At 54.1% G+C, this 69431-nt stretch overlaps 2 protein-coding genes, 1 long non-coding RNA gene and 1 other non-coding gene across 4 annotated transcripts; 1 reads left to right on the plus strand and 3 right to left on the minus strand.

Moving 5' to 3' along the window:
- Window positions 1-3434: 3434 nt before the first annotated feature.
- Window positions 3435-34206, minus strand: LOC101429001 (uncharacterized). The gene is made up of 3 exons (XR_188054.5): window positions 34090-34206; window positions 16077-16176; window positions 3435-8901 (listed from the first exon to the last, which is right to left on the minus strand). It is a non-coding gene; the product is annotated as an uncharacterized lncRNA (long non-coding RNA).
- A 5122-nt stretch (window positions 34207-39328) lies between these two features.
- LOC111763278 (U6 spliceosomal RNA) lies at window positions 39329-39432 on the plus strand. Its single transcript, XR_009183382.1, has one exon. It is a non-coding gene; the product is annotated as a U6 spliceosomal RNA (small nuclear RNA).
- Window positions 39433-59883: 20451 nt separating this feature from the next.
- On the minus strand, window positions 59884-63150 carry LOC131275820 (ral guanine nucleotide dissociation stimulator-like). The gene is made up of 5 exons (XM_058287357.1): window positions 63091-63150; window positions 62725-62913; window positions 62315-62530; window positions 60891-61005; window positions 59884-60398 (listed from the first exon to the last, which is right to left on the minus strand). Exons 1-5 carry the CDS (start codon window positions 63148-63150, stop codon window positions 60223-60225), a joined length of 756 nt encoding a protein of 251 aa, XP_058143340.1. The 3' UTR covers window positions 59884-60222.
- A 2389-nt stretch (window positions 63151-65539) lies between these two features.
- Window positions 65540-67181, minus strand: LOC131275821 (ral guanine nucleotide dissociation stimulator-like). The gene is made up of 4 exons (XM_058287358.2): window positions 67114-67181; window positions 66593-66808; window positions 66208-66311; window positions 65540-65726 (listed from the first exon to the last, which is right to left on the minus strand). Exons 1-4 carry the CDS (start codon window positions 67120-67122, stop codon window positions 65597-65599), a joined length of 459 nt encoding a protein of 152 aa, XP_058143341.2. The 5' UTR covers window positions 67123-67181; the 3' UTR covers window positions 65540-65596.
- Window positions 67182-69431: the final 2250 nt, after the last annotated feature.

Below are 69431 nucleotides of genomic sequence, written 5' to 3' on the forward strand. Positions count from 1 at the left end.
GCCCCCTGACCCACATGGACCAAGGGGCTAGCTACCTCCCAGGGGTAAAACTGGAGTGTGGTCTCCAGGAGAAGGGGGACTGGGGCCCGGGGACCCAGGCGACTGCCAAGCAGCTGCTTCAGCAGCTCACCCACCAAACCCGACATGGAACCACGGCGAGCCTGGCGCCAGGCCCAGACACGACCTGGCGCCTTTCCCCCTCTGGGAGGAGGGGAAGGTAGAAGTAAGTGGAAGTGGAATTCAAAGCGCTGCGCAAGGTGCCCTGGGAGAAGGAAACAAACAGGAGGCCACAGGCTGTAGAGACCAGGCTTCGGGGCCGAGGAGCTTTAGCCGCATCCCTGAAGTGCGGGGAGGAAGGACAGTCCCGCTGGCGGGAAGGGCGTGAGCGAGGGCAGGGAGGCGGGCAGGGGCTGGGCGCTCGAGAGCCAGGGCCACCCGCTTGGTTTGCCCGCCTGGGCCCGAGGCTTCACTGGGAGCGCAGGCAGATGGGGTGACCCGGGGGAGGCGTTTGCACTTTACTCAGGTGGCAGTGGGGAGCCACCGATGGGTTTACAGTAAAGCAAAGACCCCTAGGGCCTAGAGAGTTGTACTTTCTGAAGATGACCGCGGCAGGGGAGAAGAAGGACAGGAGAGGAACTGCAGAGGCGGGGAGGACCATGGGGTGGCTGTCACAACTGTCCTGGAACGGGTATCGGCGTTGGGACCAGGTAGAGGCAGTGAGGAGGCGGCAGGGGGCGGCTGTCCTGTTCCCCTGCCTCCCAGGCGCCTCAGCGCAGCGGGTCCGGAGCTCAACTCGGGATGTGCCCCAGCCCCGCTCCGCCCTCCACACCCCCATTTCAGAACGGGGCCCCACCGGCCTCCCGGGTGCTGGGAGCAGGAGCCTGGAGTCGTCCTGACCCCTCCCCACCCCCGACGCCTCATCTGGTCATGAGGTCATCCTGTTGGCTGCACCTTCAAAACAAGCCAGGACCCCACCACTTCCCAGCCCCCCCGCGGCCACCACTCTGACCAGGTCGCCCCCTGCCATCTGGCTCCTGGACGGGCACAGGGGCCTCCCCCCTGATCTCGTCTCCACCCTCGCTCCCCACCCCCCACACCTGTCCTCCCCAGAGCAGTCAGAGGGGTCCTTTAAGAAGGCAACGCTTCTTTTGGGGTACGGATTTAAAAGATAGTTCAGGGGGGCAGACGTGGCTCCAGGGATTGAGCGCCCCGGTTTGGTCCCCGGTGCCTCCTAAAAACAATAGAAAACAAACAAATGAGAAAACCAGGGGGTGGGCTTGGCCCAGGGGTCAGGGCGTCCGTCTACCATATGGGAGGTCCGCAGTTCAAACCCCGGGCCTCCTTGACCCGCGTGGAGTGGCCCATGCGCAGTGCTGATGCACACAAGGAGTGCCGGGTCCCCCGCATAGGGGAGCCCCACGCACAAGGAGTGCGCCCCATAAGGAGAGCCGCCCAGCACGAAAGAAAGTGCAGCCTGCCCAGGAATGGTGCCGCACACACGGAGAGCTGACACAACAAGATGATGCAACAAAAAGAAACAGATTCCAGTGCCGCTGACAACAACAGAAGCGGACGAGGAAGACGCAGCAAATAGACACAGAGAACAGACAACTGGGGTGGTGGGGAAGGGGAGAGAAATAAATAAATCTTAAAAAAAAAAAAAACCAACTCACGGGAGCCAAAAATGTGGGTCACTGTCACAAGGTACCTGGGCCTGGGTTCGAATCCCACTCTGCTGGGGCCTGGCCCCAACCCTCGATACTCAGGATCTCCATTTCTTTGTCTGTACAACGGGCACGAGAAACTTACTTCTAGCCCACCTGTGCGGACATGGGGCCATCTGACCAGCTCCTCTTCTAGCCACCTCAGTGTGACATGTCAGGCCACTGCCACCCACATCGTCTGCCAGCCCGGCCTCTGTGTCCCACAGGAATCAGTGGAGGACTTGTCCAGAAATGCATACATGGTTTAAGACCACGTGCGGGGGTGTCGATCAGGCCTCCTGTTACCCCCTCTCCTTTGGATCCCAGAACCAGTCTCCACCTCTCCTGGCCCAGGCCCCCCAGCAGCCTACCCCTCCCTATTTCCCTCTCTCATGGCCTCTGGACCTTGACCTTCTCCCACCCCCCTCCGCCGTCCCACGTCCAAGCTCATGAGCCAGCTGTGGACATGCACCTGGTCCCCAGGGCCCCCTGAATCGTTAACCTCTCCCAACGGTCAGCCTCAGAGTGGGGTGACTGCTGTGGCCAGAGCCCCGTCCTCCTCCCATCACCCATGCACAAGTAAGAGCCCTGGGGTTCTGGGAAGCCAATGCCGACACCCCGAGCTGTGGAGAGCAGAAGCCTGGCCCAGCCCGCACCCCCATCAACGCCCCCACCCCTGCTTTCTCTCCTTTGAGCCCTGACCCCTCCCTGACGTCATCTCAGATTTCCGCCCCCCCCCCCAAGAACAAGGCTCCACCAGGACAGAGCTGTTTTCTGTTGTGTTCACTGTCGTGTCCCCAGGACTCCAAGAGGCACCCAGAGACCGTGGCGCCCAATAAATGCTTGTTGAACGAAGACGTTTTTAAAGGACAATAGCTTGAACCATGAGGGTGGAGGTTCAAGGTCTGGGTGGCTCCCCGGGGTCTGTGGGGGCCAGGAGCCTCCCCCCAACTGTGTGCTGCTGGCTGGGCCGGGCCCTGTGCACGCACGTCCTCGGGCCACCCCTGCAGTGGCCCTGCAAGGTCGGGCCTGTCAGGAGCCCCATTTCCAGAGAGGTGGAGCGACTTGAACCTGAGGCCACACCAGCCCTCCAATGACAAACCCCGCCCCCCCCCCCCCCCCCGATTCCGGGCACAGCCCCCCAGTGGCACGTGCTGCAGGCCGGCCCTGGCCCCGCACCCTGGCGGCCACCCGGGCGTCAGGCAGGAGGGCAGGCGGCGCTGCCTCATCCCGGGCGGCAGGGAGTTTCTCCCCCTGGACTTACTGCACCCGATTCAGCGCCAGCCCCGCTCGTGAAATCTGGGAATCTTGTGGCCCGGGCCCGGGGGCTGGCTGTCTGGGAAAGAGAGCCCGGGAAGGGTTAAGGGGGTGGCAGGAGGCGCCAGGCCAGCTGCCTGGGGCTTGCTCCTGACACCACAGCTGCCTCAGCCCAGCCTGCCCAGGCCCCCACTTCCTTCCCTCTCTGGGCCCCGCACCCCCAGCCAGCTCCCCAGCCTCACGGTCCTCTCCTGAGAAACACGTTGCACCGCCCCCCTCCCAGCAGGGAGGTGGGGGGCCAGATGTGTACATGTTTCTTTCCTTCCAGGAGGCACTTAATAAAAGGGAGCCTCGATGGGTTGAAGCCAAACCGTGATCCTCTGAGCTACACAGAGCGAGGGAGAAAATTATTACATCCACCTCAGGGAAGAAGAGACCGAGGGTCTGAGAAGAAAAGGGACTTGACCAAAGTCACCCAGCCGCAAAATCTTAATTACTTGAAGGGCTAATAATGATCACATAGATCATTAGCAGGAAATACAGTTTTCATTGCCCTGTAGAGGTGCAGGGATTGCCCTGAGGTCAGCAATTTTCTTCCTCACCTTGTCTTTGTTAAGTTGCATGAAGTCACATGGGCTACCTGGGCATTTGTTTGACAAGAGGGACACATGATTTCATAGGGACTGTTTATAAATCAGTCTTCGATTAAATAAATTCTGCCTCTTGAAATCTTGAAAACAAATCTGTGTGTATGCTCTGTACCAGTCACTGCTTATCCGAGTCAGACTCACTCAATCCTCGCAGCAACTCTGTGAGCGTGGCAAAATAATCACTCCATCTCCCAGACAGAAAGTAGAACTGGTAAGAGCGGCTGCTCTGATAAGTCAGTTATTCCAGGCACTGAGGGTATTATGTACCCAAGAGATGAATACTGCTCTTCTCCCCATGTCACCGATGGGGGAAGTGAGGCCCCACGGGGGTAAGTAATTTGCGGGGTAACTCAAGAAGGTCTGAGAGGAGAGGCGGGGGCTGCTGGGGGCACCCCAGCCACGAGCCGCCCCCGGCTACAGCTCACGCCGGGAGAGCATCACCTCTGCAGGCACGAGAGCCTTCGGGTTGCAGCTGCCACTGCCTGAACCACCTGAGAGGTTCACGGTCCTCCCCATTCTACAGCGCAGAAAAGCCAGGGCCCAGAGAGGGCCTGGGACCTGCCCAAGGTCACACAGCAGACACGTGTAGGTTACAGCCTCCTGGGTCAGGCTTTTCTCACTTTCACTCTCCCAACTCCAAGATCTAGGCCAAGGGACAGGTGAGCTGGGTCACAAAAAAGGAAGGACAGGAAGGTGGAAGGAGGGGCTGCGCAGGGAGCAGACACAGTCAGGCTGGGGGGAGGGGGAGGGGCTGATGCTGGGGGGGCAGGTGAGCGCCAGTGATCAGGGCCTTGAAGTCATGCTGAGGATTTGTCCCAGGGAGGCTTTAAAGGGGGGAAGGAATGTGGTCCCTCAACAGAGGATCAACTACTGCGGCCGCCGCCCCTCCGTGCCCTCCACTGCCATCCTGGCCTCTACAGCACAGTCTCCACTGGCAGCCAGAGGGACCCCAGGGAAGCCCAAGTCAGATCCTACCCATCCTCGGCACATAACCCTCCACGGCTCCCACCTCCCGCAGAACTAGAGCCCTCACCTGCCCCCTCCGTCCCCCTCGCTCACCCCCTCCGGCCACCCCGGCCTGTGCTCTTCCTCTACACACCAGCCGCCCCTCCACCTCAGGGCCTTTGCACCTGCTGTTCCTGCTGCCTGGAGCGCTCTCGGCCGCCCATGGCTGCCTCCTCCTCCTGAGCTCTGCTCAGCTGTCACCTGCGCAGGGAGGCCGGCCCCAGCTCCCGCTTGAATCCGCACCCCTCCCCGGCTCCCCTGCTCCCGCCTGCAGCCACTGAACCCTTCAGCTGTAACATGCTCCTTCACTTCTTTGTTTCTTGCCTCCTGGCCCACAAAAGTGCAAACTTCGTGGGGACAGACATCTTTGGCTGCCCCAAGTCCCGCCGTGTCCCCTGCACCTGACACCGGAAGTACGTGATAAATACTTGTTGAGTGAGTAAATTCTTTTCTCTTAGAAAAACTTGGTGAAGTAGTTGCCCGCCCCCCCCTCGCCTTAGAATGACCTTTGTTCCAGGGCCAGATGGAGAAGTGACCCGCCCAGGGCCTCACCGGCACAAGTAGCAGGTGAGCCTGGCCCCAATGGCTGTGGCTTTTCCTCTGGCTTTCAGCCTCTGGGGTCTGGTCTCCACATCAGCCACGTTACCACTGATTCTGCCCAGGAAACTGTGCACTGGGCTGCCCACCTGGCTCCATCTGAAGCTGGAGGAAACTCAGGCTCAGAGGGGTGAGGTGACTTGCCCAAGGCCACACAGCAACAAAGGGTGTGAATGCCGGTCTTTTTGCCTTTCTAACTCTGGTACTTCCTGCCAGAGCATCCGTTTCTCTCTCTCTCCTCCTTTCTTCTCTCCAGTGTGTTTGCAGCCCAGGAAAGCCATTTGTGTGATTTCGAGACTAGCAGGCCTCGACACACACCCCGTTCCAGCCTGCGCCAGGGCAGCGCCTGGCCCCGCGTGCCCCGGGGATGAGCCGCTGGGAGTGCCGCTCCACCCAGCTGCCCCATCTGGGAGCAGATGCCGGGCTGTCTCCCTCGGGCCATCCCTCACCCCCCAAGCATGGTGCTGGGCCTGCGGGGTGGGGGGAGGCCAGCGGTGACCCTGAGGAGCCCACACTGAGCAGGGGTGGCAGGGAAGGGGCAGGCCCAGGGCAGGAACCAGCCTCCAGGTCTTGGTAGTCCAGGACGAAAGAGACAGGCTGGGGCTCGGGGTGGAACACGCAGCCCCACCCCCACCCCGGGAGCCAGGCAGGAATTTTAAAAGAGTGAAGTTGGCCGGGCAAGAAGATACATAGTTCTTATTCCTTGGGCTCAGGTGCAAAGAGACAAGAGGGAGTGGTGGGGACTGGGGCACCTGCCCTGCCTGAACAGCAGCTGCCCCTCAGCTCTAGCTGAGTGAGGCCCTGGGGAATGGAGGCCCAACACAGCAAGATCTTCTGGGGTTTCAAGGGGAACGGGGAACACAGATGTCTATGTAATGCCTTCAGATTTTTAAATATTGGCTCCATTCGTTTCAAAACTTGTTGCGGGCTGAACAAAACCCGCCAGAGCGCCAGGTTCAGCCAATTTGCAGCCTCTGTTGAGGACAGCCCAGCCGGGTCCCGAGTCAGGATCTGCTGGACGGGACGGGGGCCAGGACCCAGCAGCAGGGCCTGTGGGGAAGGTTCTTGTGGGTGGGAGCCCCTCCCGGCCCTCCCCCGCCCTCCCCCTGCCTCTGGGGATCTTCCCTCCGGCAAGGACACAGCAGAGCGTGCATTTGCAGGCAGGTCCAAATTCTCCTCTCCCCTCCCACGTTCCTGCAGCATCACAAGTGGGTGACCCCTCGGTACCCCGGGTCGCCCCCAAAGCCCCGCCCTCAGCAGCCCGTTCTCACCCTTTCCCATCACCCCAGGCCCCAGGCGACGGGCTTCCATAAACGCCACTTTGAATCTTCACCCGGTCGCCTCGGGACCCTGCTTGGGATGAGCAAACCTGCGCTCAGTGCGGGAAATGCCCCGGCCCCACAAGCCCCCGGGGCAGCTGGACCTCCGGCCTCGGCCCCTCTCTCCAGCTAGAACCCAGCCCATCCTCAAGGCTGCCGGGCCTCCCCCAGAGCTCCCTTCCGGTCCATTTATCTGGGCTCTAGGCCACGCGCTGGGGACTCAGACCTAAAGAGGTGAGACCCATCTCAGGCGCGACTGCAGTGTTTGTTGAATGAATATTCTACTCCCTCCCTGGGCATCTCCACCTTCCCAGGGTCCCCCCAGCCCACCCACTTTGTTAGCTAAGCCCTGGCATTTCATCTTGTCAACCTCAGGTCCACGAGCTTCCCAGACACCTCCCCCTGGATGGCCCCCAGGATCCCACTCCGCCGCTTCCCCCAGCCCCCCACAAACTGCTCCTCTGCCCCAATTTCCCCGTAAACCTCATGACCAAAGCCAGAAGCCTGAGTTTCATCCTTAACAGCCCCCGTCCACCCCACCTGGTCACCCGGGCCCGGCAGCCATCCTCCTCAACGCCCCTGCCCCTCCTTGCCTCTGCCTCTTATCCACCCCCCCCCCCCCACTGCACCACGTCCTTCCCATCACGTCTCGCCCAGTGCCCGCCGCCGCCGCCTCCCTGGCCTCTCTGCAGTGATACTCCCTCGCCCTGACCTCCAGCTTCCCACAGCAGCCTGAGTGACACTGTCCCTGCCGCTCTCAGAATGAAGCTCCCTGTCACCTTCAGAAGGAAATCCGAACGCCTCGGCCAGGCTCCAGAGCCCTGCCGGCCCAGGGTCCTTCCCCGGGCCCTGGCTATGTGGCCAGCCCGAGCCATTCTCGCCTCTCCAGCGAGCTGTTCTTCTCATCCCTGAGCCTGGCACCGGGTGCTGCCGCGCCGGAAGTGCGTCCCCCTCGCCAACCCCCTCTTTGGCTCCTCCGCGTGTGCCCTTCGGACTCAGCTTGGATGTCACGGGCTTCAAAAGCCTGCCCTGAATCCTTAGTCCATTTGGGTCCTCCCTGAGATTCCGGATGGGAGTCAGGTGACACTGGCAGGGATCAGAAATCCAGAGAGCTTCAGCAATTTGTCCAAGGTCACACAGCAAGTCAGTGCAGACCCAGAGCAGCCGCCCAGGGCAGGGCCCTGAGCACATCCCCCCAGAAGGTCCACCGGCCCCACCACACACCTCCAGGAGCCGCGGAGCCTGCCCGAGCCCCCGAGCCCAGGGCGGCGCCTGGGAGGCCCAGCAGTGGGCCGCTTGGAAGGCCCCGTACTGTTTCGGTTTTGTAGTCTCATGAGTAACGATGAAATTAAATCAGATCAGGCCCATGACTCACTTATGGAGCCGTCAAAACAGAAAACAAAAACAAGCTGGTTCTGGAGAAGTGAGGCCAGGATGAGGAGCAGAGCAGGGAAAAGGCAAGCAGCCGCCGCCGCCACCCGGGACCGACCATGGAAACTGCTCTCGGGGACGAGGCAGCGGTGCCAAGCAGGGAGTGCTGAGACCCCGGGGTTTCGGGAGCCCGAAGACTTGGGCCCCAGAGGGAGGGCCTGAGACCCTCCATGCTGCTGGACGGCTGCTCTTGTCCTCATGAAAACCCCCAAAAGGCGGGCGCCATTCGAATGCCATTCTACAGAAGAGGAGGAAACTGAGGGTCAGAGCGGCCCAAGGGACAGGCCTCAGGTCACAAGGCCAGCACGTGGGAGGCCTGGAATTGCCGCCTGGCCCCGAAGCCTGTAACAGGACTCAGTCTTGCCATCCGGGAATCGGGCCCCAGGGCCCAGCCCTGATCCTGGGACAACACAGGAGCCAGAGGTCTAGAGAGCCAGGAGGCCCAGGGGTTGGACTTCAGACACGGCGGCCTCTCTCTGCGTCACTCTCTCCATTTATGCAGCATTGGAGTCATGCCAGGTGACTAAGGCAGGCCCTGGAGCTCAGTGGGTCTAACCCCACAGAGCTTCGAAGCCCTGCTCTGTCCACTTTCCAGAAGCCTCTGCCCCCAGGAGAGGAGCTGGAGGTAGAGCCTGTGGTAGGGACCCTGTAGGCCTGCGTCTCCCCGAGAGGTCGCCCTGAGCCAGCGTGAGAAGGTGCAGGGAGCTGGGCTGGGCAGGAAAAGTAGGGACATCCAACTGGAGAGGGTCAGATTTAAGGCGGCGCTAGAAATACCGCCGTCCCGCCGCGCTGGGTCTCCAGGGCTTGCTGTGGGTGGAGCACGGTGCTGGACACTTCTTTCGTTCATTCTCCAAATCTTGATTGAGGTCCTTCTCGTGCCAGGCATTGTGTTGGGCGTTGGGGACAAAGTGGTGACCAAGACATCCAGGAGATGCCAGCCTGGAGAGAGGTGGACAGATAAGCAAAAGTCATGACATGTCAGGTAGTGGTAAGAGCTGCGGAGACCAAGCAAGGAAGGGCGCGCCAGGGTCCGAGGGGGCCCCACTGAGCTGTGCCGCTGAGCAGCGGCCTGAAGCAAAGCATCTCCAGCAAAGGGGCTCCTGGCAGAGGGAACAGAGAGTGCAAAGGCCCTGGGGCGGGAGCGGGCTGGGCGGCCAGTGGGGCTGGGGCAGAGCCAGCCTCCCAACAAGCTGCTGCAGAAGAGGAGCTGCAGGCTCAGCGAGGGGAAGCCACCTGCCCGAAGACCCCCCGACAGGGAACGGCAGCGCAGGGAGCGCGTCAGGCCGCGTGAAGCTTGTCCAGGCTGCCGGGAGGCCCGTGTGCCCACCAGGCCGCAGGACCCTGGGTGGCTCCCGGAGAGCCTGTGTCACCCGCCCTGTCACACCATGGATGTGGTATTGCACAACGAGAGCTCGACAGGGAGCCAGCGCCGGCCTCAGCCCTGCCCTCACCCTGGCCTCCCGGGTCCTCCCGGGTCTGGGGGTCACTGGGGGCGGGGGCAGGAATCCGGAGCCTTCATTGGCCTAGGCGTGAGTGACCGCACGGGGCCGCGGCTGACCCCTGCCCCCGGGCGACCTTTTGAACCTAGGCCTAGAAGCAGTTGTGCAACCTCAGTTTCCCCACTTCGGTGGGCTCCAGCAAGCAGGTAAGGATTCTTGGGTCCTGAGAGCAGGGAGGGCTGCTGACTCCTAGCCCAGGGCTCTTCCTCCTCCACTGCCTTTCACCCACCCCCTGCTCCACCGTCCCCCAGAGCCACCTCCCGCACCTCCCCCAGCCACGGGGATTTCTGGCCCTTCCCGCCCCCAGGCCTTGGCCCAGTTTCCTGCTCTGGGGAACGCCCTCCCTGGGCTGTCTCTTCCCACCCTTGAAGGAAAACTGAGGCAGGATGCGGGGCATAGAGGGGGGCACTCCAGGGAGGTTCCGAGAATATTTGAGCTGGGGGAGGGCAAGTCAGAGAAGGCCGCTCCGAGGGGACCACCTGGCGACAGATGGTAGATGGTCCAGGCAGAGCCGCTGGCACCTGCAGAGGCCCTGAGGGTGACACACCTGTGCCTCAAGGGAGGGCGCTGTGAGGGGGACAGCGGGAGGAGCCGAGGGCCAGGGAGCTGGGGGGCGGGCTGGGGGAGAGGGGGGAGGAGCCACCAGGTCCCTGTGGGTTAGGGGAGGGCCCCCCCGCAGGGACGATGTCAACCTGGGGACCCTGCTCTGGTGGCGGTCCAGCTGGCAGGGCCAGGCCATCGGGGTGAAGGTGCCTCTGCTCTCAGCAGCCCTGGGGCTGCCCTGACCACTAGGCCAGAGGCCTGGAACCAGAGCCAGAGGTTCTGGAGCCCCCGGATGCCTCCTCCTCCAGGGAGCCAGAAGGATTGTCTCTTGGCGATTCTGGGACCCCTGAGAAAGAACCAGCGGGAAAGGAGACTAGGAGGAGAGCTGGGAGGGAAATTTGGGTGTCAAAACCAGGAAGAGGCCTCAAGCAGCCAGGCTCCTCCAGACTTCCGGCATGGCCAGGAGAGATGGAGACTTGGGGGCAGGCTCAGAGCCACCCCCCACCCACCCCAGCCCACCCCAGCCTGCTCACATGGACTTTAGGAAGCCACCCGGAGCGCAGAGGCCTCTCCTGCTGCAGCCTCCCGCTCGGCCCCCTCCACGGCCCCCTCCACGCCCCCCTCCACGCTGGAAGGCCTGCGGGCAGCCTTTGGTGAAACATCTTCCTCACAACCTAGACCAAGCAGGAGCCGGAAAGAAAGGCCCACAGCAGGGGTGTGGCCTTTCACTGTTTGTTCACCAGCTACTTAGTGAGCACCTATTATGTGCTGGACCCCACGTCCAAGGTCACCAGCAAGGGAGGGGTGGAATTCAAATTCAGGACCTCCCTGGCCCTTCCATAGGAGTCTTCGCACCCTGGGGTTCAAATTGCCCACTCAGATCCTGGTGCAGGAGGAGGGCGGAGCGTACACGAGCGGGGGTGTGGGGGGTGTGGGGGGGTGCGCCTATATGGAGCCCCACCTTGTGACAGTCCCCGGGCTAAGACCTCACCTCCTAATTCATAAAAAGGGGCTGACGCCTCCTTCCTCCCAAGGAGGAAACGATTTCAGTCCCAGCAACTCAGCTCTGCCCCTGCAGCACGGAAGCAGCCCTAGACGGTGCCTAAACCAAGGCGCATGCAAGATGCCAATAAAACTTTACTTGCTGGGGAATCGGACTTGGCCCAATGGATAGAGCGCCCGCCTACCACATGGAAGGTCCACGGTTCAAACCCCGGGCCTCCTTGACCGGTGTGGAGCTGGCCCATGTGCAGTGCTGATGTGCACAAGGAGTGCCCTGCCACGCAGGTGTGTCTCCCGTGTAGGGGAGCCCCACGCGCAAGGAGTGCGCCCCGTAAGGAGAGCCGCCCAGCGCGAAAGAAAGTGCAGCCTGCCCAGGAATGGCGCCGCCCACATGGAGAGCTGACACAACAAGAGGATGCAACAAAAAGAGACACAGATTCCCGGTGCTGCTGATAAGGATAGAAGTGGTCACACAAGAACACACAGCAAATGCACACAGGGCAGACAACTGGGGGGGGGGGAGAAAAATAAAAAAAATAAATCTTTAAAAAAAAACATCAGTAGTTGCTGAAGTCTGCCCTATAACAAGTATTCTTTGCTTTAATGAAAATGGTACTCTGGTACTCAATCTGATTAAGCTATTTTGCTTTTCTCTGCCTTAGATTGCTCATCAACAATATGGTAATAAATTGATCTGTGCTCCCTACTTCACCAAGCTATTGGAAGGATCAAATGACATAATGATAGAGAGGCTTATCATTGTACCTTTCGCAATGCATGCAAAAGCACACACTCGCTAGGCAGGCAGAAGTATTAACACACTAAAGAGGGAGGAAGGCTAATTAAAAGAGGTGGAATTCTTTGTCGGAGAATGCCACTATCCAAAAAGGACCTGGAGCCAATCTACCTTGACTGGAGCAGGGGAACTTTCATGAACAGTGATGGAATAGGAGCACTTCTCAATGAGAGAGAAGAGCAAGATGGAGTGTGGCAAGTGGGCAGGAACAGCTTACGCATATCAAATAGGAGCTTACAGATATTAGAAGTGAGACATTGTTTTGACACACAGTAGACATATCAAAGGCATCACTGTGGCCTCAGGGAGGAAGACCTAAGCTAATTCACTGCCTTTTTCTTTTCTTTTCTTCTCTTTTCTTTTTTTGAGATACTGGGGCCAGGGTTTGAACCCGGGACTTCTTATGTGGGAAGTCAGTGCTCAAACACTGAGCCACATCAATTCCCCAAAAATCAGTAGCATTTCTTTTCCCCCCCCCCCCCCAAAGTATCAGGACCAGGAATTGAATCCAGGACCTCATACGTGGGAGGCCAGTGCTCAACCATTGAGACACATCAGCTTCCTCACTGCCTTTTTATGGTACATTCACTGAATCTTTCCTCTTTCAGCTGCCTTCTCTATGAGACAACTAACTCATGCCACTCTTTCATTTAAGTACCTCAGGTGGACTTCCAAGATCAGAGAAGAATTCTCCTCTTATTTGTGCTCTAGTCCTCAAACACTTGAAACCCATTAGGTCTGGGATTTCTAACATTAGCTAATTAGCATCACTTTAGGCATGGTTCTCAACCTTGAGAGCTGAAGCTTTTTTAAAAAGTTAAACCACACCCAGATTAATTCAGTCAGAATCTCTGGAGATAGCACACAGGCATCAGTAATTTTTTTTTTAAAGATTTATTTCTTTATTTTTCCCCCTTCCCCTCCCCCTCCCACTGCCCTCCTGTTTTTGCTGTCTGTGTCCAAGCGCTGTGTGATCTTGTGTACCTATTTCTCTTTTTGTCTTCCCATTTTTTTCTCCTCTAGGATTCACCCGGATTCAATCCTGGGGGCCTCTGATGTGGAGAGAGGTTCGTTGTCAGCCGCATCACCTCAGTTCCTGGTTTCTGCCGTGTGTCACCTTTACTCTCCCCTTCGTCTCTCTTTTGTTGCGTCATCAGCTTGCTGGGTGACTCACTTGCACAGGCACTGGCTCACCACGTGGGCACTCAGCTCACCAGCAAGGCACAAGGCTCACCACATGGACACTAGCTCACTCATGGGCACGCTTTCTCTTCTTTTTCACCAGGAAGGCCCAGGGATTGAACCTGGGTCTGACCATATGGTAGGCGGAAGCCCTATCGCTTGAGCCACATCCACTTCCTGCATCAGTAATTTTTACAGCTCTCCAGGTAATTCCAATGAGCAACCAAAGTTGAGGACCATTGATCTTATAGGCTGTGTGCACGTGTGTGAGTGTGTGCATGTGAATGTATGTCTATTCCCCAAGCTCCACCATTGGAGATTCTGATTTAGTCGGTCTAGAATGGGCCCCCGGTATCTGTATTTTTAAACAATTCCCCAGCTGGTTCTGATAATCAACCACGTTTAGCATAGGTATTGCCTCCCAAACCTTACCTGCCTTGTAAACTAGTCATTTCTGGGGCTATAGTTAAGTTATACAGATATAGATTTTATTTCCTTCCTTTTCTTCGTGTTGCATCATTTTCGGGACAAGAATTCACGTCAACAAAAATTCAATACTTAAAGGAAAGAATTTTTTGAAAATAGGAGGGGAAGCAGTAAGAGAAACCAAATTGGGGGGGGGGGTTAAAGTGTGCAGCTTGCCAGAAAGCAAGAAATCTGGTAAAAAATAAAGGAAACAGTGGAGATGGAGAGAAGAGATCACACACATGAAAATGGAGCTGTCAGGATTCAAAAGCAAATAAACATATAATAAGTCGGTAGCTCCAGAAGTGGTGGGTATAGGACCTTACTTTGGACAGAAAAAGAGAACAGGCAACAGCATCTTTGGTACAGTCCTACCAGCCCAACCTCACCCATCTTTACCTTTACCTTCCACCAATCCTTCCCTTGAGAAAGGATGCTGAGAAGTGGATCAGGAGACTGAGCTCCTGCCTACCACGAGAGGTCCAGGTTTGGTTCCCGGTGCCTCCTAAAGAAAAGCAAGACAGCAAACTGATGTGACAGGCTAGTGCAGTGAGCTGACACAACAAGGTGATGCAGTGAGATGATGCAACCAAGAGACACAGTGAGGAAACACAATGAGAGATGCAACAAGCATGGAGCAGAGGTGGCTCACGCAATTAGGCACCTCCCTCCCACAAGGGAGGTCCCAGGTTCAGTCCCCAGTGCCTCCTATAAAAGAGACCAGCATACAACAAACAGACACAGTGAATGCAAACAAGGGGGTGGGGAGAAATAAATAAATAAAATAAATCTTTAAAAAAAAAAAGGAAGGATGCTATGTCCCTATTCACATCAAGCTAAAGAGTATATTTTAACAGGAGGCAATGATAATAAACCAAAAGAATAGGGTTGAAAAGAAGGAATTTTATGTATGCTGACTGAAAGGAGAAAGTCAGGGAAGAGTATAAGCCTTTCTTAGCTTTCTGGTAACATGTTTTAATTGTTGGGTGCTGATGTCTGTCAACTGTGTTGTTGATGATACAGTTCTCCAACATTGACATTAAAAAGGAGGTTGCATTTGTCTGTCAAAGGGGTGCTGATGCAAAATACCAGAAATCTGTTGGCTTTTCTAAAGGGTGTTTAATTGGGGTAAAGAGCTTACAGTCCCAAGGCCATGGAAAGTCCAGCTCAGAGTATCGTAAGAGGTACTTTCCTCACCAAAGTCAGTTGCCACATGTTGAAGCAAGATGGCAGGGGATCTCTGCTGGGTTTCAGCCTTCCCCTCTGAGCTTCCACTTCCTCTTCCTCTTGAGGCTCCAGGGGCCCAGCTTCTTCCCAATCTCAGCTGAAGGCTGGCATGGGGCTTGTCTCTCAGGGATTCCTATCTCAGTCTCAACTGTCAAGGTCAGCTGTAAGCTATCAGGCAAATAGCTCATCTCTTCCTGGGGTCCCAGAAGCAAAAATGACAGAGTTCTCTCTCTTTCCTTGTGCCTTTTTAAGTGGGTGTCCATTTATATCAGCCCACCAAAGGGATAGGGACTCAATCTGAGTCATACCTTACTGACATAGCCCAGTCAGAAGCCTAAATTGATTTTATATCAAGTTAACTTAATCAGAGGTCCCTCACTGAACTTAACATAATCAAAGGGTATCATACCCAGAGGAAGAGATTAGTTTACAAACTTAACCCTTCTCTTTTTGGGATTCATAAATAATCTCAAACTGTAATAGAAGTATATTACTGACATCCAAGCAATCCTATTGAAAATCCTGATAGTCACAGAAAGGCCATGTCACAGACTTGACAAACTTTAAGAGTCTTGCAACCTATATATATCACCTGCCATGGATGTTAAAATTTCCTTGAAGAAACTGAGTATCAAGACCCTTGGATTCTAAGTCAAACCACCACCCTCATACTTGCTGCTCTGCTTTGCCATAATATTCTTTCCTTTTAATAGTTCTATCTGTAAAACAGGAAAACCTCAAGAATAACTTGATTCCTTGATTAAATGTGGCTTGTTGAAATAAGAGTAGTAAAAAAGAAGAAAGGAAAGATGTCAAAAGGACGGGTAGGGAAGCGGATTTGACTCAACAGATAGAGCATCCGCCTACCACATGGGAGGTACACGGTTCAAACACAGGGCCTCCTGACCCGTGTGATGAGCTGCCCCACGGGCAGTGCTGATGTGCGCAAGGAGTGCTATGCCACGTGGGGGTGTCCCCTGCGTAGGGGAGCCCCACATGCAAGGAGTGCACCCCGTAAGGAAAGCTGCCCAGGGCGAAAAATGTACAGCCTGCCCAGGAGTGGTGACACACAGAGAGCTGGTACAGCAAGATGACGCAACAAAAAGACATAGATTCCCGGTGCCACTGACAAGAATACAAGCAGACACAGAAGAACACACAGCAAAAGGACACAGAGAACAGACAACTGGAGAGGGAGCGGGGAAGGGGAGAGAAATAAATAATAAATCTTTTTTTTTTTTTTAAAAAGGAAGGGTAAAAATATATTTAAGGAAGCATTCTTTCCATAGAAAGTCAGTTTAAATATGGTTGAGTTAGTTACTATTCAGATAATATAGAAAGTGAATTCTCAAAAGAAAAGATTTATATATACTTTAGTGAAGAGAGTAGTCTTTATTTACCTTGTCATTTAGAAGTGGTTTGATCTCTGTGAGCTGAACATCCTGAAGTTCATCCATGAGGAAAGGTGAGAGCAGAGGATTCTCAAGAATTAATCAGTAACTGTGAAACAGAAAAGAATGAAGAAAAAGACTTAAGACAGGAATCGGAAACATAATTGTCCTACTATATTAAATCAAATATTAGCGCTGACCACGTGTCAAGCACCACCCAGGGTGTGGTAGACACAGTAAACTAAGAGAGTTACAGGCAGACTGATTCTAAAGTAGCCTCCATGATCCCTGCCTCTTAGTACTTATACCCTTGTGCAATTTCTCTTGACTTGCTCCTAACCAACAGAGTATGTCAAAGGTGACTGAACGTATGTGAGTTCCTGTACATGATTACATTACCTATGATTTTAACAGCTGTCTGACTGATATACTCTCTTCCCTTCTGGCTTTGAAAAAAGCAAGGTGGCATGTTGAGAAAGGACCACATGGCAAGGAATTGAGAGCAGCTTCCAGTTCAAAAGCAGAAATAAACTGGGTCCCTCAGTCTGAGAGCCTGCAAGGTACTGAATGGTCAACAACCACATTAAGAGAAAAGAAAAAAAATCAAAAACAACCACGTAAGTCTAAAAGCAAAGTCTTCCCCAGGCGAGTCTCAGATGAGAAGCAAGCCCTAACTAACATCTTGACTGGAGTCTTACAGAGGACCCAGCCAAGATGTGCCAACTCCTGACCCACAAAAACTGCAATGGCAGTGTGAATGAAGAGAGAGATGAACTGAGGATAAACTCACTAGTCTTCATTTGGGGAATCACCGCACTGGATGGAGAATATGAACCAGCCTCCAAGATGGCCAGTGACTCTTGACTGCTGACATTCACTCACTTGTGTAATCCCTTATTCAACTGAATCCAGGATGGCACATGTAATCAACAGAATATGGTCATAAAGGCATTGTAGTTTCTGCTTTAGTGTCTTGAATCACTAGTTCTGGGAGAAACCAGCTACCATATTGTGAGGACACTCAAGCAATCCTTTGGAGAGGTCATGTGTACAGGAACCAACTTGCCAGTACCAACCTGCCAGCCATGTAAGCCATCTTACAAATGGATATTCGAGCCCCAATCAAGATTTTGTGACTACAGCCCCAGAGAGATCTGACTATAACTTCATGAGAGATCCTGAGTCAGAACCACCCTACCAATCCCACTCCAGAATTCCTAACCTACAGAAAACATGAGAGGTAATAAATGATTTTGTATTGTAGTAATTTGTTATGTAGCAATAGATAACTAGTAGAGAGAGGGAAAAGATCAGGAAACACAGTGCTGGAGGAAGCAGGAAATTGGAAAGAGAGATGAACCATGAACCTTGCCTCCCTCCCACATGCTGGAAGCCACAGGGGGACACTACAGCTTGGGGATTAAGGGATCTAGTGATTCTGACCCAGAATACAAAGCTCCAGGCTTCACTCCCTCTACCTTGGCTCTGAACCCATCAAGTAAGGAAAAATGCTGGCTCAATGAGTTGAAGATTAAGCCATTCAACAACCATTTATTGAGTACCCAAACTTAGCAAAGCACTACAGAAGATACAAAGATGGTCCCTGCCTTCCAGGAGCTTACTACAGAGCAGAGATGACAGCTACACATAAAACAAACTATAAAATGAAAAGAAAAGAAAAAAAAAAGGGGAGGGGGGCATAGTAGTTCACAGAAGGAGTAATTACTTCTCGTTGGTAGGAATCAAAAGAGCCTTCACAAGGTTCACAAGGGAAGTGACATATGAGCCAGGACTTGAACTGTCAACAACTCCTTGGGAAGGTAAGCTGATAATGCTGGAAAATCGTAATAAATCTTGCTCATATTGGTCTACTGTATTGCTAGAGGTTCCACCTTACGAAGTTTGCAATGATTAACAGGTCTTAAGGCTGTGACTCCATTCTGATCCACTGAGAAAAGCTGCCTAGTGCAGAGGACAGCATATTTCCCCCCAAGGATGAGCATATCACAGTGGCAATGGAGCAGATAAGGACCCTCATCCCTTCCAGAACCCCGCATTCCAAGACCCATCCCTTCCAGACCACCAGACTCACACATTCCAAGAATATCCTACCTCCTAGCCTACTACCCCCAAACAATGCACTGGAAGAATTCACTTTTACAGCCCCTAACCAACCATAGGCTGTACTAGACTCTAACCCCCTTCCCTCAGACTAACATTTGCCCGCCTTTGATGTACTGTATAAAGTCAGATCCACCACCTTCCACGAGCGGGCTGAAGTCTAATCTTCAGACCCCCTCCGTTGGGAGAGCTTCCCAATCAATAAACTTCTGCCTGCCTGCAACTAATCAGTCTCCGTGTCCCAGTAAGCGCCATTTTTTCCCTAACATACATGGTTTTTTTTTCTCTAACATACATGAATCCACTTTTCCATTTTACCTCCAAAGACAGGATGGCATGGTTTGATTTAATTAGCTAGGGAAAGAATTATGTGCTCCAGGCTACCTTTCAGGTACTAAGAGCGAACACATCAAAATAAATGCTGCTCCCAACTGTGACTACATTTGGGTAGACTAACAAGAGTCCTTTAATCATTCCTCTTAGCGATCCAGAGGTTGCCAATGGGAATATCCTGTCCATGGTCCCCACAGGTCAATCGTAAGTATCCCAAACATTCGAGACATCTAGAGTGTGCAAGCCTGATATTTAACCTTCTTACAGGAAAGTGATTATTTTTTCAGATGCCATGCACCTTATAAACTTGAATGAAACAGAAGCAGACAAAAAGAAGAACAGCAGCAAAATGGACACAGAGAATAGACAACTGGGGTGGGGGGAAGGGTGGGAAGGGGGGAGAAATAAATAAATCTTAAAAAAAAAAACAAAACTTGAATGAAGTACTGAATGCTCAGCACCTGAATTTTTTTAAAAACAGTAACATTTCAAAAGGGGATGAGGTGACTTAAATCATATGTCACAAGTTTCAGCCAGCACCTGTTATTCTCATTTAGACTCTACTATAATCCAGTTAACTCTCAAAATATGGGTCTAATTGGGACCTATACAATGTGGTTTTTTTTTAAAAGATTTATTTTATTTATTTCTCTCCCCTTCCCCTCACCCCAGTTGTCTGTTCTCTGTGTCTATTTGCTGGATGAAAATAGACTAACATGTTAACAGTGGTTGGTTTTCTTTGGATGAAAGAATTATTAATAAAGTTTATTACTGTGATTTCCAAATTTCAGAAGTGAGCACGTACTGCGTTTATAGTAGGAAAATGAACTTTAAAATTGCCATTTTAATTAACTGATAGATAGTGAAGTTCAAATGAAAAGTAGCCACAGTTTATGGTTTATAAACACACTGAGGGAAGCGAATTTGGCCCAGTGGTGAGGGCGTCCGTCTACCACATGGGAGGTCTGTGGTTCAAACCCCGGGCCTCCTTGACCCATGTGGAGCTGGCCCATGCACAGTGCTGATGTGCACAAGGAGTGCCACGCCACGCAGGGGTGTCCCCCGTGTAGGGGAGCCCCACACGCAAGGAGTGTGCCCTGTAAGGAGAGCCGCCCAGTGTGAAAGAAAGTTCAGCCTGCCCAGGAATGGCCCCGCCCACACGGAGAGCTGACACAAGATGATGCAACAAAAAGAAAGATTCCCGTGCCACTGACAACAACAGAAGCAGACGAAGAAGATGCAACAAATAGACACAGAGAACAGACAACCGGGGTGGGGGGGAAGGGGAGAGAGATAAACAAATAAATAAATAAATAAATCTTAAAAAAAAAAAAAAAAAGACAGTGACCATTCACATTCCACATATTAGAAAATCTAAGGCTTTCTTTCCGGGACTGCTTTTTTTCTCAGTTCTCACTGCCGCAGGTTTTTGTCAATGAGAAGTTTTATAGTACCTATAAAAACACAAAGATCATATGGTGGAAAATTCCATCTCCAGATACCTCAGCTGCATAGACAGGCTCCCTCCTGGGGATTGAAGACCTGCAGCTCCCTTATCTGCACAAATTATACAGCTATCAGATACTACTGTGGAATGAAGGTTTTTAATAGGAATTTTATAACCTGCAGAAGACAAGAAAATGTTTACTCTCTTTCCCAGTCTTATGAGGGAGAGGAGGACTGACAAGTAAAAACTAACCATCCTCAAACTGAGGAAGTGAGCCTAACAGTTGGAAAGGGAAAGGGGAATAGATGGGCACCTACTATGTGCCAAGAATTAAATCTAAGCACTTTATGTTTAATCCTCATAACAATCCTCTTGGACAAATATTTTCTTTTCTTTTTTCTAATTTTACAAGATGAGAAACGGGCTCAGAGAATTTACATGATTTTTCCAAAAATCCCACATCTAAATAATAGGGCAAGGATTTAAAAACCTTTGCTCTTCGCACTATACCATAATGCATAATGTCTTCGTGAGGCCCCATCTACTGATTGTAGGAGTCTGGGCAAGTCCTTTATTCTCTAGTCATACCATGATGCCTCCTTGAGGTAGAGGTAATAGAAACCTAGAGCAATCCTATACCACCAATGACTCAGACACTTTAGAAATGAAGGTTTGAGTCATTACACAAGGATAAAAACCCTCACTACTGAAGCAGGCTAGTAAGACAAGAAATCATTAGATGGATCTGGAACCTGACAAGTTCACGGGTCATTGAGGACACCCCCGCCCCGCCAAGAGGGCTGCTGGAAGACCCTCATGAGATTCTTCCATTCAGAATGCGATTTCCTCTAGAAGCCAGGAGAAGTCCCAGATATTCTCCAGGGCCTTATTATCGGGTCCTCCTGGGGAATTGATGGGTGGGGTAATCAAAACAGCAAATAACTGGAAACTCCTCTCATGCCATTAGCAAAGGGGTGGAATAATTAATGGTTCAAAAAGCAAGCGCATAGGAAGCGGACTTGGCCCAACTGGACAGGGCGTCCGCCTACCACATGGGAGGTCCGGGGTCAAACCCCGGGCCTCCTTGACCCGTGCAGAGCTAGCCCATGTGCACTGCTGATGCACACAAGGAGTGCCCTGCCACACAGGAAAGCCCCACGTGCAAGGAGTGTGCCCCGTAAGGAGAGCCGCCCAGTGCAAAAGAAAGTGCAGCCTGCCCAAGAATGGCGCCACACACACACAGAGCTGACACTACAAGATGACACAACAAAAAGAAACACAGATTTCCGGTGCCGCTGATAAGGATAGAAGCGGCCACAGAAGAACACACAGAGAATGGACACAGAGCAGACAACTGGGGGGGGAGGAGGGGAGAGAAATAAAATTTAAAAAAAAAAAAGCAAACACAGAGACCAACCTCTCTCTCTTGTTTTTTTTTTTTTTTTTTAAGATTTTTTACTTATTTCTCTCCCTTTTATCCCCTCTCCCCATTGTCTGCTCTCTGTGTCCATTCGCTGTGTGTTCTTCCGTGACTGCTTCTATCCTTACCAGTGGCACCAGGAATCTGTTTCTTTTTTGTTGCGTCAGCTCTCCGTGTGTGCGGAGCCATTCCTGGGCAGGCTGCACTTTCTTTTGCGCTGGGTGGCTCTCCTTACGGGGCGCACTCCTTGCACCTGGGCTTGCCGGCGGGGGACCCCCTGCGTGTCGGGGCACTCCTTGCGCACACCAGCACTGCGCATGGGCCAGCTCCACACTGGTCAAGGAGGCCCGGGGTTTCAACCGCGGACGCCCCATCCATTGGGCCAAGTCCGCTTCCCTCTCTTGCTCTCTTGACTTAGCCCTGTCCTGGTGCCTTGTTCGTGCCTTATTCTGCTTCTTTGCCCCCACCTGGATCAATATGCAAGTAAAACCTGGTTATTTATAATCTATAACGGGAAACTGTAGTCCATAATTATCACTCTTCAGCCCTTTCCTCTCTACCTGGATCCATGATCTGTTATTTTCTTCCATTTCTCTTCCCTCCCTATCTTAATAAATTACTGGCCTAATTAACCTGACGTATACTTGAAATTCATTTCTGCAGCATAGTCAAGAACACAGACAAAATCTGGTTACATTATTTCAGCAGTTAGCTGCTTATTAGCAAAAAATCTTTAAAACAGATGATGATGGAGTAGAGTTTCTTAATTTCATTTCATTCTGCCTTATTCCAAAAAGGATTTCAGTAAGCTAGGTGGGGTTTTTAAAAAAAAGATTCGACAGATGAACTAGAAGGGAAACATACTAGAAAAAGAACATTTTAGTAGCTAACTGCATAAATCTAGCTAAAAGGTGACAAGGATCTTACCAAATTATTGGAATTGCAAAAATAAAGAAAAAAGGAGATTTGGGATATAAGGTTGATGAAAAATAGTGTGAAGTGGGAGGAGTCAGATTTTGCCAAGGTTGCTAGTTAAGGAGATAAAAGAATGATGGCACAATTAACAAAAATGGAGGAGCTACTTAACAGAGAAATTGGTAGGGAAAAAAATCTATTTTGAGTCTGAGCCAAAATATGGGCATTCAAGAGAGACCCAAAAGCTTGAGTATGAGTGACAGTCAATGAGGTAAATCTGTAGGCAATCACCAAACCAAAGACAAGGAGGAGATACAGTCCCTGGGCTCTTCTGAAGGACAACTCAGTGAAGGAGGTGAAAGTAGAACCAGTAAGAGCCAAAAAATGTTCAAAGAAGCAAGAGGAAAAGCAGAAGTACAATGTCAAATAAGTCAAGGGAGAAGAGAGATTTACACAGAAGGGGAGGAAAACTATCGAATGCTGAAGAGGAGAGGAGTTTGAGAACTAAGAAATGGCCATTATCTTTCAACAGTGAGTCAACAGTATTAAAATCTAGGAAAAATGAGGTTCGGTTCTCTATGACAAAAAGTCCATGACCATGTAGATCACCTTTGTGTGTATGTGTGTGTGTTTGCAGATCGCCTTTTAAAGTACAGAAACTGACGGCTCTGAATTGAAGTGCAAGCAAAAATGTTACTAGGGTGGCCAGGAAAGGCAGCACACTCTTTAGTACAGAGAAGGTCAACTTTAAATATGATTAAGACCAGTGATCAGTAATCTAAGTATTTTTTTAAATAAAATATATATATATATGTATATATATATATATATAAATGTAACATGGAACTGTATAATATAGTTAAACCTCATGTGAAATACAAATATAGGTAATATTGCATATATAAGACTATTTTTACAAATAAACCAGGCAGTCAGAAACAGAATAGTAACTATGTGCAGCAGAGAAAGCATTGAGAAATTGAGAGGTGATGAGTTTTCTGTTTATTATTGGAATAATGAAAATACTCCAATAATGATTTAAGTGACAAATGTACAATTATGTGATTATACGAATACCACTGATTGTCCACTTTGGATGGACTTATACCTTATTTATATGTATCAATAAAACTAATTTGTTAAAAAAAAGAAGAAGGACCAGTGATCAAAACTCAGAATTAGAAAACAGAAAAAATGTAAGGGCTTTGGTTGAAGTAGTGGTAAGACCTCTATGGCTCAGCAGAACACAGACCAAAGACCAACAATATGGTGCAACACTCCGTTCACTCAAAAAAATGGAAGCCCAGGAGGTACAGTTTCTTCCACTCATGGAAAACACCTACCAGCACATCAGTTATGGATTCTAAACCTAGACTGGCCCCTACCTAGTGACACTGAGCAAAGCATTATCTGTCTCTGGGCCTTACTTTCCCACCTGTCAAGGGAAGGAGTTGGGCAGGATGACCTTTTTGGATCCTGACAGGGCTGACATCCTGTGACCCAGAAGGTCCCTATATACGTGGTGCTTTACATCTTCCCCAGGATGAGCATTCTTTCCTCACTCTGCCTCATGATCTAACAACCCTAAGAGATCACCAAATTATCAATTTGGTGAGTGCCAGCAACTTGCTGAAGGTCATCCAGCAAATCAGCACATCAACTTGTCCTGACCCCAGGGACATAAGTCTTAGGCTTCTATCTCACCCTGCATTGCATCCATTTAGTTAGAAAAAGCCCACTGAGATTTCCAGTGCTTTAAAAACTTGCTTTATAGCAAATTCATGGAGACAGAAAGCAGATTAGAGGTTACTGGGGGAGGGGGAGTTGTCTGCAAAAGTGTAAAAAAAGTATATTTTAAAAAACACCTTTCTTTGTTACATAAAGACAGTAAAGGAATATATATTTGGCTTTCTAAACTCCAAGCTGTCTTGTTTTCGAACTTTCTACCATGATAAAGGTAATTTTCTGGCCATTGTTAGGTTCTGTAAGAATGTAATAACACCATGCTACTAGCTTATTATATTCTAAAGGAAGAGTTAATCACTTTTAGTTTTAACAAGATTGCAATAGGCTTAACAGATAACTAAAACCGAATGAAGGTGCAAACAAAGGAGGCATGCTGAAGGGAATGAACTGGAAAGGGTCAGTTGGACCTAGTGCTGAAGCAATTATGGCTGGAAAGATGTAGAAGTGGTCAGATAGGCTGGGAAGGTGGGTAGTGCTCCTGCAGTAAGCAGACTCACATCCTTTCTTTAAAAAAAATTATCTAGAAACACTTGCTGAATGAGTAATTATTGCAGTACTTTACAATTTACGAAGCATCTTCTAACATCTTACTGGATGATCACAATGGCACTGGAAAGTAAAACACTGGGTCACTAGTATCACCTCTATTAAGGAGTTGAGGAAACCAAGTTTCAAGAGGTAAAAAGAATAACCCAAAATAACACAACTAATATAAACAGCACAGCTGAAATTTAAACCCCAATCTTCAATGCTCTGCATCACAATCTCCCAGTCTCACAGATGAAAAGAGCTGGGGGGAAAAGGAGAGAAATTGGGCAGACTGCCTCACTGCACCCACTCCACATTAAGGACCTCTTTATCTCTGGTCCAAAATTACAGGAAGCAGTTAGGATAGGCCACAGACTCTGTGACTAAATCCTGATATGTGGTTAATAACAAGAAAGCACAGATTTGGGACCACAGTTTGGCTTCATCCATTAATTCAACTGAGATGGGGATATAAGGTCAATAAACAAATCACCACAGTTCAAGGCGAGATCTATATGAGCCTATGAACTGAACAACCTAGGCACTACTGACATTTTGGGCCAGATAACTCTTTGTGGTGGGGGCCTGTCCTGGTCATGACAAGATGTGTAGCAGCATCCCTGGCCCAATCCACAACAGGCCAGCAGCACACCCCAGCACCACTTCTGACAGCCAAAAATGTCTCCACACATTACGACATATCCAAATGTCCAGGGGGTAGTGGTGCAAATCTCCTCCAGTTGAGGATTACTGCTCTAAAGGTTACAGAGGTTTAGGGCAAAGGTCAGTCAGTACAGGTTGTAGATGATGAAAAAAAGTTTTCTGCAGGAAATGGAATTTGAGCTGCACCTTGAAGAACAGATAAAATTCCTGTAGGTAGGGATGGGTGAAAAATAAAAGAAGAAACTATAAGAAGGCAGGAGAACTTAAATGGCAGCATAAGAGAAAGCATGAGGTCTGTGGGAAAATGTTCCAGTGTGGCAAGAGCAGAGGGTTCCTGTTGGAAATAGGAGATAAAGCTAAAAATGTCAGTTGGAACCAGGTTACGACAGCTATCTATCAACTAGTATTTACAAGATACACAAACATAAGGCAGCCAACCATACAACATCACATAGATGTTAACAGTATATGAATCAAACCAATAGTATTTCCATACGTCCCACCTCAAGAGGTCAAAACGTTGCTTAAGTATCCTCCTGCATTGCATCTAGTTTTTGGAACACGGAGTCAGAGCTGTATGAAGCTCAGAACCAGTGCAAAGGTAGGAGAAATAAGGACAGGGATGGCCAAGGAGTGTCACAAAGGAAGTGAGAATGAACCTGGACTTTGAATGAATATGTTCTGGATAACAGGAAGGGAGGACATTCCAGGTGAGGACATGGAGGCTGGTAAAGGGGAGAATGTCCACATTGTACCAAGGAGATACCAAGCACCAAGAAGAACAATACAGCTGGAAAGGAAGATAAAGCTGCAAAAATAGGATGGATCAGAACAAAGAGCACTGAATTGGACTTTACTGTGTGAGCAAACACCTAGGGTTTCTGAGGAGCATAATGACAGAGGTTTAACTTTTTCAGTTGTTTAAAACTTATCATCTTGTCTAGTAGTTATCTTAGCTGCATATTAGAAAGACCTGGGGAGCTCTGAAAAATATCAATACCCAGGCCCCAATCCTAAAAGTCCAATTTAATGGGGCTCGAGTAGGGCCTTGATAGTGTTTTTAAAATTCTACGGATGATTCCTACATGCAGCTTGGGTTGAGAACCATCAGCCTATAGTAATGATCTCATTCTCAGGCAAGAGAACAGAAGGGCTTGGACTAGAATCTGTATTCCCAGCCTAGGCTCTGAAAACTATTCCAGAGTCCTAGGCTAAATTCAACACCTGTCTATAAAGAAGGACAATTATCTGATGACCTGTCTCCTAGGTTTTGCCAGGGTTAAAGACAGAATATAATCATCAAACTATTGACTTAAGCATCCTCTCCAGTGTGTAGGGTAATGGATGTTGGTTTCATTGCTGTCTCCTGGGAGCCCTCAGAAAAGCAAAGGGTCTCAGGAGATTCCCCAGAAAGCCAGATAAACAAGCCAAACCACCCAGATCCATGGAAGAAACAATACAGCTCACTAAGATTTTTCACTGCATAAAGGAAAGCCTGGGTTCCTCTTTACCAGGAGAAATACTTTCAGAAATGCTATCCTTAATATCTACATAAGCAAATGCAGGGGTCAAAGGGAGCTGCTGAGGCATGCTCACAAACCCATGTTTTAACAGGAAACATCCCTGCTCCTCCTCAGCCCTGGATAAGGGCCATACATACACCTTGTGTTTTTGTGAAAGTAAAAGTGCGTGGCAATATCCCTTACACTGAGGCCCACCTGCCTGTTGTGTCACTCCTGGATTCTGGTAGCGGGTGGTAAATGGGAGGTTTGCGCAGACTGCCAAACTGAGAATCTGAGCCCACCCTATTTACTCATTCTATTCATTCCAGGTTCATAACAGTTTGACAAATTCCTATCTAGGTTCTTACTTGTTAAATCTAGAAATCTATCAACCAGCCAAAGTTCTAACATGAGTTCATACTAAAGTAACTCTAGAGGCAGAAGCACTACCCTCTGCCTTCCACTCTTTAAGCTTAGGATACTAGAAAAGCTGCCACCGCCAAGCCACTGTGAATACTCTTGGGATGGGCTCCATGATTCCTTGAAAACGTATGCATCTCAAAAAGATTCCAGAATGGAGGTAAAGGACAAACAAGAGCCCTAAAATGCACCACCTGATACTCCTACTAGTCAAATGTATTGAGCACTCTATGCAAGGTACCTTACTAAGCATTTTATCCTTTCATTATTTCATTTAGTTTCCTAACATACTTAAACAATTATTATCTTCCCCATTTTACAGAAGAAGAAAGTGGGGCGTAGAGGTTTTGTAATTTGTTGAAGGTCATACAGCTAGCAAGTGGCAGGGCAAGGATCTGAACCTACCTGAGCAGTCTGCATCCAGAGCTCAGGTAAGCCTCTAGAAACAATGTTTCCCCTTTGAGGCTAACTGATCATTAACTCTTCTACTTATTTTCTCAGATTTGGCTACTGGAGTTTACTAGGATCTTAGTAATTTTAAAAATTTGAAAATGGCAAAGCACCATACAAATTTCAAATACTATCTTTATATTTTAATAGGAGACACCTGTACTTACCTGTAGCTACATGAAAAGCGATCTACTCCGTGAACTATCTGATCACCCAAAGTTGCATTTTAGTCAGCATCCTAGCTAAAACTATGTCCCAAAACAAAGGTTTAAAGAAGCAACATCTTGAAAAGGTGAAGAATGGCAGGAGGAGCCAGAGTGTTCTTGAGTGCAGACAGACTTAAGCATCCTCTCAAGGTTCCTCTTTTCTCTGTTACCTCCAATGGTTTCATAACGGTTTTAAATTTCACAAATACAAAAGCATTTAACTTTTATCCAGGAGTTGGAAGTTCAGGCTTAAAAATGCAGAATTCTTAGGACAAAGCTGTCCTTTGTAATAAACAACTGTATCTGTTTATACAGTATACATGGAAAGATTACCATAGGGCAATTACCAATTAAAAGAAAAGCTTGGAGCGGATGTGGCTCCAGCAACTGAGGGCCCACCTCCCACACAGAAGGTCCCAGGTTTGGTTCCCAGTGCCAACTGAAAAAAAACACCAAAAACAAACAACAAGCAAAACAAATAAAAAATCAACTCAAGGAAGCCACTGTGGCTCAGGGGTTGAGTGCCGGCTTCCCACATATGAGGTCCCAGGTTCAAGTCCTGGCCCTCAGTGCCTGAAAAAAAAATTCCCATTACTAAGCCAAAACCAGTTTGTGGTATCAGTGACAGCAGCCTGATAAACTAAGACACTCACACTCAATCTAGGTAAGTTTTTGTGTGCTGTTTTCAAGCAGTCTCTTGGAAAAGAAAAAAAAGGAGAAAAAGGGGGAAGAAGACTTTTCAGAACAAAAGACCATTTCTGGTCTTTGGATTTGAAATTCCTCCTTGATAGTCCTCCTTGATGCACCACTTCCTTGATCATCTCTTATCAATTCTGTCCCCAGACTCTCCCATTTGACCTTTCTGTTTCTTTAAGATGGTCCTCACTTGGGCCTTGGATTTGCTCATTTATTCATCATTTATCAAGTGTCCATTATCTGCCAGATAGAGGCAGACCCTGGTCCCTGCTCTTCGGAAGCTCACTTGGTACTAAGCATCATAATCTGCCCATGTCATTTATCAGAGTATAAACCAGCAAAGGCTTTATCTTACCAGAATCTAGCACATCTAGCATAGAGCTGAAACTCTTAAAAATGTTTGTTATATGACAATAGATTACTTTAACAAGCGTGTTTGTTTGTTTGTTTGTTTTTTGATGTACTGGGGCCAGGGATTGAACCAAATCAGGTCCTCCATGTGGAAGGCAGGCACACAACTATTCAACTACATGAATCACATCTTCCCCCAACAAGCTCTCTGTAAATCCATAAATAGGGAAGCGGACTTGGCCCAGAGGTTAGGGCGTCTGTCTACCACATGGAAGGTCCACGGTTCAAACCCTGGGCCTCCTTGATTGGTGTGGAGCTGGCCCACACACAGTGTTGATGCCCGCTAGGAGTGCCCTGCCACACAGGGGTGTCCCCGCGTAGGGGAGCCCCATGCCTAAGGAGTGCACCCTGTAAGGAGAGCCGCCCAGCACGAAAGAAAGTGCAGTCTGACCAAGAATGGTGTTGCACACATGGAGAGCTGACGCAGCAAGATGACACAACAAAAAGAAACACAGATTCCTGTGCCGCTGACAACAGAAGCAGACAAAGAAGAACATGGAGCATATAGACACAGAGACCAGACAACTGGGGCAGGGGGGTGAGAGGGGGGAGGGGAGAAAAATAAATAAATAAATCTTAAAAAAAAAATAAATCCATAAATATCTTAGTATATCAAAAAGATAAGAACTTTCTTTCTTTTTCAAAAGCAACATATGCATAACGCAAAAAGAATATAGAGGGAGCAGATGTAGCTCAATGGTTGAGTGCCTGTTTCCCATGTATAAGGTCCTAGATTCAATCTCCAGTAGCTCCACACACAAAAAATACATACTTACATAAAGTAAAAAGTGAACTCCACTCCCAGAGTGATGACTATTACCGTTTGATGTGTATCCTTCCAGAACTCTGCAGGGCTGATATACAACACACATACAGAATCTTGACACAAGTTTTTTGACAGTTTCTTTTTCTTTTAGGTACCAAGGCTGGGGATTGAACCCAGGACCTGGGACCTTGTATTTGGGAAGCCAGCACCCAACCAGAGCCACATTGGCTCCCCTGAGTTGGTTTTTTCATGTGTTATGCTTGTTGTCTATTTTTAGGAGGCACCGGGGACAGAACCTGGGACCTCCTATGTGGGAAGCAGGCCCTCAACTGCTTGAGCCACATCCACCCCATCTTTGACAGTTTCTGACTCTAGTTCTCAACCTCTTTTTTTTTTCAAGATTTATTTTTTATTTATTTCTTCCCCCACCGCCACCCCGCCCCCCCCAGTTGTCTGCTCTCTGTGTCCATTTGCTGCTCTCAACCTTCTAATCTGGTGTTTCTCAAGGTATGGTTCATGGAGTAGCAGCATCAGCATCACCTGGGAAAGTACAGAAATGCAAATTCTTGGATCTAACGCAAACCTACTCAAACAGACCCTCTGGAGCTGAGGCCCAGCAAGCTGGGTTTTTGTTTTTTAAAAGATTTATTTATTTATTTCTCTCCCTCCTCCCCCACCCTGGGAAGGTCTGTTCTCTGTGTCTATTTGTTGCGTCTTCTTTGTCCACTTCTGCTGTTGTTAGTGGCACGGGAATCTGTGTTTCTTTTTGTTGCGTCATCTTGTTGTGTCAGCTCTCCATGTGTGCAGTGCCATTCCTGGGCAGGCTGAACTTTCTTTCGCGCTGGGTGGCTCTCCTTATGGGGCGCACTCCTTGCAAGTGGGGCTCCCTTACGCGGGGACACCCCTGCGTGGCAGGGCACTCCTTGCGCTCATCAGTAATGCACATAGGCCAGCTCCACTCTGGTCAAGGAGGCCCGGGGTTTGAATCACAGACCTCCCATGTGGTAGACAGATTTCCTAACCACTGGGCCAAGTCCACCTCCCCTTGTAAGCTGGGTTTTAAAAAGCCCTCCAGGGATTCTGATGCAACTCAAGTTTGGGAACCACCACTCTAACCCAGTCCAGTCCATCCACGCTGGTCAAGCCAGGTTGTGTTGTTTTTGTTTCTTCTAAACTGTCCCCTGAGTATGTCAGGTACTGTTCTGCTGGCTCAGTTTTATCACCCCTGCTTCAAAATGTTTTCCTTGTCCTTTTAATTAGCTCTGACCCTACCAATCCATCAAAACCCAGACAAAATCCTAACTCCTCCTCAAAATGCTCTCTTACTACCACAGCTCATACGAATCTCTCCTACCCATTTATCGCTCCGACCCTCCTCCCTCAGCTCCTAGGACACAATCCTGCTTTCACACAATTAACAATTAGTTATATACTGTCTTATAGCATTCAATGATAGAGAACAGTTCTTCACTCTTCCCCAATAGATCAGAAGCTTCTTGAAGACACGAATCATATTTTTTGTACCTCTTCCCTCACCCCTGTTCTAAACATGTACACGGAATTTTTAAAAATGAGTCGCTGATTAATGTTTTTAAGGATTAATGCAGTATTTCTAAGAAATACTGATAAAACTTTAATAGAGGGAAACAGACTTTGGCCCAGTGGTTAGGGCGTCCGTCTACCACATGGGAGGTCCGCGGTTCAAGCCCCGGGCCTCCTTGACGCGTGTGGAGCTGGCCCATGCGAGTGCTGATGCACGCAAGGAGTGCCGTGCTACACAGGGGTGTCCCCCGCATAGGGGAGCCCCACGCGCAAGGAGTGCACCCATAAGGAGAGCCGCCCAGTGCGAAGGAGGGAGCAGCCTGCCAAGGAATGGCGCTGCCCACACTTCCCATGCTGCTGACGACAACAGAAGCGGACAAAGAAACAAGACGCAGCAAAAAGACACAGAAAACAGACAACCGGGGGAGGGGAGGGGAATTAAATAAATAAAAAAATAAATCTTTAAAAAAAAAAAAAAAAAAAACTTTAATAGATAAAAAGCCTGGAATTTCAAGTTGTAGCCCCAGTTCTGTGACCTTGGACAAGTTCACTTTCCAAATGTCTGTGAAAGTGAGGGTGAACTCAATGACACCATGCTTCCTTTCAGCTTGAACAGTATATGACTTTATGAAATGTCCCATGTTGGAATACCTTATTCCTTTATATTGTCATATTGTTTTGTTTATAACACATGGTGATTTAGAGTTGACTGGAATTACAGCTAGATATGGTATTTCCTAGTTAGGAAACACCTAGTTATTTGCTAATAAGAGCTTTCAACAGTAACCATTTCACTCAACTGTAAACATTCTACCATACCAACCTGATGCCCTACACATAATAGTGGTTTAACAGATCTGTAGAAAAACCTTTTAAGATGCTCATTTAGAGAAACTATGCACAGGTTTGCTACCCCCACCAAAGTATTATTTTAAATACTATGTAATGATTTATGGTAAAAATTAATATTACTCCTGTAATATTAGGGGCAGTCAGCCACATAAAGCAAAAGTAAGAAAGAATGAATCTCACATACACTGACAGCTATTACAGATTAAAAGGCCATATGCAACACCTAAGCAGCGTATCTCAGCCCCACTGCTGGAGATAAACAAGCTACTCGATGTAGGACCCTTATGATCAGGAGTTGAATCTGAAGGGAAATTGAAAGGTAAGGAAGGAAAACAGAGGGGCATCAGGAATATATCACCCTTTGAATATTGAAAAGGAGCACTGAAGATTCAGTCTTCACCAACGGCCTACTATATGAGCCAGGAATTTGGGGCTCCAAAGATGACCTCTGATCTTAAGGGGAACCCAGAGGGCTCCACCCTTTAACTTCTTAAAGAGAAGTCTTAAGTCTGATAAATGCTGTAACAGAAGAATAAGTTGACTGCACAGGTGAGAATGATTAATTCTAATAGGGAAAATCACACTGAGAAGACTTTGCAGACAAGGCTGTTTAATGAAGTCTTTGCAGTATGGAGGAGGATTGACTAAGGGAGAAGGCTTGGGCATTTTACTACTGGAAAAAAGACAACGTTTGAGCTCGTTATTTTTGGGAGAAAATACTCAGATATTTCACAGCTGCTCATCTGAGACTTTAAATCATGGGAGGCTTCTTACATTCAGCACCAGTTTGTCAATGCTCTTTCTCTTTTCACTTTTTATTAAATTCTGATGTGTTTAAGCCCAGCGTTGGAGCAGAACCAGAAAACCCCAGAATGAGGTAAGTGCTCACCAAATCTGCTCTGTCACCTTCAAGTCAAGCTAGCCCATCCAGCCCAGTCCTGCTCTAGCAGCCACAAAAAGAAAGCTAATTATATCCTCCAGGGGCCAGGTTAAGGGGAAAACCTGGATGCAAGCAGACAAGGCTTACTTAACCCTCTTCTGCCAGTAACCCTCCATGGTGCAGCTACCCTGACTCCTCAGACATTAGGCTCCTGGTCTACCTGTGATGGAGAGGCCAGCTCTGCAGGAAAAAAGGCTGCATGAAAAGGACGGGAGAAGCAGCGGATTGGGAAGAGCTTAATCTTAATAAAATGCTTATCAAGATCCCTGGCACATACAAGTGATGGAGAAGCGTTAGCACTTAACAATATCAGTGCTAACATTATTTTTACACTAACACCTCAACTGAACTCCAACAGGAAGGAAATACTGTTTTTGCAGCCACTTCTATGACGTTCGAGAAGCAATTTCAGAAATGTCAAATGTATTTCTGATTTTTTTAAGGTACAAATCAAATTCCAACTGCAACGGCCTAAAAGCTCGAGATCCTGAGTTCGAAGAGTAGCTCTGCCACTTGCCGGCCGCACGACCTTGAACACGGCACTCCGCCTGTGTGCCTCAGTTTCCCCATCTGTAAAGTGGGGCTATTTAAACCCCTCCCTCGATGGGTGGTCGTGGAGTCCAGCCGGACAGTGCTCTTTGCTACTTCGGGGCCGCACGGGAGCAAGGAGAGCTCGCAGCTCATTTTCCAAGCCCCCTTGGCGGGCGCGGGCACATGGATGCCCGACCCCGAGGCCCACCGAGCTCCGCCGCCTGCGGAGCAGGAGCGGAAAAGGGGGTGGCACCTGCGGGTTCCTGCGTCCGAGGATGTAGGGCGCCCGGAGGCTTGTCCCTGCCGGCCGAACGCCGTCGAGGGCCGGCTAGGCGCGGGCAGCTGCCGAGGGAGGCCGGGTTGACCGGGGTCCGGCGCGCGGGGCGGAGGGCGCCGGGGGGCGGGGGGAGGGGGCTCGGATCCCCGGGGACCGCCGCACCGCGGAGATGAAGCCGGAAAAAAGGGAGGGGAAAAGGCGACCCCGCTTGCGGTGCCGCGGGTCCCCAGCCGGCCGGGCTGACGCGCTCACTCACCTGAGGCGCGGATAACCGTGGTCGGTGCAGCAGCTGCGGCGTCGGCGGCGGCGAGGGGCGGGGAGGCTCTGCGGCCGCGCAGGCGCACTGAGCTTAACGTGGGCCGCGCGTGACGCTGAGCCCGCCCACCTCGGAACTACGAAGAAGATGGCGGCCGAGCTGGGAGGGGCCAGCGGCGCCATCTTGGCTGTAGTTCTTGCCACGGAGTCTACTCAGAGAGGAATCCCAAACTAGAGCTTGCTGAAGGGGGAGGTGTTGAGTGCCTCTTCTTCTTCATCCCAGTCACATCTTACCGAGTCCTAAGAACTCTTGTAAGGCATGGGATCTTTTTACATAGGCCCACGGAGGGGCAGTGACATACTCAAAGTCATATGGTACCTAGCACAGTGCTTGACATGTAGAAAGGGCTTAAATTTTTGGTGAATAAATACAGCAATTTAAAAACTAGAAGTCAAGATTCGTCTCCTAATTCCAAGTGTTCCCTTATATAAAGTCTATTACGGGGAAGCGGACTTGGCCCATTGGACAGGGTGTCTGCCTACCACATGGGAGGTCCCCACTTCAAACCCAGGGCCTCCTTGACCCATGTGGAGCTGGCCCATGCGCAGTGCTGATGCGCGCAAGGAGTGCCGTGCCACACAGGGGTGTCCCCGCGTAGGGGAGCCCCACGCGCAAGGAGTGCGCCCGGTTAGGAGAGCTGACCAGCACGAAAGAAAGCACAGCCTGCCCAAGAATGGCGCCACACCCATGGAGAGCTGACACAAGATGATGCAACAAAAAGAAACACAGATTCCAGCGGTCACAGAGGAGCACGCAGTGAATGGACACAGAGAGCAGAATAATAATAATAAATCTTTAAAAACAATAAAGTCTATTACAGCTGTCAGCCTACTTTATTGAATGCAACATGAAATATAAACTTTTTTCCCCACGAATGATCGCAAACATTAAACGCCCAACAATTTAAGTAACACCAAAATGTATGGGAAATAATTTCGATAGCATTTCTTTAATATTAACTATCACTGATTAAAATCAAGATCTTCTCCTAAGTAGGGTAAATGGAACAAATATTAGAAGCATCTCAAGGGCAGCAGCTGTCTATAATATTGTTATTCATCTTTTTAGGCTTAGCTTCAGGCACAATTCCTGAACCAAATTTGAGTAAGGGAAAACTAGTATTAACTGAGCACAGCCCTTTATTATGAAATTTATGTTCATTCACTGCCATTTTCTGAACGTCAAATTGGTTCTAATTCACTATGTACTATGGGTATGTCCTTGGTTAGGTTATTAAGCCAGTACGTGCCTAAGTTCCTCACCTATAAGAAGAAAGAAAAAACAAAAACATAGAAGTTATCTCATGAGGTTGTTTAAGGATTAAATGATAGTGAAGTGTGTAGAGTTCAGGGAAGCAGATATGGCTCAAGCACTGGGCTCCCCCCGACCACATGGGAGGTCCCTGTTCCTTTCTCAGTACTGGGAACAGACACCGCAAGTGCAAACAATGAGTGAGTAGGGAGAAATAAGTAAAATAAATCTTTTTAAAAAAAATGCTTAGAGTTCGAAATGTATTATTTTTCTGTGTTATCGTTTTTTACTGAGCTTTTTTTTATTTCTCCCACCCCAGTTGTCTGTTCTCTGTGTCTATTTGCTGCTGCTTCTTTGTCCGCTTCTGTTGTTGTCAATGGCACGAGAATCTGTGTTTCTTTTTGCTGCATCATCTTGTTGTGTCAGCTCTCTCTGTCTGCGGCACCATTCCTGGGCAGGCTGCACTTTCTTTCATGCTGGGCAGCTCTCCTTATGGGGTGCACTCCTTGCGTGTGGGGCTCCCCTCCGCGGGGGACACTCCTGCATGGCAGGGCACTCCTTGCGTGCATCAGCACTGCGCGTGGGCCAGCTCCACACGGATCAAGGAGGCCCGGGGTTTGAACCACGGACCTCCCATTCGGTAGACAGACGCCCTAGCCACTGGGCCAAGTCCGCCGCCTGTTTTTAACTGTTGAAGACTCAAAAACAAAAACACTCTGCCCACTTTGGCAGCCTGAGCCTTAAGATGCTCCCACTGGGTGGACTGGGGGAGAGTGTAAACTACAATGTAAACCACTATCCATGTGGTGCAGCAGTGCTCCAAAATGTATTCACCAAATGCAATAAATGTGCCACAATGATGAAAGAGGTTGTTGATGTGGGAGTGGGGTGAGGAGGGTGGAGGGTATATGGGGATCTCATGTTTTTTTAATGTAACATTAAAAAAAAAAGGAAAAAAATTTAAAAAATAAAAGAAAGCTTAATGTGATGAATTAGCTAATAGGAACCGAAGTAAATAGGCTTTATCCTCAGAATTTATGTTAATTTGACAGGAATTGGGTTAAATTTGATGTATGTTATAGCAATAAGTCCAGAGACTTAATTATTTTATTGACCCTGTCTTTCCTTTTGGGCTTCATTACATTCCCCCCCTCATCGGAAAGCCTGTGCCTTGCACTTCTTACAGCTTTAGCCCAAATTTATTCATGAACTGTGATTAGTGTAGTCCACTGTAGGTGCTTTCGTGAGTTTTGGGAAGAGATCATGTTTTATACAGTCTTATGATCAAATCTCAATGTTTCAGTGGAAAAAAAAAAAAAAAGATGCTCCTTCTCCAAGATATCCAAGAGGCCAGCCCACAGAGCAGGACACCAGCTGCCCCAAAACGAAGCCAGGGGACAAAGGGCAGGTCAGACCACAGTAGAGAGGGCTGCGCCCCAGGGAGGTGAGGACAGCAGAACCCGCCACCCACATTCCGAGGGCAGTGACAAAGCTCACAGGCCGGAACCCCTTAGGGCTCAGGTCCTCAGTGGGAAATGCCTTTATTCTGAGGGCTCCGCGGGCTGCTCCACCTGAGCAGCTGCTCCGGGCGTCAATGTAACTGTCACCCAGGTCGGGTGCACGCGGGGTGGAGCAGGAGCCCCAGGAGGAAGCTGCAGAATGAGGAGAGGCTGAGCTGCATATTCCCACGCAGGTGGGTTTTTCCCTCCCCTCCCCTCGCCCCTCCCCTCCTTCCTTCCTTCCCACACTGCCTTCTGGAGGGACAGCAGCAGACCAAACACATTCCCAGGGAAAAGAAAGCCACCGCGTGTGGTCGGTTCCCCCAGGGCAACTTTAGGGCACACACCCAAGCAGGAAGCTGGCAGCCCGGGAGCCACAGCTGGCTTGCAGACCTGTTCTGTTTGATTTGCCTGGTATTATGAGAAGTTTTGATTTAGGTCCTGATTTATCTTATCTTATTTTTTTGAGGTACCGGGGCCAGGGAACCCCCACAACTCCTCCCCCTGATATTTTAAATTAAGAGACTTCGTCTCAAACTCTCGATTTCTGATGAAGCAACAAAATAGATGTATCTGGCCATACTGGGCCCAGCATGAGCGGTTTCCTTCCAGCACCCGGAGGACTGACTCATTTCTCCTGCCGGGTCCTGCAGGCATCTCCAGCAGACCAGCTACGTTATATTTTATAAATTACTCTTTTAAAAAAAATAAATCATTACAAAGGCATAATTTATATGCATTAAACTGCACAAACTGAAAGTACAGTTCAATGAGATTTGAGAAATGCATACACCTGTGAATCCCCCCTGCAATGAAGATACAAAATATTTCCATCGCCCCCCAATTTCCTAGTGCCCCTCTCCTGCAATAACCACAGGTCTGCTCTCTGTCACTACAGCTTTGCCTCTTCTAGACTGTCTGTAAATGGAATCATATAACATGTACCCCACACTGCGCTTGTCTTTTTCTGCTCAACATAATGTTTTTGAAATTTATTCACATTGTTGGGTGGGCCCGTAGTTCATTCTTTTTATTGTGGCACAGTATTCCATCTTGTGGACATACCACAATTTGTTTAGCCAATCTCCTGCTGACAATCCTTTGGGTTATTCTGAATTTTGGGCTATTATGAATAAAACTGCTATCAACATTCATGAGCAAGCCTTTGTTGGAAAGCAGGTGTTCTCATTTCCTTTGGGTGAATACCTAAGAGTGGAATGGCTAGGTTGTATGATAAATTGACTAATTAAAAAAGAAAACAAAACCACCACATCCTCAAGTTTGAACAAATTCTTGCAAACATACAACCCCAGGTATTGGTTCTTTTGAGGGATAAAGAGACCCACGGGTTCTATGGTCATGGCAGAAGGGGTTCACTGCCACGACAGATAGCCCTTCTTTGGAGCTGGTGTTTCTGCGTGATGGAATTGGACTCAGAGGGGATCTCTTTTCACAAGACTTGCATGCTACTTTATTGGAATTGTAGTCGGTGCTGGGTTTAAGATATATGTAGGGGATTTGAATCTCTGGACTGATAATATGACACCCAGGCCCAGAGCCTCAACAGACTTCAGCTCCTACACTTTGATTTATTGGACTTACTCCACTCAGCTAACATGGAGTTGAAGAAGGTCAACCACCACAACATGGAGCCTAGAGTGTCTACAACTGGAAGCGGGAGGAGTGCATCCAGTACCCATATGGAATCTAAGCCCTCACTTGACATAGATGTGCAATGGACACAACCAATCCAATGTCCACAGAGAAAATGTGGAATGGGTGCGGGAACGGTAGCCATGGTGGCTGCTGGGTGTGGGGAACGGGAGGAAGAGATGAGATGTGGAGGCGTTTTCGGGACGTGGAGTTGTCCTGGATAGTGCTTCACAGACAATTACGGGACATTATAGATCCCCCCAGGGCCCACTGGATGGAACGTGAGAGAGTCTGGGCTATGATGTGGACCATTGACTATGGGGTGCAGTGATGCTCAGAGATGAACTTACTAGGTGCAATGGATGTGTCATGATGATGGGAGAGAGTGTTGCTGTGGGGGGAGTGGGGGGCGGGGGCGGTGGGGTTGAATGGGACCTCATATTTTTCATAATGTAATTAAAAATATATATATAAATAAATAATTTTTAAAAAATTCTTGCAAACAAAAATCACAATACAATACAGTAAATTAAATGGAGGATAAATTATATTTCAATAAAGCTGTTAAAAATTCCTAGGCAAAAAAAAAAAAAAGGTAACAGAAAAGAGGCCTAGAATTTAGCCAAAGCAAACACAAAACTATTCTAGTAAGACACAACCTAGTTGTCAAGAATCCCACAGGAAAAGCACCACTGAAGGTGCTCACAGCCCTAAATAGAAAAACACATAGGAAGACAGACAATAGTTAATAGGACAATTGTAAAAATGTTCTTTCAGTGCTTGCTTCGGCAGCATGTATACTAAAATTGGAATGATACAGAGATTAGCATGGCCCCTGTGCAAGGATGACACACAAATTCATGAAGCGTTCGGTAGGAGACAGGATGTGAGTGGAGAAGGGGAGCTGATGCTGAATATATGTAGAATGTTCAATAACGTTAATTGTAAAAATGTGGAAATGGGTAGAGTTGATGGTAACACGTTATAGTGAGTATAATCAACATCGCAGATGTATAGATGTGATTATGGCTGAGAGGGGTAGCCCAGGGAGGTTAATGTGAACTGAAGGACAGCGAGAGGATAATGTAGGGACCATACAATACGGTGACGTCAGCGGTAGATGGGGATTGCGGTTTTAATACAAGAATGTTCCTCTATTGCAAGGCATTAATATGGCGATACATGGGAAAATACAATTAATGTAACTTATAAACTCTAGTTAACAGTAATATTGTAATATTTTGTAGCAAAGGTAAAGAAGATACTGTAACAATGCTAAGGGTAAAAATATGAGATTTAGTTTTACAAGGTGTGAATATGATCAAGCATCTTTTTTTTCATTTTCTTCATTAACAAGGAGACCTTAGTCATGTCATTTAACCAATCTGTGCTCATTTATTCATCTTTCTGAATACTGGAGAAACAAGTGAGTTTATTTTTAGGATTAAATAAGATAACTGTGCTGACAGGATTTTTTTTTTTTTACATTACTTTCTTTGAGGAGTCTGGTACAGTTGACCACGCAGATTATCATTACATCCCTTAAAAAGCTCTTTGTTCAAATTTTGGACAGGATTTTTTTTTTTAAGATTTATTTTTTACTTATTTCTCTCCCCTTCCCCTCCCCTTCCCCCGCCCAGTTGTCTGCTCTCTGTGTCCATTCGCTGCCTGTTCTTCTGTGACCGCTTCTATCCTTATCGGTGGCACTGGGAATCTGTGTTTCTTTTTGTTTCGTCATCTTGTGTGTCAGCTCTCCGTGTGTGCGGTGCCATTCTTGGGCAGGCTGCACTTTTTTTCATGCTGGGTGGGACTCCTTGCGTATGGGGCTCCTCTACGTGGGGGACACCCCTGCATGGCACAGCACTCCTTGCCCGCATCAGCACTATGCGTGCGCCAGCTCCACATGGGTCAAGGAGGCCCCGGGTTTGAACTGCAGACCTCCCCTGTGGTAGGCGGACGCCCTATCCATTGGGCCAAGTCCACTTCCCTGGACAGGATTTTAAAAATTAATGCTTCCATAATTTGTTAAGCTGCCTTTTTTTTCTTTTAAAGATTTATTTTATTTCTCCCTTCCATGCGGTCACCCCTTGGGCTGAAGCGTGGTTTGCTGGCCTGGCGGGGGAGCAGCCGCAGCAGGCCAAGCCGCTGCCCCCATAATAGGGTGGCTGGTCGGACTCACCGCCACCCCTGAAGGGAGCTCGGCATGGGTGCAGAGTGCCCTCGGGTCTCCCCTTCTCGGCAGCCATGCTTCCACGGTCGCCCCTCCTCCTGGATGGCGCCACACGATGCCTGTGGGGCGGCACCCTTCTTCTTCTTTCTCCCTGCGCAGGCGCAGGGTGGAAAATTCCAGTCTGCCCTTTTTCCCTTCCCCCGACAGCAGCAACAGCCAGGCGTGGGTGGGAAACTCAAGTCTGCCCTCCACCCCAGCAACAGCAGCCACCAATCCCTAAACCCTGCCCCTTCCCCCAGCAACAGCGACAGCCAATCCCTAACCACCACCCCTCCCCCGTCCAGTACCGCCCACTGACCTTTCACCAGCAACCAATCAGAACAGGGCATGGCTTCGACCAATCAGCCTTCCGCAGCCCCTATAAAACTGTTGCCTCTCCCTCAATAAAGTGGACTTGCGTGTTTACCTTGTCTCCGCGGTAGTTCTTCTGCCATGCGCCCTCCAGTCCTGAGAGCACCCGACAAGGGCCTGGCCTCCCTTGTCCCCAGTTCGTTGCCTGCTTCTCCGGGCGACCCCTTCGTCGCCTGCTTCTCCGGGTGACCCCTTCGTCGCCGGCTTCGCCGGGCGACCCCGTCAGCCGAACCGCGCAACCCCTTGTGAGACCAATCCCTCGTCTGCTGCCGGACCGACCCCTCGTCCAGAGCTGGACCGACCCCTCGTCCGCAACCAGACCCCACCTCTACCGACCGAGCAAGCCGCCGCACTTCTATCCCCGTTCCCCCCATTGTCTGTTCTCCGTGTCCATTTGCTGAGTGTTCTTCTGTGTCTGCTTGTATTATTAGGTGGCTCCGGGAACCGATCCTGGGACCTTCCGGAGTGGGAAAGAGGCGAGTACTCTCTTCACCGCCTCTGTTCCCCTGTTCTGCAGTCTTTTTATTTTCTCTCCTGTGTCTCTTGTTGCGTCATCTTGCTGTGCAAGCTCTCCACATCAGCCAGCACTTCTGCGTGGGGCCACTTTCCCACACGGGCCGGCACTTCTCGTGGGCCAGCTCACCACATGGGCCAGCTTGCCCTCACCAGGAGGCCCTGGGCATCGAACCTGGACCTCCTACATAGTAGACGGGAACCCAATTGGTTGAGCCACATCCATTTCCCTGTTGAGCTGGCTTTTGTCTGTTACTTTATTTTTTGAAGTTGAGATAAAATTTTCAAAAATCTTCCATAGATTGCAACAAATGTACCACACTAAAGCAAGGTGTTAATAACAGGGTGGCATATGGGAATTCTGTATTTTATGTCTGGTTTTTCTATAATCTTATAACTCCTCTACAAACAACAAAAGGCATGGGAAATGATCTACCATGAATGAGTCTACAAACACAATAACAAGGAAAAAAGTTAAATGAAAGAAGATGCAACCATCTTTGGAGAGAGGTATTTTAGCCCCATTTTACAGATGAGGAAATGGGGGATAAGTGATAAAGACTCTTTCATTATACCACTCTGTATACTATATACTATACTCTTTCTATTATACTACTGTGCTTTGGAGAGAACGGGCAATAAATGCCACTCCTGACTTTAAATATTGGCTTTCTTTGGAGCTGTCCATGGTTTACCTTCTTCTAGTATACTCTGGATAATCTCATCTATTCCCAAGACCTCAATAACCATTTATCAGTAACTCCCAAATTTTATTCTCTATTCCAGATTTTTCTACCCAGTTCTCCACCTACATATCCAACAGTCTAGCTGACTTCTCCACTTGATAGCCCAAATTGAACTACTGGTTTTCCCATTTTTTAAAATTACTCCATCATACATCTAATTGTGCAAGACTTCACCCCTTTTCTATTGATACCATTCTAAACTTGTTACTCTATTATCTAATTCTTTTCACATTCCAATGTTGTAGGTTCTACCATTCTCCCAATTTTACAGATAAGAGGTTAAATGACTTTCCCCCCGTCAATTAGTGAGAGCTAGACTTTTAACAAATAGGTTATACGCCTACTATACTACAGGCCCCATGAGCAATAAGCCTTGCTTGAATCTATCTGTTCTCCACACAACTAAAATGACCTTTTAAAATAAAGTTCTGGGGCGGTGGACTTGGCCCAGGGGTTAGGGCGTCCGTCTACCACATGGGAGGTCCGCGGTTCAAACCCTGGGCCTCCTTGACCTGTGTGGAGCTGGCCCACGCCCAGTGCTGATGCGCGCAAGGAGTGCCACGCCACGCAGGGGTGTCCCCCGCGTAGGGGAGCCCCACGCGCAAGGAGTGCGCCCCGTAAGGAGAGCTGCCCAGGGCGAAGGAGAGTGCAGCCTGCCCAGGAATGGCGCTGTCCACACGGAGAAATGACACAACAAGATGACGCAGCAAAAAGAAACACAGATTCTCATGCCGCTGACAACAACAGAAGCGGACAAAGAAGACGCAGCAAATAGACACAGAGAACAGACAACCGGTGTTGGGGGGAAGGGGAGAGAAATAAATAAAAATAAACAAAATCTTAAAAAAAAATAAAATAAAGTTCTGAGGGAGCAGACGTAGCTTGGTGGTTGAGCTCCTGCTTCTCACGTACGAGGTCCTGGACTCAATCCCTGCACCGCCTTAAAAAAAAAAAAGTGAAATTGTAAAATAAAGTTCTGATCGTATCTCTCCCCTTCTTAAAGATCTCCAATGTCTTTCAGTTTCCTTGTCTGACTGCCTTTACTTGGGCTTAACATACCTACTTTACTTATCCTATTTTAGTGTCCCAGAATGTTCTACTCTCCCTATCTTTTGAGGTTTTTTCTAAGTGCTATAACTTTGCCTAAAATACTTGCCCTTTTGACTCTCTCGCCCTTCCCAAATCAGTTAAAACATCACATCTGCAGGGAAATTTTCTCATTTCCTGTGTCCCCACTAGACAGTAAGTTCCATGAGGGGAAGCCTCATGTCTGTTTTCTTCTTTAAAAAGAAAAAAAAATGTGCCCCTCCCAAGATGGCTCCCTCGTCTGTCTGCTTGTCTTCTCTAGGTGGCACCAGGAACCAAAACCAGGACCCCTCATGTGGGAGGCGGGCACCCAACTGCCTGAGCCACATCTGCTTGTTTTTGTTCTTTGCACTCTCTCCAGTGTGTAGAACTGTCCTGGCACATAGCAGGGAGCCAGCCTGACGAGTCCAGGGCAGGGCTGGCGGCTCTGTGACCCCAGGTTGCCATGACTGGGTTGGGGGGCTGGGCTGCCCCCTCCTCCTCTGTGGGTGCTGTAGCAATTCGAGGGGGCCTGGGCTCTCTGAATTAGCCCCCAGGCTGCGAGCCCCTTCCCCTTCCACCCCCGAGTACAGCGATGGCTGATGCCCACCGAGCATTTCCTGGGTGCCCAGCATTGTTTAAACGCTCTCCTTGGACCTCACATCAAATTCTCAAAGCAGCCCTACGGGGTGGGCACTGTCATCCTTGTTCAACAAATGAGGAAACTGAGGCACAGAGCTCCCAGTCACCCCCCACCTGCCGGCTGGTTTGCTTGGTTTTGCTGGCTTTGTTCTGTGTTTTGTGACCCTCCAATAGCCACGGCCCCGGCACCTCTCGTCTCTACGACCTCATGTGCGGGGCGCTCTGGATGCCCATTTAACAGACGTGAACGCTGAGGTTTCAGTGACCGCCTGGAGGCAGGCAGCAAGGAAGGAGCAGAGCCAGGTTTGGCTCTGGGTCCGAGGGCTCTTCCCGCGATGCCAGGCCATCTCCTGAATGTGGGGTGCCAGGGACCTTCCAGGTAGAGCAAAGTCACCCTGAACTAAGCTCTGGGTCCACCTGGCATCAAGAGAGCGGCTAATGGGGGGTCTTGGTGGCCTTGACACACTCGGAGAAATGATGATAGATTTATCTCTACAACAAGAAACTTTATTACGTTTAAGAAATAAATGGGGCGTGACGGACATTCCGAAAAACACCCAGACCTTACGCGTCCAGTTTGATGAGTTCTGACGGACGCACCCAGGAAACCATCGCCTGACGTGAGCCACAGAGCCCACCCGAGCCCGAGCGCTGTCACCCCCTTCGCCGCCGATGCCCACCCCGTCCCCCCAGGGAACCACGGGTCTGCTTTAGGTGGCCAGAGCTGCACACAGAGGCGGCGCCCCCTCCTGCCCCGCCGTGCTGCTGCGAGCGCCGTGCGCGCCCCTCCTGCCCAGCACTTCCCTGCCTCAGTGTCCCCCGGTTCACTTCCCCACCCCACGGTGGGTGGACATCTGCGTCGCCGCGCTCCTGCTTTACGCCACTCAGTTCTGTCCTCTGCGGGCACTGCGTCTGTAAAGCCCCGTGGGGGGTGGGTGTCACTGCCCGCACTCGGGGCTCAGGGCAGTTGGGTGAGAAGCCAGGGGACGCACAGCTTGCAGGGGCCGAGGTTGTGTAGGAAGACCCAGTGAGGGGTGGATGGGGACACAGAGGCCTGGCAGGTGGCCCCCGGCCTGGGGATACCCGTTCTAGTGGGAGCTGAATGGTAGGACCAGCAGCAGCCTGCATTAATTAGGCATCTACTGCATCCCTGGCCCTGCTCTTAGCACTTTGCATGGATCAAACTTCGTGGGGACAGAGATCTTTGGCTGCCCCGAGTCCCGCCGTGTCCTCCGCGCCTGACACGGGAAGTGCTTGATAAATATTTGTTGAGTGAATAAATTCTTTTCTCTTAGAAAACTTGGTGAAGTAGTTGGGCCCCCCCCCCCCCCCCCCCCGGGCTTAGAATGACCTTTGTTCCAGGGCCAGATGGAGAACTGACCCGCCCGGGGCCTCACCGGCACAAGTAGCAGGTGAGCCCGGCCCCAATGGCTGCGGCTTTTCCTCTGGCTTTCAGCCTCTGGGGTCTGGTCTCCACATCAGCCGCGTTCCCACAGATTCTGCCCAGGAGACTGTGTACTGGGGTGCCCACCTGGCTCCATCTGAAGCTGGAGGAAACTCAGGCTCAGAGGGGTGAGGTAACTTGCCCAAGGCCACACAGCAACAAAGGGTGTGAATGCGGGTCTTTTTGCCTTTCTACCTGGGGTACTTCCTGCCAGAGCATCAGTTTCTCTCTCTCTCCTCCTTTCTTCTCTCCAGTCAGTGTGTTTGCAGCCCAGGAAAGCCATTTGTGTGATTTCGAGACTAGCAGGCCTCGACACACACCCCGTTCCAGCCTGCGCCAGGGCAGCGCCTGGCCCCGCGTGCCCCAGGGATGAGCCGCTGGGAGCGCTGCTCCGCCCAGCTGCCCCATCTGGGAGCAGATGCTGGGCTGTCTCCCTCGGGCCATCCCCCACCCCCCGGAGCATGGTGCTGGGCCTGCGGGGTGGGGGGAGGCCAGCGGTGACCCTGAGGACCCCACACTGAGCAGAGGTGGCAGGGAAGGGGCAGGCCCAGGGCAGGAACCAGCCTCCAGGTCTTGGTAGTCCAGGACGAAAGAGACAGGCTGGGGCTCGGGGTGGAACACGCAGCCCCACCCCCACCCCGGGAGCCAGGCAGGAATTTTAAAAGAGTGAAGTTGGCCGGGCAAGAAGATACATAGTTCTTATTCCTTGGGCTCAGGTTCAGAGAGACAGGAGGGAGTGGTGGGGACTGGGGCACCAGCCCTGCCTGAACAGCAGCTGCTCCTCAGCTCTAGCTGAGTGAGGCCCTGGGGAATGGGGGCCCAGCACAGCAAGATCTTCTGGGGTTTCAAGGGGAACAGGGAACACAGATGTCTATGTAATGTCTTCAGATTTTTAAGACATGGCTCCATTCATTTTAAAACTTGTTGCGGGCTGAACAAAACCCACCAGAGCGCCAGGTTCAGCCAATTTGCAGCCTCTGTTGAGGACAGCCCAGCCGGGTCCCGAGTCAGGATCTGCTGGCGGGGACGGGGGCAGGACCCAGCAGCGGGGCCTGTGGGGAAGGTTCTTGCGGGGGGTGCCCCTCCCGGCCTGGGGCTGAGCCCCTCCCGGCCCTCCCCCCCCTCCCACTGCCTCTGGGGATCTTCCCTCCTGCAAGGACACAGGAGAGCCTGCATTTGTAGGCAGGTCCAAATTTTCCTCTCCCCTCCCAGGTTCCTGCAGCGTCACAAGTGGGTGACCCCTCGGTGCCCCGGGTCGCCCCCAAAGCCCCGCCCTCAGCAGCCCGTTCTCACCCTTTCCCATCACCAAAGGCCCCAGGCCACGGGCTTCCATAAACGCCACTTTGAATCTTGACCCGGTCGCCTCCGGACCCTGCTTGAGATGAGCAAACCTGCGCTCAGTGCGGGAAATGCCCCGGCCCCACAAGCCCCCGGGGCAGCTGGACCTCGGGCCTCGGCCCCTCTCTCCGGCTAGAACCCAGCCCATCCTCAAGGCTGCCGGGCCTCCCCCAGAGCTCCCTTCCGGTCCATTTAACTGGGCTCTAGGCCACACGCTGGGGACTCAGACCTAAAGAGGTAAGAGCCATCTCAGGCGCGACTGCAGTGTTTTTGGAATGAATATTCGACTCACTCCCTGGGCATCTCCGCCTTCCCAGGGTGCCCCCAGCCCACCCACTTTGTTAGCTCAGCCCTGGCATTTCATCTTCTCAACCTCAGGTCCACGAGCTTCCCAGACACCTCCCCCTGGATGGCCCCCAGGATCCCACTCTGCCGCTTCCCCCAGCCCCCCACAAACTGCTCCTCTGCCCCAATTTCCCCGTAAACCTCATGACCAAAGCCAGAAGCCTGAGCTTCATCCTTAACAGCCCCCGTGCAGCCCACCTGGTCACCCGGGCCCGGCAGCCATCCTCCTCAACGCCCCTGCCCCTCCTTGCCTCTGCCTCTTATCCACCCCCCACTGCGCCCCGTCCTTCCCATCACGTCTCGCCCAGTGCCCGCCGCCGCCTCCCTGGCCTCTCTGCAGTGATACTCCCTCGCCCTGACCTCCAGCTTCCCACAGCAGCCTGAGTGACACTGTCCCTGCCGCTCTCAGAATGAAGCTCCCTGTCACCTTCAGAAGGAAATCCGAACGCCTCGGCCAGGCTCCAGAGCCCTGCCGGCCCAGGGTCCTTCCCCAGGCCCTGGCTATGTGGCCAGCCCGAGCCACTCTCGCCTCTCCAGTGAGCTGTTCTTCTCATCCCTGGGCCTGGCACCGGGTCCCCCTCACCGGAAGTGCATCCCCCTCGCCCACCCCCACCTCTTTGGCTCCTCCACATGTGCCCTTCAGACTCGGCTTGGATGTCACCGGCTTCAAAAGCCTGCCCTGAATCCTTAGTCCACTTGGGTCCTCCCTGAGGTTCCGGATGGGAGTCAGGTGACACTGGCAGGGATCAGAAATCCAGAGAGCTTCAGCAATTTGTCCAAGGTCACACAGCAAGTCGGTGCAGACCCAGAGCAGCGGTCCAGGGCAGGGCCCTGAGCACATCCCCCCAGAAGCTCCACTGGCCCCACCGCACACCTCCGGGAGCCGCGGAGCCTGCCCGAGCCCCCGAGCCCAGGGCGGCGCCTGGGAGGCCCGGCAGTGGGCCGCCTGGAAGGCCCCGTCCTGTTTCGGTTTTGTGGTCTCGTGAGTAACGACGAAATTAAATCAGATCAGGCCCATGACTCACTTATGGAGCGGTCAAAACAGAAAACAAAAACAAGCTGGTTCTGGAGAAGTGAGGCCAGGATGAGGAGCGGAGCAGGGAAAAGGCAAGCAGCCGCCGCTGCTGCCCGGGACCGACCATGGAAACTGCTCTCAGGATTGAGGCAGCGGTGCCAAGCTGGGAGTGCTGAGACCCCGGGGTTTCGGGAGCCCGAAGACCCGGGCCCCAGAGGGAGGCCCTGAGACCCTCCATGCCATGGACGGCTGCTCTTGTCCTCATGAAAACCCCCAAAAGGCGGGTGCCGTTCGAATGCCATTCTACAGAAGAGGAGGAAACTGAGGGTCAGAGCGGCCCAAGGGACAGGCCTCAGGTCACAAGGCCAGGAAGTGGGAGGCCTGGGATTGCCCCGTGGCCCCAAAACCTGTAACAGGACTCAGTCTTGCCATCCAGGAATCGGGCCCCAGGGCCCAGCCCTGATCCTGGGACAACACAGGAGCTAGAGGTCTAGAGAGCCAGGAGGCCCAGGGGTTGGACTTCAGACACGGCGGCCCCTCCCTGCGTCACTCTCTCCATTTATGCAGCGTTGGAGTCATGCCAGGCAACGACTAAGGCAGGCCCTGGAGCTCAGTGGGTCTAACCCAACAGAGCTTCGAAGCCCTGCTCTGTCCACTTTGCAGAAGCCTCTGCCCCCAGGAGAGGAGCTGGAGGTAGAGCCCGTGGTAGGGACCCTGTAGGCCTGCGTCTCCCCGAGAGGTTGCCCTGAGCCAGCGTGAGAAGGTGCAGGGAGCCGGGCTGGGGAGGAAAAGTAGGGACATCCAGCCAGAGAGGGTCAGATTTAAGGTGGTGCTAGAAATACCGCCGTCCTCCCGCGGTGGGCCTCCAGGGCTTGCTGTGGGTGGAGCACGGTGCTGGACACTTCTTTCATTCATTCTCCAAATCTTGATTGAGGTCCTTCTCGTGCCAGGCATTGTGTTGGGCGGTGGGGACAAAGTGGTGACCAAGACATCCAGGAGATGCCAGCCTGGAGAGAGGTGGACAGATAAGCAAAAGTCATGACGTGTCAGGCAGTGATAAGAGCTGCGGAGACCAAGCAAGGAAGGGCGCGCCAGGGTCTGAGGGGGCCCCACTGAGCTGTGCCGCTGAGCAGCGGCCTGAAGCAAAGCATCTCCAGCAAAGCAGCTCCTGGCAGAGGGAACAGAGTGCAAAGGCCCTGGGGCGGGAGCGGGCTGGGCGACCAGTGGGGCTGGGGCAGAGCCAGCCTCCCAACAAGCTGCTGCAGAAGAGGAGCTGCAGGCTCAGCGAGGGTAGCCACCTGCCCGAAGACCCCCCGACAGGGAACGGCAGCGCAGGGAGCGCGTCAGGCCGCGTGAAGCTTGTCCAGGCTGCCGGGAGCCCCGTGTGCGACTAGGCCGCAGGACCCTGCGTGGCTCCCGGAGAGCCTGTGTCACCCGCCCTGTCACACCATGGATGTGGTATTGCACAACGAGAGCTCGAGAGCTCGCAGGGAGCTGGCGCCTGCCTCAGCCCTGCCCTCACCCCAGGGGGGCATTTCCTGCTGGCCTCTGCTTGCTTTACCTGATATTGCCTTGTGACCCACGCTTCCTTGCTCACTGCCCCTTTCTCCTCTTAGAACTTAAATCCCCACATGACCTCATTCGACCTGTCTCTGCTTTAGCCAGTTTGTGTGTCCTGGGTGGTGCTTGACAGATGGTTGTGGAAGAACTGGACACGTGGATAAGTGAACGCGCTGGAGGGGACGGGTCGCGGCTGGGCCAGGGCCTGTCCCAGTTCATCCTGCATCCTGCTCCAACCGCCGCTGTCTGTATGAGAGCCGCACCCAGAGCGACCTGCCCTCTGGTTGCAGAGGCCGCGGTGGGGACTTCGGATTCAGAAGCACCCTGGAGGGAGCTCACGGGTCCCCGAGCCAGTTTCCCCAGACAGGACGCCGCCCCCACGGCTGCAGGGCCCCTGGGTCCCAAGGGACGTTTCGGTCTGCAGCACAGAGAGTGCCAGGGGCTGCCGATGGCTCTGCAGGCATGAAGGGGCCTGGCCAGCTGGTGCTCAGGTGGGCACCGTTTCAGGTGGCAAAGCGGACTGGACACATGGGGGGCGAGGGCCCGGCCCGGCCCAGGAAACCCTAACCCCTGGCCAGGACTCGGGGTTCAAGCTTGGCACGAGGTGAGATCATAGAGTCTGGGGAGAGTTTGGGGCCGGGGGCCACCGCCCGGCTTAACCCCGCGGGGCGCTAGGGCGGCTCCTCAAGCCTGGAATTCTTGGCCATTTCTTCCACTTGCATCCACCCAAGACCACCGCCCCCCTAATCATAAAAATGCTGCCTCAGAGCCTCATGTGCTGTCACACACACGATGGCAATAACCCCAAGAGCCCAGGAAGGAGAGGGGTCCATTCCGACGGGACGGATGAGGAAACCGAGACAAAGCGAGGGCCGGGGGCAGGGAGCTCTGATTCCGTGGGGATCCGGAAAGGAGCCTGGGGGCCGGCAGGGAGCGAGGAGGTGCCGCGCTGCAAGGAGGGAGAAGTCGGAGGGCATTTTCCCCTCACTTGGAGCCTGGCGGGGGCTTCCCAGCCCACTCCGAGTACTCGATGTGCAACCCTGACATTGGAGGGCCCGAGCCTCATCCCAACGGGCAAGAGCAGGCGGGGCTGCGGGAATCCTGGGGAGCCCAGAGGGAAGCTGGCCGGGACCCTTCAAAAGGGCTCTGCCCAGGGCAGTGGTCCGTGGCAGGAGGGGGACAGAAGGCGGCTATGGGACACCCCACCTTGAGCTTCAGTCCACGGGGGGCCTCTGCTGCCCCCCACCCCCAGCGAGCGAGAGGCCCAGACAGGGCAGGGCCTCCGTGCCACCCTGTCTCTGTCCTATTTCACCCCCGACGCCAGGTGAGGGGCTGTGGTGGCAGGAGAGGGGCCAGGGGAGAGGGCGGAGCCGCCCCCCCACGCAGATACCTGGAGGGAAGCTTCATGCCCAATCAAAGAGCACCTGGATGGTGTTTGGGGTTGAGGCTCTGCAGTTACTGAGCAGGGGCCGTGTGGGCGACTGAGCTGACCACAGGGCTACCTACTGCCCAAGGTGACCAGCAAAGTCACGGCCGCTGCCTGGGCTCACCCGGGTCAGAGGAAGGGCAAGTGCCAGGGCTGGGGGCAGCACCGAGGAGGTGGGCTGAACCCCGAGTCTGGTACCCTCCGTCTGCCCGGCCCGACGGGGGTTCCTGGCAGGTGGCGTCTGGTGCACTTGAGCCACCAGCGTCCACCAGCGCACAGCACTTGGCGCACCGCGGGCCTGCGAGGACGGGAGGGACGCGCTGTGGACCGTCCTGCTTCCTTTGGAAGGCGGCGGGGGTCTCCCCCGGGAGCTGGTGGGGAGAAGCCAAGGAGAGGCTGCCGTGAGCTGGGGTGGGGTGAGGTCACCCCCTCCCCCCGAGCCTCGCTCAGTCTGGGGGAGGACGGGCTGCACCTGCCGTCAGGGGGCGCAGGGGCACGAGGCAGCTGCTGCCCACAGGGAGCCTGGACTCACGGTGCGGGGGGCAGGTGCCGGGGGAGCCCCTTCTCTCAGGCTCACCTCCCTGTCTCGGGAGTGAAATCACGCTCACGTCTCTCCCGTCGCGTCCTCCCTTCCCTTCTCTCTCCCTTCCGCTTTGCCCGAGTGGCCAGTGTGCGCCAGGCTGGGACTCAGCAACGTCCCCCCAGCTCCTCTGCCTGCAGGCGGGGTCCCAGGTGTTAGGGAAAGGGCACAGCGCCCCCACCCAGGAAAGAGCGGCGTCGGGGGTGGGGCTGGGGAGAACTTTCCAGGCAAAGGGAAGGGCCCTGAGATAGAAAGAGCCTGTTGTGTTTTGAGGTCAGCAAATGTCCACAGATCCCCGGGAGCAAAGGGGCGAGGGGACGCGTGGAGGGCAGCTGGGGGCGGGGGTCAAGGGCAGAGCTGGTGACGTGGGCCCGCCCGAGAACGGTTTCCACGAGGAGGCCGTGGAAGCTGCCCCTCCCATCTGATCCTCCGGGGCACCCCCCCAGGAGAGAGAATGCTGTCATCGCTTCCCTGGGGGGGGCGGTCTCTGGAGGGGGCCCCCTGGCACGACCTCCCGTTGACCCATCTCCTGCCTGAGTCCCCAACTGGGGGGTCCCTGAATGGCTGAGAGATGAACTCATCGGCCGCCCCCTGCGGTGCCACTGGCCGCGTGTCCGCCGCCTGATGGAGGGACAAGGACGCTGTGTTCCCGGCCGGCGCCCCAGCCTCCTCAGCGGGTGACTGGAGCAGCCGAGGGGCCCGGGAAGTGGTCTCAATGCCACGATTGTTGTCCGGCGTGAGAGTCCCTGGGAGCCGGACCTGCAGGCGCGCTGGGCGGGCAGCAGCTGCGGGCAGATCCCGTGCTCAGCCCGCCAGGCCCCTGGGCGCCAGGCCCCGGGAGGAAGGCCGGCCGCTCCAGGCACCGCTGCCTCGGTCGTGCCACCGGCGGCCACGCAGCCCACGGCTCCTGCTGTCTACAAGCAGTGGCTTCTTCTGCCCAAGGACCGGGCATCGTGCCCCGTTGAGGGCATTCTTTTCATCTGTTCATTCATTCGTTTATTCCTTAGTCATTAAGGGTGAAAACGAGCAGTAAATGCTTAACGGCTCGGGCATTTTTTTTAAGGCGGTGCTGGATTTCGAACCCAGGACCTCAGATGTGGGAAGCAGGCACTCAACCACTTGAGCTACATCCGCTCCCCATCAGGCATGTTTTCCTTCCTTGACTGAGTAGGCAGACTTCACTACGTTGAATCCTCACCACAGCCTTATGGGCTCCCTCAGCTTGGCTGACTTGGAGCCGGGGGGCTGGTGGACCACTCCCCAGCTTTCCCACCAGCAGGACTTGGGGCTGCTTCCTTCACTTCCTGACTCACTAAACAACGGGGCTGTTAGAACACCTCTTCCAGTTTCCTCACAGCGCTAGAGACCAAATATGGAACCTTCCTGAGGCTCTGTGTAATTGACAATAAAGTTGACCCTTTAGGTGGGTGAAGAAAAGGAAAGATGGATAGAGAATGTATCTTCTCTTCCACACCCACGAAACAGTTACTAAGAAAGCCCCATAACCAGCCATCATTCAGTTTCCAAAGGAAGAAATGATCCTGACATAGGCTGAGCTCACTATTGAAAACCAGACGTAATTAATGAAAAATACACAAAACAGCTTGTCATGGTCCCCCTCTTTGGGAAGCTGCCAGGCAAGGTTGGGCAGCTTTGTAACTGAACATGTGCCTGCCCCTGCCCCCGCGATTTTACTCCTGGATATTCACACCCAAGAGAATGGCCTGCGCTCTTCACCCAGTGCCGTGGGCGTGGAGCTGGCCTCCACTGGCTCGTGGGGGCCAGGAGGGCCCCTCTCTTCCCAGCTCAGCACTTGGTGGCCTCGTGCTGATCGACTGAAATCAGCCATGGTGGGAGTAGCTACACCACGGAAATTGGCGGCCACCACGAAGCAGGCTTCTTTCTCTTGAAGGGCCGTTGTTCAAGTTTAGCGGCCATGGGTAGGATGCGAGAGTGGCCCTGTTCGTACCAGCCCCAAACCGGATGCCGCCTAGGTTTCCATCGACAGCAGATGATGGTGTGAATTCATGCACCAGAAGACCAAGCAGCAACCAAGTTAGACCCCATGACGCTCACAGCAGCCTGCGTGAATCCCACGGACTTGACGTTGAGTGTCACGGACACCGAAGGGCTCCACTTACATAAAGTTAAAAAACAGGCAAAGGCCCCTGCGGTAGGAAGCAGCTGCGGCTCAAGCAATTGAGCTCTTGTTTTCCACATGGAGGACCCGGGTTCAATCCCCGCGACTTCCTGGTAAAAAAAGAAAAAAGGGGTCCTAGATCTGTGCAGAAAGGTGCAAGCCCCCCGCAGCAAAGCAATGCACCAAAAATATGATGAGGCACCGGGTACAAAAAAAATAGTAAGCTATGGTGTTGGAAGCCATGACAGCGCTTAAGGCCGCGTGTAGGGGAGGGGTGGGGGGGGCACCGGCGGGGTTTCGGAGGTGTTGGTGACGTCGCGTCCCTGTATCTTAGGGCTGGGACACGGGTGTGTTCACGTCATGAGACTCCATCAGCCTGACATGCATAATGTGTGGATGTTTTTGTAAGTGTGTTGGTCTTCAACAAAATGAATAGTAAAGAAGTATAAATAAAAGAAAGCACGAGACACCAAACTAAAAATTGATCTCCTAAATAACTCTGGGGTCAAAGAGAAAAACCAGGGAAGCAGATGTGGCTCAAACAACTCAGCTCCCGTCTACCATAGGGAAGGTCCAGGGCTCGATACCCAGGGCAAGCTGGCCCACGTGGGGCGCTGCCCCGTGCAGGAGTGCCTGCCAACGTGGAGAGCTGATGCAGCAAGGTGACGCAACAAAAAGAGACAGAGGAGAGACAATAAGAGGCTTAGCAAACCAGGGAGCTGAGGTGGTGCAGGAGAATGATCGCCTCTCTCCCACTCCGGAAAGTCCCAGATCAGTTCCCAGAGCCGCCTAATGAGAACACAAGCAGACACAGAAGAGCACACAGTGAATGGACACAGAGAGCAAACAGTGGAGGGACAGGGAGAAATAAATAAATAAATGTTAAAAAAAAGAGGGAGAGAAAAACTGTAACTGAGCTGAAAAGCACTATTCTCCCAGGAATTTGTCCTAGGTCATTAACCATGAACATGCGGAACCACTGATCCTGAGAAATTTTATTGCAGTGATTCAGAATAGTAAAATATTGATTATTATCCAAGTGTTTAACAAAGGAGATTGGGCACATGTATCATAAAACAGCCATACAATAGAATATTATACAGTCATTAAAATTTTATGGTAGAGGAAAATGTTTTATGACATGAAAAGATTGTTCACAAGGTATTAGTAGATGGTTATAACTGTTTTTAAAGCACACGTTTGGTACAAGGAAAAATAACTAGATAACAATACACCAACATGCTAACAGTTATCGCTGGATAATGGAATTGCAGGTGACAAAATTATTTGTTCTTTTTTACGTTTTGCAAACACTCTGCTGTGAACATGTCTTACAACTGTAACCCCAAGAGAGTTTACTTAAAACCACATAGCTCCTAGCTGATGCCTCGCAGAGAATAAATTTTCAAAAGCTCTTTCTTGAATGAATGAATGAGAGCGAGTGAATGAGTTCTGGGGAAACACCTCAGCACACTTCCCCTGTGGGAGAAGCAGGAGTGCCTGGAACAATTCCCTTACCTGACTGGGATGGTGAGGATATGGGGAGACACAGGAGCTGTGCGATGAGCGTGTGGGGAAAGAATGGGGGGGGGAGGGCTTTCAGCTTCCACAGCTCTGGGAACAGAGCAGAGCCAAGAGGCTGTCGGGAGATGGAGAGAAAGCGCACCTCTTCCCCCACCTTTTGAAGCTCCTGGTAGATTAAAACCACGATTTCTTAGCAGGGGAGATGGCATCTGTTACACTGAATAAGTAACAACTGAGACCATGCCAGCTTGGCGGGCTGGCAAGAGCCGGTTTGATCGGGGCTTCAGAGCACTTGGTGGCTGCAAGCGACCGCGACGCGAGGAGCCAGGCCGTGGACGTGAGCAGCAGGCACGCACCCACGCCTGCTGCCCCTTTGCTCCAGGGAGCCACTTCCCAGCCCCTCCTGGGACATGACGGCAGCGCAGTTCACAAGGTCGCTGCCACGCTCACCAAGACGACTGCCTCTTAGTGTCCTGGTGGGAGGACAGAGTCTAAAGCCGGGCGACACTCACGCTCTTCGTCCAGTCCCGCCACGTCAGCTCCGTGATGTGGAGCTTCGCGTGAAGATGCTCGAGTCCACACCTGGGCCCTTTGGGCCCGCATGCGTGAGTCAAATGGACGTTTTGCGGCTCTGTCTCCCACCCACCCCATTCTCCCCAGTGGGAGACCCCACTGCACAAGCCCCCGCCACCCAGAGGTCTTCTGGCCTTTCTGTGCACGCCCGAGCCCCGGCCACCCGCAGTTACTCTGCCCGAGCTGGGGTTGTTGGCAGGGAGGGTGGGGGGATGGGGGGAGGGCAGGGGGCGCAGACCGGGCCTCGCAACACTGACCTGGGCCGCCCAACTTCTGCGCCCCTGAACTTCAGGGCAAAGGGAGCTCCTGGGCAGCGAAGGGCTGCGTTAGGCAGGCGCTTGGGAAAGGCGAGCGGCGGGAGGATTTGTCGGTCACTCCTCGGGCTGTGCAGAGCGGGCAGGAACTTTCTGAGGGAAGGAACCCCCCTTGCCCTCCACCCTCCCTCTCGCTCTCCTCTTTTTCCCTGGGACTCCCTCCCTCCATTGCTTCTCCTCTCTCCCTCTTCGCTCACCCTCTCTCCCCCCTTCCCTGTCCCCTCTGTTCCCCCTCTTTCCTCTCTTCCTCTCTTTCCTCCCCTGCTTTTCCTGCCATCCAGCAAAATGCCTGTCCTGAGCGGGTGGGCAGGTCCTGCAGGGGTCCAGGGCCTGCAGGCGCATGCGCTCCCCGATCCTGGGGCGGGAGCAGAGCTCTGGAGCCCGCCGATCACACCTGTGGGTCCCTGGGTGGAGCTTGGTCTTGCCAGAGACTCTCCCCGCCCACTCCTACCCGAGCACCAGAACAGAAGTGGAACCAGGCAGCAAGGAGGGAACATTCAGCAGAATGGCGCTGCCCTGCCGACAGGAGCCGCATCGGCCGGGGAGGCTGCCAGGCAGCGGCTGGTGCAAGGAGCCCCCACCCCGGGGCGGCTGGGGGAGGACGTCCCTGCCTGGAGCCCAGGAGCAGGCCAGCAGTCGGGAGCCGCCTGGAGAGCCACGGGCAGGAGAGGAGTGGCCAAGCCCGAGGCTGAGGGCAGTTTCCCAGATGAGAGCCCTGTCCTGTCCTCTCCCGGGGTGTGGGCGGTAGGTGTGCCAGCCATGCACTCACACCCCATGCACGGGAGGCGAGCTGGCCCATGCTCTCTGAGCGCACGCTCCCACACTTTATGTCTAGCTCTTCCATATAAAACTGGGAAACTGACACCACGAGACAGGGAGCGAATGGCCCGGGGCACAGCGCCAGGCAGTCCCGAGTGTAAGGAGGGGTTGTGGCTCCAAGCCAGGGCTCCACCCCCCCACACAGGGTTTCCTACCCAGGCAGAAACCTCCAGGGCTTGTCCCAGGGCCAGGAGCCAAGGGCAGCCTCGGACCACTTCCCCGGTGGAGCGCAGTCTGGGAAGATTCCTGGGCGGGGGCTTCTCCTAGAAGCAGGAGCTTCTGTTCCTCCCCTTCCTGCTCCAGGTCCCAAGGGACCTTCAGGCACTTCTCTATTTGAAAAGAGAAGGATGAACTCCTGGGCTGCAGTTTCCTTGGGATCACGGCTTTGGGCCAATCGGTGCTCTCTCCCACTCGACAGGAGGCGCGTGCATCAGGCTGCTCACAACCACGCCAGCATTTCCAGTGAGGAGCCCAGAATGAATGAGTGGACAGTCAAATGACGGTGCCACAAGATCCCTTGACCCCAAGGCAACAGGACACTCTCCCCGGGCTCCAAGTCCCCCACTGAGACCTCAAGACTCTTTTGGCAAAATGGACTAAAGAAGGACAATTACAGCTGAGCGCTGGTCTTTGCCAAAGCAGCCCCAAAGAGACGTTATTCAAAGGCCAGTCTTTGACCATCAGTGGTCACGGAGCAGGCCACTCGGGGTGTCCCTGCCCCATGTGTAAGGAGATGCAAACCAAGAGCAGCCCCTTTCATAGCTGCAGCGTCTTCAACTTGGGCTCTTCCTGTCTCAGCCAGAGAGCGATGGTGACAACTGGCTCTGCCTGCTGGGCAGCGGCCTGGTTTGTGGATGCACAGAACCAGGGCATCCTTCCTTCAAGGAATGCCCCCTCCACCCAGGGCTGGGAGGAGGGCATCACGCATCACGTCACAGTCAGGGCCAGACCCAGTTGCTCCCAGCTTTGAGATCCCAGCTCTCAGAGAGGGCCCTGCCAGGGCTTTTCCGGCTACTGTGCTGACAGCAGGGGGCAGGGTTTGTCCTGAGCTCTTCATTCAACCTGGGCACAAGCTTCTGCTGCTGGCGGCAGCCCCAGCCTTCAGTCCCCGGAGTCAAGCCTCTCCACCTCCACCTCGATCTCACTCCTGTCCAACAGCTTGAGCTCCTCTCCCTCCTCTTCATGACTGGTATCACAGCAACCCTCTGGCAATCAGCGACTCTTTCCCTCTTAGAGGTGAGCATCCAGCACCAGCAGCTCACGGTGCCCGCTGGAGCTAGAGACTCTCTTATTGGCAGAGAAAGTGCATTCGAGACCAATATTTCCTCATGAACGTGGCGATGAGAGTGTTGGACTTCCCTGATCACCCAGACGGAAGGGGCCTCTCGGCCCTCACCTGGGGCAGGCAGGAGGCTGGTGCAGGCTCCTGGGCTCTGTGCTGAGCCAGGGCTTCCACCTTTAGCTCCTGGTCATGGGGAAGCCAGGCTAGAGCCCACGGGGAGCTCAGGACAGGGCCTGCCACTCCCTGGACAGGGAGCCGCTCAGCGACCGAACGTGCCATGAGGGGAATCGGGGCAAGACTGTGCTTGTCGGTCCCAGCAGGCGGTGACTTGCACCCCCCCCCCCGACAGGACCTGTGTACACCCCCGTGACATCAGCAAAGCCCGAGTTGTGGACCGATGGACGCAGCCCTCCCAGGGTCCCGCCAGCTGAAGCGCTCAGAGCCAAACTCCTCCTGAGGCCAGGCAGCGGCCACACGGCGGGGAGTGTGGACCTCAGGGCGCACGGCCCAACTTCCCCTCGACCCGCAGAAAAGGGCGCACGGGGTCTCTGGCCGCCAGGAAGGAGCACTCTTGTCTTGGCATCGAGAGCTCCCATGTGCTGCCGCAGGCCCCAGCCAGCAAGGAGAGCCCACGGGGAGCCTGCGCAGAGGCGGGGCCTGCGGGGATTTTCCGGGGGAAGGACACGCACAGGGAATGGCCCGGCAGTGGGAAGCACTCGCTCACAGGGAGCGGTGGTGTGGACACAAAGGAGGCCCAGCTGGGGCCCGGGGCACTGCAGCTCCAACCCCAGTCCCCGCCTGAGGAAAAGGAATTCTGGTGCCAGGGATGAGGATCGCAAAGCAGGAACTCCAAGGTCAAGAGTGGACCGGGAGGCCTGAGGGGCACTGAGGAGGCCGGGTCTGCCTGCCCTTGAACTGGAGCCTAGCATCCTCCTCGTTTGCTCCTGTGTCCCTTTCCATTCCACATTCTCAGCTGTGTTCTCATTCTTGCCCTACCTACTGCTGCTGTCACCCTATCGTTTGCCCTTGAAAACAACAAGTTCCTATTTGGTGTGCAAGCAAAGCCTCAGGCAAGAAGTGGGAGAGCTTCCTTCTTCCTCCAAAGTGGTGGAAAGGCGGCCGCTGCCTGCCCGGGCTCAGGAAACAGTCTTTGTGAATGGTCTAAAGCCTGACAGTCCTCCTGGGTGCTCTCGGCTCCCCCGGGTGGAACCCCGAAACGCACCGAAATGCTCTCTGCTGTGGATGCCCATGTTGGCTTCAGGAACCCGGGGAGGGGCAGCTGGCTCTTGTCGCTTCTCCCTTCTAAAATCAACGGATGACTCTGCAGGATTTCTCCTTGGATTGAGCACTGCGAGAGCCTGTATCTCATTTCAATTAACACAGGAAATGCAAGAACCAAACTCAACTCCCAGGGTATGGTGGAAACAAGTATTTAATAATAAAACCTTAACATGGAACAACTCCTAAGGACAAAGGTAGGTATTGCCCCTCCCCTTTAGATCGACAGTCTTTGTTGCTGTTGATTCTCAATAAAGTTCTTTGACGATCTCTTGCAGATCCTCCCTCCGACTAGCCATGTTTGGAGCGGCAGGACAGGCCCAGGGGTGTGAGTGGAGTCTGGGGGTGGCCCAGACTGGCTGCTGGGGAGGGATGCGCCCGCCTGGCCCGGCCCACGGTGGTTGGGGTCAGCAGAACGACTTGGCCAGGTGGACCCGGAAGGGAAGGGGGCCATGAGCTTGGGGGGGGGGGGCAGCTGGGGCCAGTTACAGTTTCCCCTTTCGGAACCTGGGTCCCTTCTGCCGACTCCCCCGAAGGGCTGAGAGAGCTCTCTCCTTGACCTCGGCATCCAGGGGCGTGGTCTTCCTCAGGAGAAGAAACCGATACTTGGGCGAGGGCGCCATAGCGTAAAACACGTTGGCGTCGTCCGGGATCTGCAGTGCTGGGGGGTGGGCAGAGGGGGGTCAGCCGTGCTCGGGGGCACGGACAAACCCCACCCTCTGTGTCCCCACGAGAGCTGGCCTCGGCCGGGCACCCAAGTTCCCCAGTCTAACTCCTGGACCACAGAGGAGCCGCCTGACCGACACCCTGAATGACCAGGGAAGACTGCAGAGACACAGCTGAAAGCAGGGGACCCTTGTTCCAAAAGCGACTCTGACTCCCACCTGCCAGACTCAGAGTGGAGCTGCCACGAGGTCGCCTCCTCCCACAAGCAGCCCTGCCGCCTTCCCTGCTCGGGATGGAGGCGCTGAAACTGGCCTTCTCCAGCCCAGCGCACGCCCCTGAGCCCAGCGCTCCCCGGGCCAGACTGCCGAGCCCGCCCAGGGCAGCCCCGCACCAGGCCTCCTGAGTGGGGCCTCACACCTTCGGCCCCGGGCCGTGCTGCCCCCGCCCACCCCTGCGCCCCCACCCTCTCCACTCGCCCCCGACTCACTGCCATCTCCTGAGATGACCTGCACCAGCTGGTAGTCTGCGGGCTGCTCCCCAGCCAGCTCGTGCTCTTCCAGGGCCTTGCGGATCACGGCTGCAGCCCTGTCTTGGTCAGTCACCTGCGGTGGGTCAACGACAGGCCTCAGGGCATGGGTCCTGGAGCCAGCTCCCCACGGTGCAGCTGCCAGACACCCCGAGGAGGCCCCCCTGCTTGGGACTGAGTCTAGAGGGGACTCTCTGTCTTCTCTTGCTCCCCCGGGGACACTCCACACACTGAGGGCTCTTTTCCCGTCATTCTTCACCCCATCTCCTACAAGAACCTGCACCTCTGTCTTGAGGGTGTTTCCAAGGGAGGGTCCAAATCCCCTGCCCTGCAGGCTGAGCCCCGACCCCTGGCTCCTCGGCCTGCACAACTGCTAGGGACTCCCAGAGCCCTGGGACAAAGGGTGGCCTCGCAGCAGAGGGTGGGGACTGTGGAGTGACCTCGGGGCCTCTCTCTGTCCCTCCTCCCTCCCCATCACAGGAGAGGGTTCGCCCTCGGGGAGGGACCCTGCCCTGCCCCTGCCCTCCAGGAGGCCTCCATGGAGCACTGAACCCCAGGCAGAACACACACGTCCAGTCCAAGCTCAGATGTTTGTCCGAGAGGAGGCTGGAAGACACCCTACGGCCCCACAGGACACCCTGGGCTCCAGGAGGCAGCTGTGCTCAGCAAGGTCTAGAGCGCAGCTGCCTTGAGCACGAGGGCCCGGGTGCAGGCAGGGCTCAGGCCAAGGGCCACTCGGAGACAGCTTAGAACAAGCACGCCAGCTCCTGGCCACAAGAGAAGCACAGCCCGTTTGGCTGGAAACCACCGCAGCGCTGCAGCCTCTGGGCCGAGGAGCAGGGGTGGCTCCATCTGCACGTGCATCCGGGATCTGGCCCTGCTCACACCTTCATGGCCACCGACCTGGGGCAGACCCTGTCCTCCCCTCTGGGTCACGGCAGCAGCACCTCACTAGCCGGTGTCTCCACCCACCGCCTCACCGTGCACTCTGGGGCCACAGCTCTCCTGCTGTCCCTGCTCTGCTCTGACCCTTCAGGGGCTCCTGAGAAAGTCACGCTCCGTCCGGCAGCTCCAGGGCCTGATGGGACCTGGCTCCCAACGCCTCTCTGACCCCAGCCCTTCCCCGGCCCCTGCTCCTTCAGCCCTGGCCTCGCAGCTGCTCCTCGGCCCGCCAAGCACACGCCTCCCCGGGCCTGCCTGTGTCCACCGTCCTGAGCCCTGACCGCCATCGCACACACACTCTTCCTGCCCCTGGACGTGGACGTCTGTCCTTCCGCAGCCACTGGCAAGTCTGCTCCAGGGCGGCAGGCAGGGACCACGGTACCACTCAGGTGCCTACAGCCTGAGCCACTGTGACCCGGGAGGCAGCTGCTCCCCCGACTCACCAGGATGCTCTGGACCTTGTGGCCGCTGTCCTCGGCCAGGGCGACACGGACGAAGCAGCGGTCGCCCACGCGCCGCTTGTAGCGCATCCGTGAGTCACGGCGCTTTCGGCTGGTCCGGGTGGCCCTGGCTTGGATGGAGGAGGTAGAGGACGTTCCTCCCGATGCTGACATGACGGTGGAGCCATTCGGAGACGATGCGCAGGTCGGCGGCCCCGGCTGTGGGGGACAGGAGGTCAGCAGAAGGCCGGGAGCCTCGGGGCAGCCCGGGCTGCTACAGAAGCTCCAGGAGGCTCTAGAAGGTCTGGACGAGTCAACGAGGCTCCACCCCTGGTGGACACGGGGAGGGCCCAGCAGGCACAGGAGGGGCGGCGGGAGGGCGAGGGCCCCAGGGAACAGGGCTGGGCAGTCACCTTAGCTTCCTGGCTGTCCTGGGCCTCTGGGACGTGGTCCAGGTGGATTTCCACTGCAGAGCCGGAGGAGCCGGCCACGTGCGGGTGAGGAGAATCCGCGGCACCCCCGCCGCTGAGGTCAGGGCCACCCTGGAGCTGGACGCTGGAGCGGGCGGTGCTGCTGCTGCCACTGGACTCAGTGTCGGGGCCCTGGCGGCTGGATGGAGGCTCGGCTTACCTTGGGGGCCTCCCCTGGCATGCCTGCCCTCCTCTGCCCTGCTAAATCTGCACACGGCTAAGGCCTAGGTCCATCAAGAGGAGCCCGTGGCCCCCGACTGCCCCAGAGCTCACGCTGCACCACCCCGTTGCCCAGAGGAGGAAACAGGCCCAGGGAGGGGGCGACTCTCCCAGCCCCAGGGCTGGTCGGTTGTGGAGCTGGGATCCCATCGCTCAGTGGCAGGCAGGACCCCCAGCCCACGCTCAGCCTGGAGCTCCCCTGAGCCCACCCTCGCCTGCCCTGCAGGGGGAACTCACTCTCCGCTGCAAGGCTCGCTGCCTTCCGGGGGCTGTTGGGCCTGGAAGCTCTCACTGGCCGCCTCGGGGGGCGGCTCCCACTCACGAGACAGGAGTAGGCTACAGGACAGGGGGCGGCCGTCAGGCTCCCGGGGTCCGCACAGCAGTTGGCGTCCGCATGCCCCAGCCTCCTCGGGCAGCAGGGCCTACGCGGGCCCAGGAGCCACCAGGGTGCTCCCCCCCACCGGGGCCTGATGCCCCCCTGGCCTCACCTGTCCTTCTGGCCAAGCTGCTCCACGGCCTCAAACCAGGCCCTGAAGTGCCCGTCGGGCACAAGGCAGTCGTAGCAGCAGCGCGCCTGCAGCTTCTGCAGCTCGGCCACCAGCTGGTCTTCCTGGGGTCAGACGGAGGAGGACGCACTGCTGAGGCCCGGGTGGGCTGGCCCGGTGGGCCGGGGCCCGGGGTTCCCCAGCCCTGCCCTGCCTTCCGGGCTCTACCTGCCCTCAGGGCTGAGCTCACACAGGGCCTCCTCCAGGAAGTCGGCCTTCCACCAGGCGAACCCCCATCCTCCCGAGGAGGGGTCGGCCCTGTGTTTTCTCCTCCAACTCCCCAGCAGTCTCCCAGGAAGCTGCCTGCAGCCTGGGGGGGGGGGCCTGCCAGGAGGCTCTCTCTTGTCCAGGCCCCACCCCAGCCCCACCCCCGCACTGGTGGCCACGCCTGCTCACCTTCCTCCTCTTCTTCAAATTCACCGTGGTCCCCTGGAAGGCAGAGAGGTCACATCCATCACCAGGGGGCCCCCAGTCATTGCCGTGCCCATCACCCCTGAGTCCTTGTCACGCAGCACAACTGCGGGTTCCACGGGCACAGGGCAGCCCAGACCAGGCAAGGACCCAGGCAGGCTTGTGGGCGCAGGAGTGGGGCTCGCCAGGGGAGCCCCAGGGCCTGCCCGGCCCAGCCTCTGACCACAGTGGAGAGATGACCCGGGACCAGCCTGCGCTCACTCTGCTGCCACAAGTCCACGGCACCCAGTTTCAGGGTGCCCGAGAGGCTCTCGGGAGATGCAGTGTGCCCAGTGCTCAGTGCTCAGGGCTCGGGCCGGCCTCTCCTCCCAAGCCTCAGGGACCCTTTCCCATGTGGCCTCGGTCCCCCAGCTCACTCACATCCAGAAACTCCTGCATGACAGAGTCCACCAGCGAAAATCGAGTGAGGAATGTCCCCAGCCATGGGACAGTGCCCTGGATGGCACCCTGTGGCATGGAGTGGGTGGGGATGAGTGCAGGTGCTCGGGGGGCCCCCGACACCCTGCCCTGACAACCCCACAGGCTCAGACTCCTAGGACCACCCGGCATCACCCCAGCACACGCTCGGGCACCCAGCTGTCACCCCGAAGTTCCCCCCCCCGGACTCCAAGGACCCCAAACTCCCCTGCAGTCACCTCCCAGCACCGGCGTTTCTTCCATCCCAAGCCCACACCCCGCCCCACCCAGTCCCCCAGCCTCGGCTCTTCCAGGCTCTTGCTCTGACTTGCTGCCACTAGGCCCTGAGGATTCCCTCGGCTCCCGGCCCTCAAGCTTCCAAGGGAACAGACATGGAAGGGAGGCTGCCGGGGCTCAGAGGCCCAGGAGGGATGGCTGGGAGGAGGGCCCAACCCTGACTTGGAGGCCACCCACCCTGGCCCCTTGGCAGGAGCCACCCCCAACCCCTCCTGCTGCTGCTGTTGCTGCTTCTGGGCTCTGTTGGGGTTCGCATCCAGCGTTGCAAACTCAGGGTTCCCGTCCTGTCAGGATTGAGCAGCTCAGGGTCAGTGTCCCCGGGGCCATGGACCCCTGGACCAAGTGGGCAGGTGGAAATCTGCTGCCACCACGTGCCGGAGGTGCCTGGGGGCCTGGTGCAAGCGGCCTGGCCTCCCTGAGCCTGTGTGGACATCTGGGACGTGACCACAAAGACCTGACCCCTTCTCAGGAGTCCAGAGGCCTTGGGGGTGCACGCCAGTGGCACAGACGCTCTGGCCATCCCGCTCTGCAACTTGGAGTACCGGGAATGCTCAGCCACGTTCCTTTTCTCCCGTCAACCCCGCCACCTGACCGTGAGCCCAGCGCCGCTGGATGCTCGTGCTTCCATTCTGCCGGAGACCCAAGGAAGGATGCGCTCGGGGCGCCGAGGACGGGTGTCTCCCTCCACGTGGATGGAGACTTGTCATCCTGCCGGTTCATCATCTCCTCCTGGAACATCCCAGCCACCCCGACCGCATCCAAGCACTAACCCCGGCCTATGGCCCGGCAGCTACCCCCCACCTGCCCACAAACCAGGCAGAGCCCTCTTCATCTTCCTCCAGAAGAGGCCAGACAGGATGTTTGCAAAGAAACACCCAGGGAAGCACTCACAAGCCCCCCTCCTGAGCCCTGGCCCCCCACCTGCTCTTCACCTGGGAGATCAGCTCGCTGCGCTGGGAGGCGTTGATCTCAGTGGAGACAATCCTAGACAGTGTCTGAAAGAGGCGGAAGCTGTCCCTGGGGGAGGGCAAGAAGGAAGGAGAAAGGTGGGAGTGGGTGGGAGCGTCCAGGGGACAGCCCACTTGGTCATAGCCAGGTCCTGGGACCCGGACTGCCTGGGTGGGTGGTGCTGAAACTGGGCAGCTCTGAACACAGCAGGACAGCGTGGGCTTGGGAGCTGAGCTCTCAGGCGGGCACCGCGGGGACCCCCACTCCTAGTTGACGAGTGGCTGGTGTTGACAGGGGAGCTGTCCCCTGGACAGAGCGGGCTGCCGACCAGCGCACCCTGGACGTGCTCTCATCTGGCTCGACTCCGAGCCTGACCGCGGCCGGCACCAGTGGTGACGCCCAACAGCTGACCTCAACCTGGCGAGACCTGGCGCCCCAGCCCACCCCCCCTGCCCGGGTCCCGCTGCCTCCAGGCTCCCTGCAGGGCAATGCCCAGCCTCCCGCGGGGCCCCTGGTCCCCCCAGCGTCCCCTGGAGAGAAGCCTGCCCACCTGGAAACTTCCCCCCATGTCTTCCTCTGACAGCCAATCATGTGCCTTTCGAGAGTGGAGAGGATGGCGTGGGCTGAGGAGAAGTTGCGGAGGGTTCGGCACTCCTGGGGAGGGAGAAAGAATGGGCCGTGAGGGGTGGTCTGAGCGTGCCCTGCTCCTGCGCCAGCCCTCTCGGCTGACCTCCCCCTCTGGATGAGAGACCCCCACGCAGCCCCTGAGGGCGAGCCGGGGCCCCAGAGCGGGACCCCCAAGCTCCACCTGAGGAAGAACCTGGGGGGACGTGGGGAAGAAGGAGGGCTGTGCTCCAGGCAGGGCAGGGCCCAGAGGCCGAGAGCCCACCAGAGTGCAGGGGCTCCAGGAGTCCAGAGAGGGCCCCGGCACGCACCCTGGCCACCTCGATCCAGTGCTCCACCACCCTGGCCTTGTCTGCGGCCTTCATGCTGGGGTCCCCGAGGCAGGTGGCCATGACGCAGTTGGCCACGCGGTTGAACTGGCTGATGACGGCGCGCACGGTGGGCGCCACGTGCTCCTTGCCCTTCTGGTGGCGCTGGGACCAGATGGAGCCCAGGCAGTGGTGGGGCACCACCTTCTTGAACAGCTCCTGGGGAGGAGGGCAAGTCAGCCGGCCATGCCCGCCCCCAGCTCAGATCCCGCGGGCCCTCAGGACCCTGGTCGGGGTCATCGTCACAGCAGTGCGTGTGGCAGGGACGGCTAGTGTCCTGGGTCTCCTCTCCAGAGGCCCAAGTGCAGGCTTGGGCTCAAGAAACTCGCCCAGGCAACAAGGCTGGCAGTGGACCAGGGTTTGGACCCAGATCCCAGGATTCGGGATCAGGGTGGGGAAGGCTGGGGGGCAGGTCCTGGGAGGAAGGTCCCCCCAGCTCCCCCCTGCTGAGCCCAGCTGCTCACCGCATCCATGAGCGACAGCTGCTCTGCCACCAGCTCGGGAGGGAAAGCCAGGAGCTCAGGCTTCTGCTCACGCAGACTGTCCCCACAGGGCCCGGGCCAGGGGCAGGAAGGCTGTGGGGGGGCAGCCTGCCCTGCTGCTGAGCTGAGCTCTGGCCGTAGCTCAGGTGCTGCCGCTAGACCTTCCTCCCCCTCGAGAGCCGCTGCTCCTGAAGGGGCCTGAACCGGCTGGAGCTGCAGAGTGGGCACTGGAGCGACCTGTGCAGGTGGCATTGGAGGTGGCGGTGGGACCGCCTCCCCCTCGCCAACTGCTGGTGCGGATGGGGCTGCCCCTGCAGATGGGGCCGGCTCTGCTTCCGTAGGGGGCACTGTCGCTCCCTCCACAGGTGGCAGTGCAGGTGGCCCCGAGGCCTCCTCCAGCTCGCAAGCCGGCGCTTCTGCTGCTGGAGGAGCAGGCTCTCCCTCGAGAGCGGGCAGTGCCCATCCGTGGAGCGGCGGCGAGGTAGGTGGAGCTGGACTTGCCCCCGGCTCTGCAGCTCCTGCTCCTGATGCTGCTGCAGCTGCCTGCGGCTCCTCAGCAGGTGCTCCGGCTGAGCAGGTCGGATGGTCGCGCTCCAGGGAGGGCACGGGCCCCATCTCTGCGGGGGGCAGCTGTGGTGGTGCTGGAGCCACCTGCAGCTCAGGAGCTGGTGCCACGGCGTGGAAGGCGTCAGGCTCTATTTGCACGGCAGGCGCTGGCGCCACCTCGCCAGCTGGCAGTCCGGGTGGTGATGGAGCCGACTCTGGCGCTGCACCTGTGTCGGACGCAGGGGGTGGAACTGGCACTGGCGGTCGCACTGGAGGCATCGGTGGCTCTGGAGCTGACAAAGGAGCTGGACAAGAGGCAGTTTCCCCACCGTGAATGGCTCTGAATGTCATTCCAAAACAGAGAAGATCCCACTACCTCGAGGGGAAGAGCCTGCCCAGGAAAGTGCTCCCGCCTGCAGGCCCCCAGGGGACATGTCTGGGGCTCCGCCTTGCTTGCAGCCCGAGGGCAGCCTCTGCTGGCTCCTGCCTCTGCCGTGCAATCCCAGCCCCAGCCCACAAGCTCATGTGCCCCCACCCCGAGGCCCCCTCACCCTCCGGCTCTGCCTCCGTGGGCTCCGGGTGTCTCATCCGGGCAAGCAGAAGCGCGACACGGCACTGCGGGCCAGAGCCCGGCAGGTGCTCCTGGGCATGGGCCGCCAGCAGCTGGAGGCAGGGAGAGTCCGGAGGCTGCAGGAAGTCCTCCCAGTACTGGTCCATCCAGGTGCCCAGCAGGGCGCAGAGGGTGCTGAGGGCAGGGGAGGCAGCACGGTCAGGCGCCGGCCTTGCCCTCCACGCTGCCCCCAGGCACCCTCCCACTGCACAGAAAGTCCACGAGGACAGCAAGGGCTCTGACTGGCCTGGCCACAGCCCGGTGTTGACACACAGTAGGAGCTTCAGCACCGGGTGAGTGCGGAGGGGGCAGGGCCCGTCCTCCCGCCCCAGGCCCTCGTGGCCCCCCCAGGAGCGTCTGCCCGAGGAGCTGCCTCATGTTCCGCCTGGTGTCTTGTGTGTCTCCCCTTCCCACGGACACTGCCCCCCTCCCGCCCCGACGGGGACTCAGCCGTCCCCGCCACCCCTGCAGGAGGCAGACAGGACTGCGGTCCCAGGCAGATTGGCAGCAGGCCGCACACCACCTCCCATCGGGGGTCTGTGTGAGGTGGTGTTTGGGGGCCTGGGGGCTGGGAGGTGGCGGAGCATGGGTGGGTTTCTTTCGGGATTGAACCCCCGGGCCTCCTGTGCAGACACTGCCCCAGGACCCCACCTCAGCTTCCTTACTCCTTGGCAAGGGGAGGGGGAAGCCCGCTGGACTCAGCCTTCCAGGGGACGGAGGACACGTGGCCCCAGACCCCGCCCAGTCCTACCCTGCCACCCACCACCCGACTCCCCACGATGGGGTCTGGGCACGAGAGCCCCTCGCCCTCACCCAAGGTGCACCTACCTTTTCATGTCAAGGCGTCCAGGAGGCTCACCCTTCCCACCGAGGTCACCTCCATACCTAGGGGAGACCGTGAGGCTGTCACAGCTGCTGGCTGAGTGTCCCCCCTGCTGAAGATGGCTCGGCCTGTTGCCGGCGGCCCTCCCTCCAAAGGCCCCCAGAAGGCAGGGTCTTTGGTCTGCCGTGTCCGCTGCATGAAGCCAGAGGCCGAAGGGAGCGCGTGCACCGAGTAGACACGTGCCGGCTACCAGGGGAAGGGGGAGCCCTCAGCGGCACCTCCTCAGACCCGGGGTGGGCCTGGAGCCCTCTGGCAGCCCCC

The sequence above is a fragment of the Dasypus novemcinctus genome, chromosome 24, assembly GCF_030445035.2.
Source record: "Dasypus novemcinctus isolate mDasNov1 chromosome 24, mDasNov1.1.hap2, whole genome shotgun sequence".
In the NCBI taxonomy this organism is placed as follows: domain Eukaryota; kingdom Metazoa; phylum Chordata; class Mammalia; order Cingulata; family Dasypodidae; genus Dasypus; species Dasypus novemcinctus.

Excerpts from the sequence above, each read along its gene's own strand:
- LOC131275820 (XM_058287357.1), bottom strand. The coding sequence starts at position 63,150 with ATGGGATCCCAGCTCCACAACCGACCAGCCCTGGGGCTGGGAGAGTCG. Across the intron at positions 62,914-63,090 it reads GAGAGTCGCCCCCTCCCTGG|GGCCCCGACACTGAGTCCAG; the intron begins GCCTGTTTCCTC and ends TCCAGCCGCCAG. Across the intron at positions 62,531-62,724 it reads AGGACAGCCAGGAAGCTAAG|CCGGGGCCGCCGACCTGCGC; the intron begins GTGACTGCCCAG and ends TGTCCCCCACAG.
- LOC131275821 (XM_058287358.2), bottom strand. Across the intron at positions 66,312-66,592 it reads ACTGGATCGAGGTGGCCAGG|GAGTGCCGAACCCTCCGCAA; the intron begins GTGCGTGCCGGG and ends CTCCCTCCCCAG. Across the intron at positions 65,727-66,207 it reads ACATGGGGGGAAGTTTCCAG|GGACAGCTTCCGCCTCTTTC; the intron begins GTGGGCAGGCTT and ends GCCCTCCCCCAG.